Consider the following 54,045-nt stretch of genomic DNA (forward strand, 5'->3'; position numbering starts at 1 on the left):
CATCATTCTCTTGCACGAGATTACAAGACTGCATGATCAATGCAACATTTCATAAGAAAGGTCAGGTCAGTTTCAATTAGGAAGTAGTCACATCTGTAGTCGATATGTCCAAAGGCTAACATTAAACCGATTGGATAATGCAGTCATATGCATTTTGCTACCACTACAAATATAAGCCCATGCTTGGTCCGCTACCACTACACATATATTCATTTTTAGCATACATATACGTTGACATCAACATATTACAAATGCTTTCATATGAGGTTAGTAGGCGTTCTTATAAGCAAACCTGTAGAGGTACATCACATTATTCTTAATCAAGTATAAAGTCATCATTTTAGACAAAAGCTTATCAAATTAAACAAAATAAACAATGTGATACAAATATTTTATTTATTTTAGACCCAAAAATCAACAAAAACAGCAAACAAGAAGGCTATTAAAATAATAAGCAAACGTAATCATGCGACTTGTTAACATGTCAAAAGTATTACACAATTGTTTTCTTGCTTAAAATGCAGCTTCTTAGCGATTACATGTTTTCAATAAGAATTAAGCCATTCAGGTATGATAAAAACTTTATGTTCAGGTTACTTATCTTTCGTTATATCAGACTCGGCGCGACTAAAACTATATATAAAAAAAGATCGGCATTTGCTGTCAATCAAAAAGCGAGTCAGTATTTTTAAACGCGATGATTACAGAACAACGATATCAGGCATAGGCTTTTTAGTTTTCAAAATATATTTGTCCTTATAAAACTGTTAAGTCGTCACCATTTTTAGCATTACATTTCCTAAATATTTCGAATTTTCGTAAGACTTTGAATAATCTATGAACATATACAACAACGAAAATGTGTGATTGTCGTATCTGCTAGTAGTCTCATACAACAGTTCTTATCAAAGTTCAGTTTGACTACATATTAATTTGCACATGCATTAAAATAGAGTTGGGAAACCTTACATATAAATACATCGTTGGATTGTTGGTTTATTTTATTTAAAGTGTCTCTTTAAGCATGTTTACGTCGAAAGTAAATAAATAATAAAATATAACGGTTTACAAAGAAATTACACAATGATATTGATTTTAAATGCAAGAAAAAAAATCAAAATACAAAGATATTATACAACGAGCTGTAACATGCAATTTTTATCATTATGCTTTATTTGAATAATAAACATGGTGTAAGTAATTTCATTTATTAAACGAATTTATTTACATCTCAATTCTATAACATAAAAACAAAAACATAAATGTCTTTCATTTTTTCAGAAAGCACGACTCAATTTGTTTGTCAGGATCTATTTCCCATAATTACATATCAAACAACAAATTATGTTTAAAGTAAAGCAACACAAGTCTGCAAGATCAACTGCAACTTAAGTTTAAATCTTATAAAACAGTGAACATCCCTAAACCGATTCTACTTTGTTGATAGATAGGTGTTAAGGTTAAACATAATGTGTACACAAAATTAAACTGATACAATGAAGTTGCACTGTAAGAGCATGTCAATATTCATATCTAATTTGAGATTTTTTTTAAATTAAATCTATTTCGCGTGGCCTTTTCGAAGTCATGCATCCCTATCAAATAGACTCATTCATGTTAATTAACTGGATAGTTCGTCAGAACAAAAGAACAAACATATATATTTGGTCATTAAAGCAACATAGGTTCTTTTCAAAACATGTATAACGTGATTCGCGTTTGTCTGATAATGCGGCATACTTTCTTATTGATCCTCTGAAATTTAAAATAGTCTATCTTTCGTTAAAGTCTATATACATGCTAACTACGACAACGGTAATATATTTATAACGCGATATCTGAAGTTTAATCGCCGCATAGTAAAATCAAATTTATGGTTAATCATGTATTTTTTATTTATTTATCCATGTATTTAGTTCATAATAAAAGCAAGTGCAGTTTAAACCCATAATTAGACGTTTACTTTGTTTATATACACTACTCAAAAGAACAATATGCATCATTCAGGGCATCAATTTCAGTGATAAACGAGCGCCAAATATTTAGGATTATTAAAAGGATGTAACAATATACTAATACCAAACAAAATATGCTAAATAACAAAGAAAACAGTAATGTTATTTTAGCATTTTCGTATAAATATGCAAATCATGGTTATAAAAACATATGTTCGAAAGACGACTTTTATAATACGACATAAATTTTAGCAATGTTTAATATTTCTGCGTGTTTTACAAATCACCACACAAAATAGTGCATTCGCTCAATCCGCCTTTTACATCATTGAAAATGTATTTTATATTTTAGTTGATAGGAGGAGTTTGTCCTCGGAATTTTCATTCAGTGTGGTTTACAGTGCGTGCCATCGTTTTTTTTTTATGGAAATGGTTCAATGAACACTGATTTTTATGATTAGTTGTGCTAAATTTTAGTGACTAATACTAGTAATCATATCTTTATGTTTTTCTTTCATTATATTTCTTCATCACCGCATTACGTGACTCGCGATGTTTGTTGTATATTGAAATCTTAAACATGATATTCGTTGTAATGATCCATGCGATCATCGGGAAGCTTGTCCTGAAACGATATAGGAGCTCTAATTGTATACCGTTCTCTCTGAACGTAAAATGCCTAGATACATATACATGTATATGATTTTGGTATTCATAAGAACCCCACCAATTTTAGCATTTTGGCGTTCTTCAAATCTTGAGACAAAACATAATTGACGGTCTTTTACGTAATATTTTACCTCACATTTACACTACATATAATACGCACAGTGTTGTTGTTTTCTTGGCTTCGCCAAAACTAGATCTTCCAGTTTCGATACCAGTGTTAATGTAAGCCCAAAGCATTTTGTTAACAACATCTCGTGATTACGTCTCAAGAAATACAGTTTGGAATTTAAGTATTTAGCGCACGCACACATTACGATACCTATATTCAGGAGTCAATGTTTTATCACTTAATTTACCGATTCACTACAGAATATAAAGTCATATATATAGAGACAGATATTCAATCAAAGAATTATAAACGAAATTCTGTTTGAACAAAACACTATCAACTTATGGTATGAAGTAATATATATATATATATATATATATATATATATATATATATATATATATATATATATATATAACTTACATAATATATACAAATTAGATTTTTTACGTCAACCAAGTGAAACAATAAATACCGTGTATCCATTAATCATCAATGGTATATGATTGTTTCTCAAGCGATTTTTTTTATTTTTAAATATATATTACGAAAGCTTTTTTGTCGAAAGCAGACTAAGCCACTGCTGATTATTAAAGGCTGCAATTTTGGAATCAAAGTATCGTTCACAAGTTTGCATCTATACTTATATTTTTTTCAGATAAGTGATATGATTCACTTATTTGGTTTAAGCAAGACCATGTTTGGAACTTTGTTTCAAATACAAGAAAATTGGCGATTTGTTTTAAACAAATAGTTTTGTCTTTTGCATATCTTCAAATGTTAAATTTAATTGTAATGATTACACTGTAAAGAATGAGCTTGATTAATGTGCGTTTTGAAAAATATGGCTTTTCAAAAATAAATAAATTCAACAAAAAAGATTTGAGACATGTATTCTGCATTGTGTTAGAATAAAAAGTACCTCCTGCAAAAATGCACGGTGCAAAGATTACGATCATAACTTATCCACATTACCACATTTAAACTATACTTAAAAAATAATTACTAATTTTCGTAAAACACACACAGATCGTATTATCTAAACTTTGCATTCAAACGTTGTACACATCTGGTGGTAAACGCGATTTCATATACAAATGACTATTGCACTCTGCAAACGAAATAAAAATTAACTTTTCTTTATTGACTGAAAAGTTATTAAAATCGATGTAATAACTTACCTTTCAGTCATTTTGTTTCTTCTGGATTATATTTTTATATTAGAATAACGTTTAAATATTTAGGTGGCACAAAAGTACTTAATTGCAAAAAATGAAAATGAAAAGAATACGATTATTTCCTGTTATATTTTCAACAAAGGCCAAAACGAGGAAAAGTCCTGCAGACGTTACACCGGAAAGCGGAATACGTACGGAGCCACATTTATGAATGCCGTTTAAACAATAGGTGTAAGCTAATTATGCACATAATGCCGACGTGCGTTTTCCAATATATTTCACAATACATTGATGCCGCGAAATTTTAATTAAGTTGCTTTTTTCTGCCCTTAAAGATTATAAAAGTGTCATTCTCACTATCATGTATTTGTCATATAACAAAAGTATGCGTGAGTTTTTTTTGTGTATTGAAGGACAGGCATTGGTTTGTTTTGGTGTTGTATATGTATATGGTATATGGGTATGCCAATTCTAGTGTAAAATGCTCAGCGATGTATTCATTCTGATTATAAAATTGGTAATAAATCATAAAACAATACATTCAACAGTTAATCCAACGGTCCATAATTCCTCGCTTATTTTGTTAGCTTTTTTGTCAAGGTGTTAACATTATTGTCATTTGAAGCTCATATATCAGATTCACGCATAACTTTAGTTTTCATCTTCAATTTTACAATTTGATTGTTAGTGATAGGTAGAAAAACATTAACAAGGCAAAGCAAGTCAGGTTGTGACGATCGGAAACAATTATTGAAAATTCAGGCCAAAAGTGTAGACCAAAATTATTTAAATTGGCCCAAAGTGTATTATCTCATAAATTTCTTATTTTAATACATTCTTTACGGTTCGTAAAATTAAACGAAATATATTGCTGTATGAAACCTTGTTTAATAGACTGTCTGCAGGAGCATTGTGCAGGTTATTTTTGCTAAATGAAATTTTTTGCTCTAAAAGAGAGTGACGGCATGTAGTTTTTCAAGGGCGAGGCTCAGAGCACAAGGATGGTGGTTATTTTATAAAATAGCTTCTCTGCAAATTGTAAAAATATTAAGTGGATGAATTAAAAAAATAATTATGTTAAAGCTGTTTAAAAACGGCTCCAATAAACATATTACAACGGGTATTCTGAATATTGAAATGTTTGTTAAGCTGGACATCAAAAATAAGTTCTTTAGTCGGAATTTTGGGCTTGAATGTGTCTTCTAAACCAAATAAAATATGGTCGTTAATATCCTAACTATATTATTAATTATGGGCTATTGTTTACGAATAATTAAAGTGACTAGCTGCTTATATACAATGTTCAGAGTAATAATATCTATAAACTATCATTAATATTGGAATCCGGGTACTCTATTAAAGATTCACTATAGCAATATTCAAGCTATGGATAGAAATGAAAATTCGAGTAATTGAAAATATTCCATACTTTAGAGTGTGTTTATTATCCTTAACATCAATCTGGTTATAGTGTCGCGATATCGTTTTTTCTGTATTGATGTGATTTTGATTTGAGGTAAACAATATGGGAACACATGGGACGTTTGGAAGCATTAAACTCGTTCATCCGATAATATGTACTCAATAAGGCCGAAAAAAACAGCAAACCTTCGCAGTCGGAACAATATAATATATTGAATACAAGATGTTGAATGCTCGAGTATTCGAGTATTGTAATTTCCATTATTCGAATACCATTTTTTTCTATTTATTTCTACCACAAATACAATCCTATTTGTTTGATCAATATAAGATGAACGCTTCGGATACTTACAAGTGTTGTTTTGTTGGCTCCTGATGTTTCTTCATCGACATACTCAAGCACGGTAAGAATTACCTAGAAATTGTACTAAAAAGTCTGAATCAAAATAGCTGCAGGTTTTTTTTGTGATTTGTGATTCTTCGCACACACAGACAGTAATTAAAAAAAAAAGAGAGAGGATATTTTATGTTCATTAGCATTGTGATTTTATGTATCACCGAAATGCAATACTCTTAACAGAAACAAGGGAATGCATATATATTGGTGTCGATAATTCCAGCTCGATTTAGAGGGCTTATCTTCATGTTTTTATAAATGGTTTGGCATAATAATATACAATTAAAGTATGCGCATATTTACTTACTCTAAAGGTAATATAAGCATCCGTGGCTATATTACGTTTCTTGATGCCCTCTGTAAAACAAGAATGGATAGTGTGTTTTTTTCAAATGAGGTTATAAATATAAATACATATTTAAATCCTAATTCGGACTATTATTATTGTTATAAAATGGACAAGTATCGATGCATTCATTCACTATAATGGGGATTCTTGTTCACGAACAGCACGATTGATACCATGGAAGATGAAAAATAATGAATTTTTTTTATATTGACATACCTTCTATATTACGAATCACAATTTCTAAAGCAGTAAGAGCCGTTCCATCCTGAAAGTATCAAACAATACAAACGCACGTTTAAGTTGTGAAGAAATGTTATCACTTAGGCCGGAACAACATCAAAGATTTGCAGTCAAAACAATATATATACTGTCTGATCCTGATTATACAAATATATTGACTACAGGTGATCGAATATAGTCTATTCGAGTATTTTAACGAATGTATATTCGAATCATTATTTTGCCATAAAGTGTCACACCTAATACAAACAAACATAGTTGTTATTTCAATGTAAGATGAATACGTTTGTTTCTTACGCGTGTTGTTGTGTTGGCTCCGTTTGTTTCATCTTGTTCCTTCTCCAACAAGGTAAGAATGACCTGAATGACCTGAAATGGTACAATAAGTCTGAATGAAATTAGTTCCTTTTCTATTTGGTACTCTAAAAATCGACAGACGGTATTTGAAGCCAATTGTGTTATGTTCATTGACATTGAGTTTTTAAGTCTAACCAATATTGAAAACTGTTCACGGAAATATGGAATGCATACATTTATATACATGTAGTTCAAATTACACTTAATGACACTAATGTTGAAGTTGCCGAGGTTAACCGGTGTAGAAATTTTGGTCTTGGTGTCAAAAATTCCAGCTTGCATGTGTAGCTTATCTTCATGTTATGTCATGATAAATTGCTGGGCAAAATAATATAATATAATAATTATTTTAGTATGCTTATATTGACTTACTTCACATGTAACAGGATCTTCCGTCGTTATATCACGTTTCTTTATGTACTCTGTAAAAAAATGCATATTTTGTTTTCCCATTCGATTTTCATTATAAATAAATATGAACATTATTGAAATCATCAATGTATCAATACACTATTGTGGAGATTATTAGTAACGAACGGTAACCTCGATACCATTGTATGAAAAATAATAAACACATTGATATACTATATTTTGTCTGATATTGACATACCTTCTGTTATATGAAGCACTTTTTCTAAAGCAGTTTGAGTCACCCTATCCTGCGAGTATGTAAAAATAACAATATAAGGTTAACGTGTCAAGCGATGATCTCACATCTTCAAGAAGAACATCAAACAATCGCAGTCAAAACTATATAAACTGTCTGATCTTGATTATACTTACGCACATAAACATACATATATGTATATAAATCGAATACCAGACGATCGAATATTCGAATATTCGAGCATTTTGGTTGACGACCTTAATACTCTATTGTTTGTTTTACCAATACAAAATTAACACTGTGGTTACTTACACATGTGTTTCTGTTGGCCTCGATTGTTTGCTTAACGACATCCTTAAGCACAGTAAGAATGCCCTGAAATTGTAAGATACGTCCGAATGAATTTAGATTTTGTAATTCAATGGTTAATTATATGTTCCTAATGAAAAACAACTTAAATAGATTTTTAGATCATTAAAATTGCGTTTTAAACTATCACCAAAATGCAAAAATGTTAACTGAAAATATGGAACGCATGAATAGTTCATAGTGCACTTCATTACAAGTTTAAAATTGATGAGGTTAATCAGCTGAGAAATATTTGGTTTTGGTGTCAATATATGTAGCTTGCATATGTTGGCTTATCTTCATGTTTTCATGGATTGCTTGGCAAAATAATATAGTATTATAGTATGACAACATTTACTTACTCCGTAGTTAATTGGAGCTTCCATGCCTATAGCATGTTCAAATGTGTGCTCTGTAAAACAACAGTGCATAGTTTTCTCAAATGTGAGTTTTGATAACAATATTATGTGTAAATAATAAGTCTTTATACTATCGTTATCAAATGGACCAGCATCAATGTCCGTATGCATCTTCTATAGTGGAGTGTATTGTTCTACAACGGCTTTATCGATTCTATTGTAGATCCAACATACTGCATTGTGATATTCCAAGTTTTTGATGTTTACATACCATGTATTGTACGGATCACAAGTCTTAGAATAGCTTGAGTCATCGTGTCCTGCAAGTATCAATTAATAAAACAAAGTTTTAAGTTCTGACCATTAGGACTATGTTTGGATACTGTATGTACAGGGAATAATTGGTATTTTTAAGTAAAAAGTTTGACGTTAACATTCGAAACGGTAGGACTGAAAGATATTGCTTACAAACAATTAAAACTCAAGGCTATCAGCAACATATTTTAATAATAAGTTGTTCAATGCGTTACAGATGATAAAATGTATATGGATTCAGTCGAAATACATGCTTTATTTTGGAAACCTTCAATAAACAGATCTAGATGGCATGTGTGATTTTGAAGATGCGGTATCTGCGGTTTCAGGCGAATATGTCGTTAAAGAGCATATTTTGTTGAGACAATCAAGAAGTTGTACCTTCCGTGAGTCGAGGCGTGAATTTCTGCATGTGATACTGTGATCGCGACGTAGTACACCATTCTGAACCTCCTAAGCGAAATAAATTGGCGTTAGAGACTACATGGTACTTATGCAAAAACAATAAATATACTCTTACCATCGTTTGTATGTTTTTGTGTTTTGTATGATTAGATGACTATTATATTTTATGTAATGTTATTTTGTTATACAAAGTAACAGGACAAGGAACAATGTGTGCATCAAAGCATGATTACGATGTACTTTTGTATTAGTGTGAACACACTGTCTGTCTGTATATTAAAAGGTTTTTTGGTATTCTATTCAACACATTTTGAGGTGAAAACGTGTATATTTTATAATAATATGTTTCCAGTTGTTTACGCGTCACTCTTATTTTAATCATATGTGTCTTATAGGACGAGTTTTTCAATGACCACGATTACATTCCATTTGATATAATGACAGAAAGAGTCAATATTAATCAAGAACATGCAATTAAGTGCTTTTAACATAAATGTTGCACTTTGAAACGAACTGATACGTCAGACATTCATAAATGACAAAATCGATGTTGAAAACGGTAATTCAGGTTGCAACTTCAAAGTACCAAGCTTAAACTGATTTTATGAAGGTGTTAATATTTACAAATTATGTATATTTCATTACGGCGTTAATATTAGAATTGTAATACCTCGTTCAGTGGCGTGGTTTCTTCATCACATTCATTAACCTAAAATATAATAATGATTCGTTAATAAAGAAAACCATTTACAAAGCTATACATTTATTTAGATGCACTTGTTTTTTTTCTCGGACGTACTCCATTCGGACAAAAATAATGAATTAACATTATTATTGCGTTTTACCTCATTCAATAATTAAACAAATACTGAAAGTCAATCAAGTGTATCTCATCTTCGCCTGTGGTCCCATCTGGGACATAGGCCGCCAACCAGCTTCCTCCAGGCGTCTCGGTTCTGGGCGAGTCTCTCAAGCTCCCCCATGTTTGGCCCATCTGCTTAGCATCTGCATCCAGGTCACGGCGCCAGGTGTTTCTAGGCCGCCCTCTCTTCCTTTTCCCTTGGGGGTTCCATGTGAGGGATTGCCTTGTCGTATTGGATGCAGGCTTGCGAAGGGTGTGGCCTATCCACCTCCAACGTCTCTGAAGGATGTCTTCTTCAACTGGCTGCTGGTTTGTTCTTCTCCATAATTCTTCGTTGGAAATCTTGTCTGGCCAGCGGATCTTGAGGATCTTCCTGAGGCAGGTGTTGATGAAGATCTGTATTTTCTTTATGGTGGTGGCAGTGGTTGTCCAGGTCCCTGCGCCATAGAGGAGTAGCGGCTTGACGATGGTATTGAAGAGCCTAATCTTGGTGGTGCCAATTACGCTGGATCCCCAGATGTTCTTCAGCTGATGGAAGGCTGCTCGTGCTTTACCGATGCGGGTTCTGACATCTGCATCCGTTCCTCCCTGGTTGTCCAGAATGCTGCCGAGATAGGTGAAGCTGTCCACCTTCTCCAGCGCCTCGCCTTGGACTGTGATGGGTGTGTTGTTTGATGCGCTGGTCCTGAGCACCTTGCTCTTCCCTTTGTTTATGGTGAGACCCAGTCTAGCTGAGTTGTCCGCTACCATGTTTGTCGTTTCCTGCATCTGTTGTTGGGTGTGGGAGAGAAGAGCCAAATCATCGGCAAAGTCGAGGTCTTTCAACTGTTCCCAGAGTGTCCACTGAATTCCATTCCGCTTCTGCTCCGTTGATGTCTTCATTACCCAGTCAATGGCCAGCAGGAACATGAAAGGTGAGAGTAAACAGCCTTGCCTCACACCAGTTCTCACTTCAAAGGCATCCGTGAGCTGTCTGCCGTGAACAATTCTGCAGGTCATTCCCTCATAAGACTTCCTGATGATGTTGGTGATCTTTTCTGGCACTCCGTAGTGTCTCAAAAGTCTCCAGAGGGACTCCCGGTCAACGCTGTCGAACGCCTTTTCATAGTCAATAAAGTTGACATACAACGGCGAATTCCACTCCAGGGATTGTTCCAGAATGATGCGCAGGGTTGCGATCTGATCCGTGCACGATCTCTCCTTTCGGAAGCCTGCTTGTTGGTCACGGAGATGCGGGTCTACTGCGTCTTTCATTCGGTTCAGTATGATGCGATTAAACACCTTTCCTGGGATGGACAACATCGTGATTCCTCGGTAGTTGGAGCAGGAACTGAGGTCGCCTTTCTTGGGAAGCTTGATGAGGTAACCCTCTTTCCACTCTGATGGGATATCTTCTTCTTCCCATATCTTGCTGAAGAGCGGTTGTAGTAGGTCAACACTGGTCACCACGTCAGCCTTAAGCGCATCTGCCGGTTTGCTGTCAGGTCCTGCAGATTTGCCGTTCTTCAATTGTTTGATGGCGCTGCTGAAATCTTCCTTTGTGGGAGTGCAGCATTTGATTGGCAGACCGCTTGTAGCTGGCAGAATCTCTGGTGGGTTCACAGGGGCTGGCCTGTTGAGTAGCTTCTGGAAGTGCTCAATCCACCTCTTCTTCTGCCCTTCATAATCTGGTATTACTCCTCTATTTTTGTCCCTTACTGGCCTCGCTGGCTTAGCAAACTTTCCTGCTAATCTCTTGGTGATGGAGTACAGATCTTTAGTTCTGTTCTGATAGGCTGCCTCTTCCGCCTCTGTTGCAAGCGTCTCTAGGTAGTTCCTCTTGTCTTCTCTGATACTTCGCTTGACGCTCCTATTTGCTTCGGTGTACTCTTCCTGTGCTTTCACTTTTGCGGCTCGTGTTTTGCTGTTGTTTACACTTGCCTTCTTTTCTCGTCTTTCCTCAACTTTCTGAAGCGTCTCTGCTGACATCCACTAAAGTGTATGCGTGCTAATAATAAGTCATTCCGTGTTCGCTTCTTCTTTACAATTTCAATACATGTATGTTTAAGTAATAATTCGTGTACGTTAAAGTTTGTTGTCGAATAAACCACGGCCGGAAGTTTAGATGCGTAGGGATTAAATCACGAGTGCGAAATAACGAATTATTTCAAGTCTAACAGGGTTTTTACAAAAGATTTATACAATATATCTTATTTTTCTTGTGTACTAGTCTATGTAAAGTTCTCTCATAAATACGCCCATAGTTTGTTGTCTAATAACCTACGGCCGGAAGTTCTTCTTTGTTCATATGAAAATTTGCACGTGCCGTGTTAGAATAACTCATTTTCGAAATAAGATATTCTTGACATTCCATGAATCGAAGAGAAGTACAATGGGAAAAAGGCCATTCGTAATGTTCGGTCTACAATTAAGCCTCATCATTAAGTTGTTTGAATAAGGTTTTACAATCATACTGACTTGGTTTAAACTTATTTAATACGACATAGTTACATGACATTGAAATTGGATTGGGCTGAAAGGCAAACCTTATTACAGCCCTCTCCCGATAAATAATATATTTACGCATGACATTATGTCATGACGTCGTAGTAAATTGACAATACAAAATGCAAAATGCAACTTACAAGTCCAAAAAACATAATACAGAATGCAACGATTAAAAAAGTCCACTAACATGGATGGAAAGAAACATAAGCAATGCTGTCAATGGCGAAGATTTTTTATTTGATTAGTAAAAGTAACAGTTTTGTTATATCGGATTTCATTTTAAAGTAAGTACAATAAATACTATCAATATCAGTTAAATGATATAGTATAATTGCACCCCTATGAAAGCAATCGCTACCGAAGCCGAAAGCCGAGATCGACGTTGCATCTTTACGGTTAATATTTACTTAATCCCGAAATATTTTGTTTATTACACCAAACCCAACTGTCGTACGTACAATAACAAGTGTAAATCATATGAAAAAACAAGCGCTCTTGAACATGAAGTTGTTTTATATGTTCGAATAAGCGTCTATTGATTTTTCGATTCAACTGAGTTTTCTGAAGACCCATGATACAACTTCTGACCCCACGCGAAATAATATTATTAGACTTTATATAGCACAATACGGTGATATATTTGTACGAGAACACATGCTCACCCCCATGGAAACCCGATATGCTGTGAGAAGTTGCCGATAGATTTCGATGAATTTCGGTAGGGTAAGTAAATCCAGTTCTATAATTGTTTAAAGGCATTTTTGAATTAAAATATATTTTGTTGTACGCAAAGGAGGTATTACCGTGTATGTTAGAAAAATCCTGGTTATTAATATTCAGGATTTATTGAAATATGGCTATTTAAAGTCGACGATGCAGGGATTTGTCCCATATTTGGCACTTTATTTACACATTTCTTTAAAGGTATGCCAGTGAAAAAGTTTTTGCACCGACAATTATATTAAACAATGTCCCCGAGTAACATATCAGCCATGATTTCTTAAAAAAAATTCGTATTGGTGGAAAAATTCGACTTTACATTCAACATGTTGATGAAAAAATGATATGACATGGTGGTGTACAAAGATGTCGAGATATGACATGAGTGCAGTTCATTGATAAACTTAAAAGCTCACTGTAACAGCTGATTTATGCCCACTCTGATGCATTGTAGATCATTTTCATTGAACTTTGTAGTTTTATAATTATATCCGTTCTGAAGCTAAGTTAATTTCCAGCTTATGTGTATCTTTTTTTATTGTTTGAAAATCATTGTAAATGTAAAGCAATTGATTCATACAGGTACAAATATACGTCAGGTAGGCAATCTTAACATTTATAATAATATTTTCTGCCTATAGTTCCAATTATTGGTAGACTTTCATAAATGTGAACTAAATTTGGATCTATTATATTTGCATAGATAACACGCATTTTTCATCTGATGAAGCCCCAAGCCTTTAATAAATATATTCAGCCAGATATTAAACATGTCGATAAGTGAGTGCGATGTGAGTATGTCATTTGTCGACGAATTCACAATATAGTACACGACGATGTTCAATATACTTGTATTATATACTTTTTCAGTTACCTGCATGATGCAGGTTACATAAATCGGCGAATATATATTTCCGGCCCGTTTATATGGAAATTGAGTAAAACCCATTCGTGCCTTTTCGATGATTTTAAATATAGTTTTGCATTTACGTAGCAAACGTATCGAATTACAAAATCGTTTTAGCAATTATACATATAATCAGATCCGTAATGTAAAACTTATATTAAAAAATAATGAAACATATACTGACGAGATAATGTAGCGGAAGAAAAGTATCACTATACTTACATGTAATTATGGCAAATGTTTACCTGTTCATACGTATTTTTCACATCTCCGTTACTCGACCTCATCAGCTATAAAATGATGGGTACATTATTATCAAAACTGATAACATATATATAAGCACATATATGTTCAAGTTTTTAAAAATAGAGAAGATTTAGTTAAAGAGTTTTATGAGGTGTACACTTACTCTTTTGCGCCATTTTCTATCGATTAAAGGTGAGCTCCCTGCAACGTGATCAAACAACTTTGCTGACATTTTAAGCAGATTTTTAACTTTTAGATTTAAAAATGCACAACATGAAAGTCGTGTTTAACAGCAAAGAAGATATATTAGGCAAAACATAAAGACATAATTATACAATTAAAAAGAAATGTGGTTACCACATTGGTGGTACCTGTAGTATTCGTTGTCTACATATGACATGTACGCTATAAGAAGAAATATACACTGTTGCTCTTACGCCATAGAAAAATAAATGTCGATTGCAATATCATACTGCAAAGTCATGATCGTTATCATTTTCAATTGTTTAGTATTATGTTCGATCGTTTGTTCGAGTATAGGAGAGTACATGCAATAGTCGACAATTTGTCTACGTAACCAGAGTAAACATGTTTTCGAGTTCTTGATACACTCGATGCAGGTGTGTATCCATAAACGTATGCTTACATTCTGACCTCAGAAGAGATAACATGTATCGGACATAGTGGAATTTATAATTGTATCGACTACTAAATTAATGTCAAATGCGTAAAATGAACCATTACGACATTCATTGCAAAATTAAATGCAGTACTATTGAAACTCTAGAGAAAGTATCAGAAAAACATGTCGATCCAAACATTATTAAGATGCATAAATAACGAATAAACGCATTTTACTGAAAATTGGCAGCGAATACAGAATATGTAATGTAAAAGTAAAATGAAAGGGGCTGTGCATCATTCGAAATAATCCTGTCCTTACATTTTCTCCGAAGAAGTGCCACAAGAATGGCCAAGAGAACAACACAAGCCACTGTCGGAATAATAGTGAGCAACATTTCAAGACTTGAGATTTGACATTCTGTAAAAGAAAATCGTTTTACGTAAATATCATTATTTGTGAAATGGATATGATGAACACTTCATTTCATAAACATGTGCATACATGTAACAAGCATTGTATACAAAGAATTATTATATATTAAAACATGCCATTAAGTGTTGTTTGTTCTACGTAGCTGCAAGTGTAAATACTGACATCGGTTAATAATTTCAATAGTTAATAAATCAATCATCATCGCATGTGTTTCTTATGATTGAAAAATTATCGAAACACACATCAGTTTTAACAATATGAAATAATGTTATAAAACCATGATTCCGATCGGTCTCTTCTTGATTATTCTCTCCTTGGTCGATTTTAAATGTGTTGTTAGTACACAATGATATGTCCAGTTGGACGCAATTATTTGAATAGGCTGAACAGCATAGGTATTTCCCTTGGACTATCTCAAATGTGTTCTTGACGCTAAAAATCGCACCAAAACCGGTGAACCAAATGACATATGAACTGTTAAGGTACTCGGGCGATAAGAAGCAGAATTTGTGTGACACAAGACACGTCGCTAAAGTGTGCCGTGATTTTGGATCGTTATCGTTGTTGGTGAAATCAAATACGATATCTTCCGTTGATCTGCATTCGGTGGAAGAAATTGTAAACTGTCCCAATGAAACGTTTGCACACTCTACCGATGTCACTGCAATACAACAGGCTTGTAGTATAAAGCATACGTTGTAAATACTTACTTATATTTATCAACAACATTAGCATTAAGGTTATTTAACGACACAAACATTTAAGATAAAATATCGTTTGTTTTTCATGTGAAAATATTGTGTGCATGAATGTATCGATGATAATGATATTAAGTAATCGTATTATATATTATTTCATTGAACAAATAAGTGTAATACATTTTATGAAACACATATCTACTCTGATATAAACAAATCTAAAATATGCAATTACTGAAATCCGACTTGTTTATTTCATAAGACAGTTTACTTGTCGTGATAAATTAACGTCTTACTTCATTTCTATTACTCATAATTAACGGAAATCAAAAACTGTCTTATTTATGTATTGAATATAAGGTTTCTGCTGCGATCATAGGCTTACCGTACAAACATAAAATCGCAAGTCCACAAATAATAAGCAGAAACATCATCTGAAAATTCAAATTACATGCATTTAAAACGTGAACTAATTAAATTTCTGATATATAATACAAATCACTTTTAAAGCGGTCACGAAAGACAACTCTATCGTTTAAATATACTGAATCATAATTCAATTTTGCACGAGACCATTTACATGGTATTTTAGGTTTGTAGTGCTTGTAGCTTGTAAACAGACTTACGCATTCCTTACCTGCAGTTTATGGTTTGTTATTTCATTGTAAACTGAAGCGCAACTGACACAATTTTATTGTCGACGTGTTTGTCAATAAAGCATATGACATACCTCCACATTAATTTAGCACTCTATAAAACTGTTTACATGATAAATGATTAATTTTATTTGACCTTATTAGCTATTAAAGTTAGTAGTACGGAAATACAGGATAATCTCATACTAAATAAGGTTTATATATGTTAACACGTAATATACATAGAACACTAATATACGGGCGTTTTACAGCGATATATTTACTTTTGCATATGTACCAATATATGTACTTCATTTTGTAAATCCATGCCTTTATCGCGTTATTCTAAACAAGTAAACGTTACATCTTTATAAATCTTTAAACATAACTTTGTTCAGCAAAAGGTATATTAAACTTAGTGCATATGAAAGGCTAATGGCGTTTAATGAATAACAGACACACTTACACTCATAAATATCACCGACTGACGCATACCTTAAATATTTGGACTGCTTAGCGAGCGTGTTCTTCATTCAAAATGTTCGGTGGACGCGAAGTAAACCTAATATAATATAAAACAAGCAATTAAATAACATCAAAGCAGTGTAATGTTTTAAGAAAACGCTACACGGTGAGACAATATTAAAAAATGTGTTGTTTGTTACCTTGTTTTCGTTTGACAAAACTGATTATCCTCCTGTCAATTTTGGTTCGCCTGCAGACAAAGCAAATTAACAAGTAATGCGTGTAACAGAGCAATAATTGTATTATGTGATCTCTAAAATATAGGACAAATTCTAGATATTGCAAAATTGGAAATCACTTATCAATTGACGCAAACAATAAAAAAAACTAGCTAAACAAGGGAACTTCAAACGTGTACATTTTAAAAACACATCAAAATATATCGGAAACTATAACAGGAAACAGTACCATAATATACAAACAGCATCCCACAATTTAAGGGAAACAATAAAAAACAACAGTTTTTTATTCAATTTAGTTTATTGTTATAACCTTACTCTAGTCTTCATTTTAAATGTCATATAATTTCAGTTTTGTGTGGTCATAATAAATCGCAAGTATATTTTTTTGTTATTTTAAGATTTTGTTTTGGTATATTGTACGATGCAATTGTCATATTTACATATAAGAGAGACAGGCCTAGAGTAAAATAATGAAAACGAGTTATTTTTCAATGAAATGACACTGCGGGGAATCACGTGATCACAAAAGTACATCGTACGCACAAAATGGCGGAACAACCTCTCGCTTAATGACGAAAATCAAGGTATTTTCATATTTTATAATATCAAAATTAATAATAACTATGCACAGAGTACCCGCTTAGTCGCCTTATGTACTCTGGTAATTGTCGTTTTTCTTAGATTTCTGTAGTTTTCTCAAACATTCAGTAACAATAAACAATGAAAATTGCACATCGTCTTAACATAATTTATTTTGACGCGTTTGCCATTCAAGACGACAAACAACGAAATAAATACAACATTTTTTTTGCTTTATAACATGCTTAGAATATTTCGTACAAGGTTTTGCACGTTGTTTAAGCTTTTTTAGATCCGTGGCGAGGAATTTGGAAAAAAGTACATCGTCTGAACGGTTTTTGTTTGAGTACATCGTCTGAACGGTTTTAGTACATCATCTAAACTGCTTCTGTTTTTACTTAAAATGCGATTTTTATCATAATAAAATTGTAATAACATCTGTGATCAGCCAATAACATTATGTATGACGCTAGTATTCTTTTAATTACACTACAAAAATTAATAGGCAAAGAAATCCTTCATGCCTATCTGTGATTGTGTGTTTATTCAATGTGTTAAAAAAGTCTTTGATGTTATATTGTCAACTGTATGCTATTATATCTTTACATTTCAGAACTGAGATCAGATTGTACTACACAAGGTCCAAGAAGACTTTACCATACATGCCAACAGCAAAGCGAATCCGTTAATGTTCTCTCTACATATCGATAGGCAAATAAAGCCCTCAATATAAAGTGGACAAATTACACTGGATTGCTTATGATTGTTTCATATTGAGAAATAAACAACAGTGAACGGAATGAAACAAGCTTCAGTAAGGGCAATTTTATAACTGCACTAACATGACCACGAATATTTGTGCTAAGGTACACCTGGCTTTGTTTGGACACGTCACCAGGCATGAATCACTGTGCAAGACTGTTCTCCATGGCATTTATTTCGTTGTTTGTCGTCTTGAATAGCAAACGTGTCAAAATAAAGTATGTTCAGCCGATGTTTAATTTTCATAGTTTAATGTTCCTGAATGTTTGAGAAAACTACAGAAATCTAAGAACAAGAGGGCCATGATGGCCCTGTATCGCTCCACTGCTGAAAAAAGGCTTAAACAAATATTCTCGGGATGTGCAAAAACTTAAATATAGGCACTATTTAAGCACATGTACACTTTTGTGACCCCCTGGGCTGGGTCAAATTTAACCCCAGGGGCATAATTTGAGCAAACTTTGTAGAGGACTACTATATCTCACTACATACAAAATGTGGTAGCCCTAGGTCCTAGAGTTAAGGACAAGAATATTTTAAAAGTTTTCACAAAATAAGCAAGATATAAGCGTATATAATGTTCAATTGTGTGACCCGCGGGTCAGGGTCAAATTTGACTCAAAGGGCATAATTTGAACAAACTTGGTAGAGGACTATAAGATGTTACTGCATACCAAATTCGGTAGCCATAGTCTGAATGTTTTTCGGCAAGAAGATTTTTTAAAGATTTCACAAAATAGGCGCTTTATAAGCGTTTGTTCAATTTTGTTACCCCCAGGGGCAGCGTCAAAGTTGACCCCAGATGCATTATTTGAACAAATTTGGTAGAGGTTTATTAGATGTCACTACATACCAAATTTGGTAGCCCTAGGCACAATGGTTATGGACAAGAAGATTTTTAAAGTTTTCACAAAATGGGCCCCATATAAGCGTATGTTCAGTTTTGTTACCCCCAGGCAGGGTCAATTTTGACCCAAGGGGCATAATTTGAACAAATTTGGTAGAGAATGATTAGATGTCACTATATACCAAGTTTGGTGGCCCTATGCCTTATGGTTAAGGACAGAAAGATTTTTAAAGTTTTCACAAAATAGGCCCCATATAAGCGTATGTTCAGATTTGTTACCCCCGGGCAGGGTCAAATTTGACCCAAGAGGCATAATTTGAACAAACTTGGTAGAGAATTATTAGATGTCACTATATACCAAATTTGGTAGCCCTATGCCTTATGGTTAAGGACAGAAAGATTTTTAAAGTTTTCACAAAATAGGCACTATATAAACATATAATCGATTTTGTGGCCCCCAGGGCAGGGTCAAATTTGACCCCTGGGGAATAATTTGAACAAACTTAGAGGACTTTACAATGTCACTACATACCAAATTGTGTAGCCCTAGGCCTAAAGGTTATGGACAAGATTTTTTTAAGTTTTCACAAAAAAGGCATTATATAAGCATATGTTCAATTTTGAGACCGCCGGGGCAGGGTCAAATTTGACCCCAGGGATAAAATTTGAACAAATTTGGTAGAGGACTATTAGATGTCACTACATACCAAATTTGATAGCCCTAGGCCGGATGGGTATGGACAAGAATATTTTTGAAGTTTTCACAAAATAGGCCTTATATAAGCATATGTTCAATTTTGTGACCCCCGTGGCAGAGTCAAATTTGACCACAGGGATAAAATTTGAACAAATTTAGTAGAAGACTATTAGATGTCACTACATACCAAATTTGATAGCCCTAGGCCCGATAGTTATGGACGATATGATTTTTAAAGTTTTAACAAAATAGGCCTTATATTAGCATATGTTCAATTTTGTGACCCCCCGGGGCAGGGTCAAATTTGACCCCAGGGATAAAATTTGAACAAATTTAGTAGAGGACTATTAGATGTCACTACATACCAAATTTGATAGCCCTAGGCCCGATGGTTATGGACAAGGAGATTTTTTAAAGTTTTCACAAAATAGGCCTTATATAAGCAAATGTTCAATTTTGTGACCCCCGGGCAGGGTCAAAATTGACCCCAGGGGCATAATTTGAACAAACATGGTAGAGAACTATAAGATGTCACTACATACCAAATTTGGTAGCCCAATGTTTATGGACAAGGAGATTTTTAAGTTTTCACAAAATAAGCCCTTTATAAGCATATATTTAATTTTGTGACCCCCGGGGCAGTTTCAAATTTGACCCCAGTGGCATAATTTGAACAAACTAAGAAGAGAACTATTACATGTCACTACATACCAAATTTGGTAGCCTTATGCCATACAGTTATGGACAAGAAGATTGTTAAAAGTTTTCACAAAATAGGCCTTATATAAGCATATGTTCAATTTTGTGACCCCCGGGGCAGGGTCAAACTTGACCCCAGGGGCATAATTTGAACAAACTTGGTAGAGGACCATAAGATGTCACTACATACCAAATTTGGTAGCCCTAGGCCCAATGGATATGGACAAGGTGATTTTTAAATTTTTCACAAAATAAGCTTATAAGCATATATTCAATTTTGTGACCCCCGGGGCCATAATTTAAATTAACTTAGAAGAGAACTATTACATGTCACTACATACAAAATTTGGTAGCCCTATGCCATACGGTTATAGACAAGTAGATTTTTAAAGTTTTCACAAAAAGGTCTTATATAAGCATATGTTCATTTTTTTTACCCCTGGGGCAGGGTCAAATTTGACCCCAGGGGCATAATTTGAACAAACTTGGTAGAGGACTATAAGATGCCACTACATACCAAATTTGGTAGCCCTATGCCCAATGGTTATGGACGTAAGGATTTTGAAAGTTTTCACAAAATAGGCCTTATATATTAAGCAAATTTTCAATTTTGTGACCCCCGTGGCAGGGTCAAATTTGATCCCAGGGACATAATTTAAACAAATTTGAAAGAGGTTCACCCCAGGAACATTCCTGAGAAATTTCATCAGAATTGGACCAGCAGTATAGGAGAAGAAGATGTTTAAATGATAAGTTAACGCACGCACGCACGCAAGACGGACAAAGGACCATGACATAAGCCCCGCTGGCCTTCGGCCAGTGGAGCTAAAAACGACAATTACCAGAGTACATAAGGCGACTAAGCGGGTACTCTGTGCATAGTTATCATTAATTTTGATATTATAAAATATGAAAACACCTTGATTTTCGTCATTAAGCGAGAGGTTGTTCCGCCATTTTGTGCGTACGATGTACTTTTGTGATCACGTGATTCCCCGCAGTGAATGAAAGCACATATTACACAAGCCAGGTTTTAAAACCGAAAACTCCAAATTAAAAAACTACCAGCTCCAATTAAACACAAACGATCCACGTGTGGCCGCCAAAACGAATTCACAAGATTCCATCGGTTAATTATATCAACTTTTAATTGTTCAATTCACTAAAGCAAATGCATATTTTGCGATGAAATTCCGGATTCCGGATAGTGCAATCTATAATCTCGCATTTCTTTAATCAAGGGCGACACTAGACACATTAAGCGATACTTGATCTTTTTCTTGACAGTCGCGGCGACGCACGATATTTTTCTTGACAGTCGCGGCGATACTTAATTTATTTCTTGACATTCGCGGCGACGCACAATATATTTAACCCGATATATCGCCCATGTGTAGGTAGCCAGAAATGCTATATATCATGTTAAATATATCGTGCGTCGCCGCGACTGTCAAGAAAAAGATCAAGTATCGCTTCGTGTGTCTAGTGTCGCCCTAGATAAAAGAAGTGCGAGATTATAGATGGCAATATCCGGATTCCGTATGAAATTACCATTACGCTATGTGCGAAGTTTCATCTTGGTCCATATAAAATTTTTGGAAATATGCCAATTTATCGTCATGTGAGCTTTTAAACATGTGCTCAGTAAGGCAGATAAAATGCCCTTTGGACATGGGGATGAGCATGTGCAATTTATATAAAAAATGAAGTGTTTGACTACGTATCAAAGTAACCTACATTTGGTAATTTATACAATGATATATGGCAGAGCGGGTCCTTACGTCTATAATCGGCCTTAATCGGCCCTAATCATATAACGACCATATCTGCCCGATAGCGGTTATGACTATAAGTGTGATTATAGACGTTCGGCCCAGCTATGCCGCATTTATCGTCAAAAGTACACATTGAGACAATGTGTTCCTTTTTTAAAATATACCAGCCAACTTTCATTCTGAATTTAGATTTTGCGTTCAACTTCTCACGCAATTAATGACGTATTCAGATTGACGTTAACCATGAAAAACAAAACCACTTCTGGTTTGTCTTTGTGGAATATTTGACAACGCTTGTAAAGTGGCAGTTTTGATAACTTATATATTGCTAGTATAAAGTAAGTTTTAAAGTAACATTACTACTCAAAATCAACGAAAATTTCGTATAATATTTCGTAAAATAAAGCTAAACAATAAAAAATCATTGTTCGTTATGGCAACTGCCGAAATTGCAACGCCAGATGTGGTCTGGTAAAATTGATGTTTGTAGATACAAAATGCTCGTCTTTATTATTGTTTTGCATATGGTACCATTTTAGTGTTCGTGTGTCGTATGAATAGATATATTCGCGGGAAATTAAAAAATGGAATTAATTGTGTCACAAATAAATAAAACTGAACATTTTGTATCTACTAAAATCTATGTAATCATACCACATCTAGGGTTGAAATTGTGGCTATTGCTATAAGGAACACTGATTGTTTAGGTGTTAACTTTATTTCACGAAATAGTTTACGAAATTTTCGTTGATTTTGAGCGTTATAGAGGCTTTAATTATAAATCATTAACAAATCAGAAAATATTTCTTAGTTTATGTTTTTCATACAAGCTTAATACAAAAAAGTGAATCGGAACAAATAAATCAACAAAATCAATCGTTCTTATCTGTCACTTGATTGCGAAAATAATATTTCTTGTCAGAAAGTCAGCGTGAGGTATTTTTATTGTGCGTTAAATCACACTAAGGATTATGGAGACTTACAGACACGATGCACCTAGTGCAATTTGTTGGTTTATTAGTTGTTGGTTGCAGCTAAAGCATTACGATTTCCACTGAGGTAAACATTAAAGCTTTTTCAATTCCCTTTTGGTTTGAACGCAAGTAAAATGTACGTGTTGCGTCATATATCTCATCTGACATATATTTTCAGTAAGGTGTTTACTTTGTTCTTTAATTTTACATATTTCATTTTATGACATCGATATGAGTGGAGAAATATCAGTGAATAACAACAGATCATTCCGCGTTTGGAACTAAAATATGACATGGTGAGCTCTTTTCGTTCTTGTTATATTTATCTACGTCTGCAATCAAGTGCTGAACCGGACGTGAACAGCCTAGCAGTTAAAATATATGCGAATTAACACACAAAATATAGTCAAGCAGTTATCATTTATCTTCAGCGAAAACTAGCACACACACTCACCAGTGTTATAACAAAACAATGTATGATACTTGTGTAAACATACGTTAAATTATACAGGTAACGCGAAAGTCTTGAAATATTATTTGAAAATATGTTGTTTTTTGTTTCAAACACGCGGTATGTATTATAAGATTACTTATTGCCTATACACTAAGCTTAGTAAAAAGGAACACAAAGTAATAATTCAAGTTGGTAAGACAGTGTTACACGGAAAATTGAAGTAACTTTTTGTTCAATTTCAGTATATCTGTTGAGGCATTAACATGTTATTAAATGTTCAAATATAACGTAATTAAAATATGTATTGAGTTTTTAAGAAACGCATAATACGGTCTTGCAAAGATCATCATGTACGTATGCTTCATATGACGAATATTACAGTTATATTTACATATGGAAATAAACCAATTATTGTTTTATTATATTAAATGATAAACGAACAGGTTATGGCGATACCGACACATTATTTTTCCATATTGTTGCAGAAACAAATATGTACATTTGTCGTTTGAACAAATCTGAACAAATCTTATCCATAAATGGGGATTTCGAAAACATGTATTTGGCTTACGTACATGAATGATTTTTCGTGTGCATGAACATAAAATAATCTGTATGGTATACAACTCAAACAGTGTTGATATTCTGCTGATACTTCTGAAATGTGACTATGATCTTTTCCCATTTTGTATGTGTTACGATCGTTAATTTTCTCTTTAAGTTATGCAGGAGAGTCTTTAACTACGTATACAGGCTATTTCATATATCGACATTGCACACAATAGATAGACTTTGTTCCTTGAACAGAATCGCGTGGACCACATGTTAACAATGCAATCGATTGATAGACTTTGTTCAGTGAACGGGAAAAAAAGTCCGCTAACAAGTCCGTCACGTGCTTTGCAATGATTCTGAAGAACTGTAATGTAATTCATATGGGAGAATTAAGTGGTTTATTGTATAGATGCAAACAGTTCTAAAAGCTTTTTAAATTTCTAAACAAAAACCCTTCTGTGACAATGTGGAATTTTTGGGTTTTAATTTGTTTAACTTCGGTTGCAAGAAGTAAGTATTTGTATTGTGTAGACAATTTGTATTGTCTAGACCATTTGTATTATGTATACACTTGTATAACAGGCGCTCTATTAATAGGTAATCAAATTATGTACGCCGTATTTTTAGTGACACCGCTTCCACATATTGCCATCAATGTTTTGACGGGATCCATACTAAATATAACATGTACTTTCCATGAGACATCAACAGGGAACATACTGTTTTATAAACTAAATGGAAACACTACAGAAGCAAGATTGAAGATCGAAAACGACGTGGGCCAGTGTTCGTTAACGTCGGGATTGTCGCCAAAAGAAGTAAATTGTTCGTGCTTGGATACAAATAGTGTAGTGTGCAATATTTCTGGTGACAAAAACGTCCAAGATAATTACACGTGGAAATGTGCAACATTCACGAAAAATCACAATCATCCTTTCTACAGCAACGTAGCTGTCGTTCAAAAAGACGGACAAAGTAGTATTACTCCTTTTGTTTTGCATGTTCACTATATGATAAACATTTAAATTCATACTCACTTAGCATCACTTGCGTCCGCTCAGAATTTTTACTGACAGACGACTAAAATGGCTCTACAAGAGCTAGACTTTAGCGATATAAATGAAAGCGAAATCGGATAATATTTTCAAAGGGGTGTTCAAATTTTCAAATTTCAATCGTTAAGTTGACACTATGTGTTTTTCTTGACATAAAAGCTTTAACAAAACAACAATACCTATTAACACAATGCAACTGTTTATTAATAGATCAGAAATCCCAATGCCTCAGCTAAAAGCTTGTAAATAAATACGACACTATCAAAAAAGTGGATTTTTTTGCTAGCAAAAACCACAAAACGGATGCACATATTGTACTGGTGGTTTGATTTCGTTTTTAAATATAAGTTTTCCAATGAAATGCAGCAGGTTTAAACCATATTGAATAATTATTATTCAGTAAGCAGAAGCAGTACATATGCAACATTAAAAGATACGATGAGCACATGGAGAACATATGAGGTCACAGAAATATTGGATGACAAACAGGGTAATTGTTATTTCTGTGTTTCAATCATGTTATGTTTCACCAATGTCTTTTCTTTAATCAAGATAAATATATTGTGCTTATTTTTCATACTCATTTCTAAATTGCATTATCAATATGTTTTGTTTTTTTCGTATATGAACGCAATTACATATAGCGTCACTTTGATTTTGCGAAAAAAAGTTTGTTCTCACTGTGTTTTGCCAACGTATAATTATTCCTATGGAGGAAATTGTAAATTTAAAATTGTTTCCAGATCAAAACATACCGTCCACGGTGTTAGCTTCTACTTCAAGTGTATCATACAGCATCTCGGAAACAGAAGGTGAAACAACATGGATGTTTGATTCAAACACAGGTGAGATCATGTATACAATTAACGCCATCTCATGCTTTACATATTAATTCAAGAGTTCTAAAGTTATTATATTAAATCAAACTAAAAATACTAAATGTCGGAGATATCATATAAAAGGAGCACAATATAAGCATTTTTGTATTATTAACACACCGATTAAAATGTAAACAAATACAATACCTAATGTGCATTAAATATTGTGGCTTTATATGTCAATTCAGAAATATCCTCACCATTTTGAAATATGTATATTTCTCAAATTTAGGTGCAAGATAACAACTGCATTTAATAACTGCAGTAAGGGAGTGGTAGTGTCGTTATGCGTTGTATCTGTCAGTTTGCAAGTGTGTTAATACACCATGTTGAAAGAATATTTACATGCTATTTACAGTTGTTCTTCTCGCTATCAAGACAATACAGACAACCCGACTTACGTAACCGTCAAATGACCGATCATTTAATTTATATATTTTTAAACCATATTATCTAAACATTAAATTCCCGTTCCCGGAAGCATGCTAGTTTTGTTGGTGGTCTTCGACATGTGGGGTTTCTATGGGTAGCCCGGCTGCCCAAACCCACAAACAGCGACAGTAACAGAAAAATGAAGCTATAAGCTAAACTACGTCAAACTTTCCTGCGTTTAGCAGGAAAATTATATTGTAGTGCAGAGATAAACTCCTGATCTACACAATTTGCAGCTTCATGCTTTACTGGACCTCATCATAATCGAAATACACACACACTTATCAGAATTTAGTTCCTCATTTGTTTCCAATAAGTATAAATTAATGTAGTCTTACGAGCGCTCATTTGAAACTAGCCATGTGTTCTAGATAGCGATTCGAAATGCCACCCTCTTGGATATATTTAAAACGCTAAATACAAAGGCAACACGCAATTAAGTATATGATTTATATACATTTGTGTCCGGAACAGTAGTTTACCTTATGAAAAAAGTAATTAATTAAGTGATAAATCGAGAACATAATAATAAAGTATCGTTCTAAAAATTAGTATCGCCTTTGTGAAAGATGCACACCAGAATTGATTTATGGTGGTATGATTGGAAATCAGGAACAGTACTTTCCGGACGTTCGTTAATTCGGACATTTCAATATAAACATTAATTAATCGAAAATGATTTCGTTCCCATCCTTCATGGTTTTAGATCGTTTACATAATCTTCTTTCAATACATTATGAATAACGATCTTCATCTTTAATTAAGACGTTTGCTACATCGACATCTGTAAATCATTTATTGTTTAAATTTTATCTGATATTAGAACACTATGTATTTTCAAATTGAAGTTTTTGATTTTAAGCAAAGTATAAGGTTGGCTTTCAAATGCTTTCCTTTGACAGGTCATTCGCTGTAAAATTGTTTAAATAATGAATTCCTGTTTTGTATTTTAGTGTTCTTTTGTATAGGAAATGTGTAAATTGACTTAAAAAGGAAACTAGCAACTTAAAAAGAACTTATCTCTTAAACAATTAAACTAATGGGGAGGCTCTTGTCTCAGCCTTAGGAAAGATTAAAGCATTTTATCGCAGATTAAAGATGTCGAACCAATCTCCAGTTTCGTACAGATTCCGTTAAAGGTGTTATTCACTGCAATCGTTATAAATAAAAACATGTTGTACCAACTATTGAAGTTTTTCACAAAATGTTATTCATTTATTTTGATATAATACGGTACACTTTAATTTGCAAATGTGACATATAGGAGTCGCTTCACATACGACAGGCTTTCGCTTTGATATAACACAGAATAAACCAAACGACACGTTGGAAGCGTTAGAAAACAGATCAGTCACAACGGCATCTAAGAAATTCTTTCATGGTAAGATAATTCAGTAGAATATGTTATATTATTTTTTTGTTCGAAATGTAGAACAATCTTTCTATTTTCAATTAATTATTATAAACAAATAAATCACAGTGTAGAAGAAATTTCCATACAACAAATACAAAATAACTCGGTTTACTTATATAACTATGCTTTTAATATTGTTCTAATATATTTTCAGACAGTTTCTATCCCAACGTTATAATTTCAAGCGCTTCTGTTGTGTTGATTATTCTCACGGCTACATTGTTTACGTGCGTCTACAGAAAATACCGTACACACTCAGGTTGGATTCAGCTTTCTACATGTTAAACAAGAATGTCTTTAAATAACGAGTTTCATATCTGCATTTAATCACGTGAATGCCTTGGTGTAAACTACAATACCCATAGCTTAATTATAATAATTTAATATTGATGTTAGTAGTATAGTAAAAATAATCAATATGGATATGAGTTATAATTGAATGTCGAATGATATTCATAAGACAAACACGTATTTTGTTAGTTTTCGTGACTTTGTAGATGACCATGATGTTAGTTACTTGACTTCTCCGGAAGACGCAAATGTGCTTACAAGACAGCGCTTATCAAGTGACCATTACGATCGCATCCCATCGATTGCAATGTCCTCCATTGTCGAATGTAATTTACCGAACGAGTCAGAATGTGAACAAACCAGTGTGAAATATTTTGAAGTAATCTCAGATACGTCAGTCTCAGATGTTCTATCTGGTGAGGGCAAGAAATATTAATTTAATACAACCAAAGCTGATAGTTACCCCTATGTTAATTATTGGTGAAAGTTAACATGAACGATAATAAAAACACGTAGTTTAAAAGTATTGTATACAATACATAGGTGTTCAATTTTTAGTTATTGGAGCATACTGGTTCAAATTAAAATACTCTATGAAATAGATAATAAAAATATTTAAATAACATTTCAGACAAAACAGATGGGTCCAAAGCACAGACGTATGTATTCGTTTATGTTTGGAACATGTATTATTGCGATTCCCAAATGCATGATCTTTGAAATTAAAGAAAACAATCATAAATGTCTCCATCGTTTAAAAGGATTCAAACAAACGCGGTATCTTACGAAATAAGCAAAAGTTAAAGATGACAACTAATAACCTTAATGTGAAGGAAATGCGTACAATACTATTCATACCTATATACATTGTAAACGAAAAAAAATAGTTCGATGGATTTCCAATTAAAAATTGATAAGTAGATCTGTCAATCCAACTTATGCATGTATGTACTTCCGATATGCAAATTTAGCCTATAGGCTGTATGTATGAGGTTGCATAAATAAACATCTTTTTTCAAAGAAGCACCGAGCGGGGTTGTTACGAGGACCTTCTCCAAGGAAGAACGGATGAGAAATACGGGAAAAGGGAGAGCAAGTCGAACACGATTTAGCTACTTAGTATATTCAGTTCTGACGCATGTTGTATACACAAAAACACTTCACAACGTTATTGTTGCAATAATGAGTTGGTGTGTAACAATTGTGGTAAAAATGTACCCCCAATTCGGGGCTCGAACCAACTATTATGGCGAATGCCCAAACCAGTCTTGTTTCAAATAACGGTTCTTATAAACGAATATTCAACTCTGTGATTCTTAATTGAAATCGCATATTTTTCATATTGAAAATATCAATTGTAGACCTAAGTTGTTTAATATAACGAACATCTAGTTTGTCCGATATTTGTAATTTGTTATGCCTCTAATTCGTTAAAATTAAAAAAATAAACACTCCCCATTTTTAATGATTATAATACGACTTGTTTTCGTTATTGAAATCTTCTTTATTGTTCAAGCAATCATAAACTTGCCTTTTATAGAATAGCATCAATTGAAAAGAATAGTGTATTTTATGATACTGTTTTAATACTCTGCTTTCACTTTAGTATTTGTAGTATATGAATTGGACCACTCGTGTCTTGTTTTGAAATCCATCATTACAAATACAGAGACGAGTCATTTATAGATAACTCGATTGATATGAATTTCTTATCGTGTTTTAAACAGTTATGCACAGTGAATAAAACATTCTGTGTGCATGATACCTAGATAAAACTGATCGTACTTTGACCTTTAAGTACATGTGAAGTACATTCTGTCATTCAAAATGTGCATTTAATGCGATTTATTTATGGATATGCACGTGCCTTTTCCCTAGTGGCTGAGAGTCAATGTGGACTTACCATCGTCTAAGATTCGTCTTCGAAGTACAATATTGTACTGGTTCAATTGTCTAATTGCCTAGTTGTCACTTGGTTTTATGTTATTCATGCTATAATCATATATTAAAAGCAAACATGCAATAATCTATAAATCAATGAATGGAGCATAACTAATTTCAAGACTTAGGCGATGTTGATGATAAACACACTTTAACCATTTTCAAAGTCCAATAAACCATATTTAACAACGGTATTTCCATTTTATAAATATAGTCCTTTTATTTAATGTTCTTTTACAATATTTTGGTAGAAACATACATGTTATATACGTTAACAAAACCCGATTTGTTGTTGCAAGAATGTTAATAAATATTTCCATGAACATGTCGTGCGTTTTTTTATGTACCACACACGCTGTTGGAACGGATCGGAAGCCTTTTCAATAATACAACTTTCATGTACATCTTATCAGTAGATCATGCACGGTTTTCAGGAGGAAAAAAGTCATTTGCTTATTCGGATAAATAACACATTCATGAATTCTCCGTCGTTTTAAAACGAAATTGTTTAAGATTGAATACAATACATGAGCTGCATATATACTGTATTAAATAGGACTAAAACTAGACAGTCTGCGCTTTTTGATGTTGTTTTAAAATATGTGTGCAAATTTGTATACAAATCCTACACTATACGCCAACATTAAAGGCAACACAAAAAAAAACAGAATTCGTACGTTATATTATTGATTTTTTTAATTTATTTTAAGAATGAGAAAATATGTTTTCAGAACATACCTACCATGTTTACACTTTAATGTGACCAACATATGTAATGTTGTGTTTTCAGAATTGCTTAACAAATCACTTCTATATTAAAAAATAGTGGCATGATAGCCTCTTGTACTATGTACTGTTGTGAAATACTAATTTGAGCAATATTGAATCTGTTACATTAACTGTGTTTCTTGTATACCTAATGATAAAATATGACATTTCTGCAGTGAAATAACAGCAGTGAACATAAGCAAATTGTTATTTTCACCGGTGAAATTTAAATAAATTCGGGACTGCTTTTTTCTATTTTTAGATTATCATATCAAGATTTACTTCAAGACTTATATATTATGATCACGAGTGAATAAAAAACGATATTCAATCGAATCCAACAAATTTTCTTTTTATTTTATGCTTTTTTTTTCACCGTTTAGGCCACAACTTTTTTTTTTATTGGTTTACAAAAATTATTTTGAAAATGGTCCATCGGGCGGTCGAAAAAAAAACAAAAAAAAAACATCATTGGAAAATTTAGTTAATACTAATAACACCAGAACAAAGACATCATATCTTTTATAACCTTAACACAGAGACGAAACATCAAAATATGCAATGAAAGCCATCTATATCTTCAAATGAAATGAGTCACCTAAAAGCACCTTTTGTAACATCAGGATATTTTAAACACTCCATTAAATAACATGCGTTCTTCTCCCATTAAAACGAAAAACTGCGCTTCATTTCCGTAATTCGATGCGCACCATTACGCAATGCGATGCCCGTTGCATAAATCTCATATAAGATAAACTACTCATACACAAAGTATGTGTTTGCTCTTATTCGACTTATGACATCGTCCATGCAAAAAATCGAGGTAGATCGATCCCCGCGTCGTCGCGGTAATGTTTGTTAAAGTTGTTGTTGTCATGAAAACTCGTTGATTTACAACGCAAAACGTCTTAATTGAACTGACGCGAATTAATACAATCATATTTGTCAACTTGGCTTTTGCTTTATTTTGATAATTTAATCCGAAGTTTAATGTTAGCAAGTGTTTTTACTGGAATTGTAAACAAGGAGCCAGTTAAAGTCTTCCGAAAATGTGCAGTCTGTGTGAATTGACAGTTTGACGTCATCAAAGGAAAGCCGCTTGCTGTCTCAATCAATAAAGCGACAAATTTCGCGCTGGCAAAATTGGCTTCCTTTGTCTAGCAATCAACATGCCGAACCAATCGTGCGTTTGTTTCTCAATTGCAATCCTCCAATTTAATAATAGCACGTGCATAGCTCCGCCTTCGAATCTTTTGCAGAGAACGGAGGCGGAGTTTAACGGTTAATTGAGCTAGTATTTTACGCAAGTTGAGTTCCGATTTGCCGAAATTACTCGGCCCTAAGCATTAAAACGACAAATACATTTATCAATGATTTTCCGAGATATACCGATTTGTTCCGATTTCCAAACTTTCTGTACAGTTCCTATAAACTATGGCGGACGTGTTAACAAAATTCCTAAGCACATATATCGTAAATAATGGCAGTGTTTTATTGGATTATTTATACTAATTATCAAATTGCACGGTAATACTTTTTTATCTACTATAATATCGGGTTTGTTTAATATAATAAACATGCTAAACAATATAGTTGCGTCACAGACTCGGAAATAAATTTTGATGCGGTCGACATTTTACTGACGCTGATTTTCCTATTGTCTGTAAATAAATAAATTTTGAGAAGTGCCCATAAAAGGACTGGTACATACTGTGTCGCATTGAAAAATATCCCGATCTCCTAAATATATGTGAACCAATCGTTGATTGTACTTACTTGATTTTATTCGCAACCGTTCTCAAACCGGATCGTTTTTTTTCTCGTTTCGCTCGTTTTTCAGTGCGGTCGGGAATAAAATATATATAAAAAAAGACGATTTTCCGATTTTATTTTTTTTCCCATTTTCCAAAAATTAGGGTCGGCGGTTTTGTAAACCAAGAAATATAAAAGTCGTGGCCTTATTTACATTGTTTAACCGTATAATTTCGCTGGTATTATGACGTCATTTTGTGTATGAAATGTATTGAGGCACGCCACGGGAGAAAGGGTAACTTTTCAGCGAAAGAGAAACAGCTGTTAATTATTTTCTTGAAAAGGGGGCATACAAGAAACAGAAAATGTGTTCATGTCAGTGTAAGATCGTTAGTTATTTCACGAGTGATCATAAAAAATAGTTTCACGAGTGGCGCATTTCACTCGTTGCTGCGCCACTCGTGAAAATGTATTTTCTATGATCACTCGTGAAATAACTAACGATCTTACACTAACATGAACAAATATCCTCTATTTGTTTGCTTTTCAGTGAAAAAAACTGATTTGAGCAATATTGTATCTGTAACATTAACTGTGTTTGTTTGCCTTTCAGTTAATATATTACATAACGTATCTCTTTCAATTGGAATTGCGATTAAAACAAAATCAATTTTTCCATTAATTATATTGCATCGTTTACAACATTTAAATAAAAAACAAAACAAAAAATACACGAATCTATATTATTTAATGGCGTCAGAATGCTCTTTAAAGTGACATTCCTTGATTTTGTGTTTTGATCATAAATATAAATTAGGATGTTGAATGAATTTGAATAGGAGGGGATGTGAATGAACTTTCGTTTTTAATCGTATTGTAAAACGAAACAAATTTAATTGCTCTCCATGAGTAACATATGTATCATTATGACGGCGAATACATTAATGCTATTAACAAATGAAATTAAGCATACAAAACACATTACCGTTTTAATAATTTCCGTTTTAGTTGTATGACTTCGTAGGGTTGAACTTTCCAACAAACCTTATGATCGGTAGTGCCCTTATATCACTAAAACTGTACGAGGCTGTACCTGTATAGAAAGATAATATGCAAAATGTTCATGCGCGTGGTTATGATCAAAGTTCTATTAATATACCAAGATAAGTGTTATCGAGATATCCCGATAATTCGCCCGGCCTCCGAGATTTCCCTGACGTAATCGGTCACGTGATATCGACAATTTTATATCGATGTCGGCTCACTCTGGATCAGCAGACGATTTATTTCATAAATCAATCTCTGGGTTAATGGTCGCCATCTTTCGAACTACTTTAAAAAGTACAACAACAACAATAACAGTAGAAGACAAGTTTAATTGCGAAAAGTTGAAAAATTGAGTACATGTGTCACGGTTGTTGAGTGAAATAGTGTTGTTTTCAACTGTGTATGAAGCATGTGAACTTGTAGTGAAATAACCGAATTGTTGGTGGAAATGGAATTTAGAAATATATCTAATAATTCATCATCGTGTAGAATTATCATCTGACAGCATCATTTCTGTGGAACCTTGCACTATTCAAAATACAAGTGTTTCATAGATATGGTGCTTTTGACATAGTTCACTAACCATCAAGACTGAAATGATTCATGCACACAGGTAAAGTAAATAATTGAATTTGTGCAGAATGTTTATTTTTTACAAATTATTATTTAATTTGACCAATTTATTTTAGATTGATTGCACTGAAACTCAAAGTCTAAAGCTTAGTAAGACACTTAAGCCAGTTTTCTGAGAAGAAACAATACTTGTTCAGAGTAAAGCAGGCTCATGCGGCCTCTGGTTTATTTATTTGGTCTCGGCCTTTAACCTGGGTCGCTTTGATTTCAGGTGTTTAGCCCCCATATCAACAAGGCTCTTGACCCTATATGTAGTTATTCATATTGTTTAAAGATTTTGAGAACCCTCACTCGGTGCCAGTTGGGATAAAACAGGGACCTTCTTATAGCTAGATGAATGCATCAAATATGCCAGCAACACTTTATAATCAATAACTTTATAATTGATGATTCTGTTCTTATAACTACATTACTAATTTACCAAAACAATTTGAAACACATTTTTATGCCCCCAAAGGAGGACATATAGTGATCGCACTGTCCGTCTGTCTATCCGTCACACTTTGCATTTAGGTTTCGAAAAAATGCTCATAACTTCTATGTCGCTTCAGATGTAACATTCATATTTGGTATGCATGTGTATATGGACAAGGCCTTCCCATACACACACAAATTTTGACCCCTTTGACCTTGAACTTAGGGTCGGCGTTTAGGTTTTGAAAAATGCTCATAACTTCTATTAAAGCGTTTATCGGGGGCATATGTCATCCTACCGAGACAGCTCTTGTTTTTGCTACTGTCCTCTGCACCAACCATGATATATCTGCATATATGCATCCAACCAAATCAGTAAAACTATTTGTCACTTAATTACAGTAAACTTATTGCATGTTAACTTTTCAACAATATATATATACATGTATATATAATTATATATAACAGATCTTGAAAAAAAAACACATCAAACTTCAAATTGTTTTAGTAAATTATAGGCTTTAATTGGTATTGTGACATTGACACCACTCATGCATGCGACTATACAATTATACAACTATGGAACACATTATTTATGAGAAATTCCAATATATCAACATATTGTCTCAGATTTTAGGCAGATAATCTAGTGCTTTTTGCTGCCATTTTTACTATTACACATATTTTCATTTTATGTTATGATGCATTGATCTTGTTTCTAAATTAACCAAGCAATCATGTTAAACTTTTTAAGAAAGATGTTGTCTGATAAATATAGAAAATATAATCACTACAAAGTGAACAAAATTCAGTTGAATACTGTGACCAACAAAGATTTGCCAAAGAGCAATTCAGATCATGATTTAAATTAAATACAAGTAATATGAAAGTCTGCCTATTGGATCCCAGTTAAGACTTATTTGTCAAATCTGCACATTAATTTTCCTTTAGCCATGTAGAATTGGGGACTAAATACCATCAAGTCATGTAAAAAGGAGCAGGGTATAGCACGCTGCTATAGATCTCTTGAGCTTTCACATGAATTTTACGGGCAATTTTCATACAACAAATGATATTATATAGTGTAATGATAAAGCATTATGAGCACAAATTATACCTCTTACTAGTGGTGCAAAAATCATTTAAGTGTCACATTTCAAAAGAAAATTTATATATAAAAAGGTATTATTAATTGTTAAAACATTATAAAAGGTTATTTCAATTCACTAAAGCATTTAATTACAAGAACAAGTGCATTTTATGTCCATTACAATACATGTAACAGTATTGGCATTGTATTTATCTGCATTTGATGTGCATTTAATACACTTAAAAATGCAGACAAGACACACTTCTAACAGAAACAAATGTATTTTTTTCTGCATTTTTCAGCATTAATACTCTTCAAGTGTATTTTTTATCATCCCAAATACACTTTACCAGGAAAAAGGAATGTTAAAATAGATTTTTAGTTTGTTTTAAGTATATTTTCAAATGCATTAAGACACTCTTTTCTTTTCAAAAAATGTTGAACAAAAACTTGAAAATATTTAATATACTAAAGTGTAGTAATAATTAAAGTTTTGTATGAGCATCAAAAACAGTGTCAAATTCATACCAGTGCCTATTTAGTAGCAGTAGGCCTTAAATGGTCTACTTGTGGTAGAAATAATGCATTTTGTAAAATACAACATACATAAATTAAAAAATATAGCTGCCCATACAGTTCAATACAATGTTCAATTAACTACACTATGCAAAGTTAAAATATGACATCAAGCTTGGAATAATCTTTTCAATAATGAATAATATGCTGTTTTAATTTATAAGTGAAATAGACACTGCATATAAAAACTGATTTTACACCAAAACTAAATGTTTAATTTGATTTTTAGCTCCACTGGCCAAAGGTCCTGTGTCCATCGTGCATCCATGCATAAACTTTTCCTTTAAACATCTTCTCCTAAACTACTGGTCCAATTCTGATGAAATTTCTTAGGAATGTTCCTGGGGTGAACCTCTTTCAAATTTGTTCAAATTATGGGGTCAAATTTGACTCTGCCCTGGGGGTCACAAAATTGAAAATTCCCTTTAATAAGGCCTATTTTGTGAAAACTTTCAAAATCTCCCGTCCATAACCATCAGGCCTAGGGCTATCAAATTTGGTATGTAGACACATCTAATAGTCCTCTACCAAATTTGTTCAAATTATACCCCTGGGGTCAAATTTGACCCTGCCCCGGGGGTCACAAAATTGAACATATGCTTATATAGGGTATATTTTGTGAAAACTTTACAAATCTTCTCGTCTATAACCATTGGGCCTAGGGCTACCAAATTTGGTATGTAGTGGCATCTTATAGTCCTCTACCAAGTTTGTTCAAATTATGCCCCTGGGGTCAAGTTTGACCCTGCCCCGAGGGTCACAAAATTGAACATATGCTTATATAAGGCCTATTTTGTGAAAACTTCAAAAAAATTCTTGTCCATAACAATCCGGCCTAGGGCTATCAAATTTGGTATATAGTGACATCTAATAGTCCTCTACCAAATTTGTTCAAATTTAATCCCTTGGGTCAAATTTGACCCTGCCCCGGGGGTCACAAAATTGAACATATGCTTATATTATGCCTATTTTGTGATAACTTAAAAAAAATCTTGTCCATAACCATTAGGCCTAGGGCTACACAATTTGGTATGTAGTGACATTGTATAGTCCTCTACTTAGTTTGTTCAAATTATGCCCCAGGGGTCAAATTTGACCCTGCCCCGGGGGCCACAAAATCAATTATATGCTTATAAAGTGCCTATTTTGTGAAAATTTTAAAACTCTTCTTGTCCTTAACCATAAGGCATAGGGCTACCAAATTTGGTATGTAGTGACATGTTATGGTTCTCTACCAAGTTTGTTCAAATTATGCCCCTTGGGTCAAATTTGACCCTGCCCGGGGTCACAAAACTGAACATACACTTATATGGGGCCTATTTTGTGAAAACTTTAAAAATCTTGTTGTCCATAACCATTGGGCCTAGGGCTACCAAATTTGGTATGTAGTGACATCTAATAAACCTCTACCAAATTTGTTCAAATAATGCCTCTGGGGTCAACTTTGACCCTGCCCCGGGGGGTCACAAAATTGAATAAACGCTTTTAAAGCGCCTATTTTGTGAAATCTTTAAAAATCTTCTTGTCGAAAACCATTTGGACTATGGCTACCAAATTTGGTATGCAGTAACATCTTATAGTCCTCTACCAAGTTTGTTCAAATTATGCCCTTTGGGTCAAATTTGATCCTGACCCGCATGTCACAAAATTGAACATTATATACGCTTATATCTTGCTTATTTTTTGAAAACTTTAAAAATATTCTTGTCCTTAACTCTAGGACCTAGGGCTACCACATTTTATATGTAGTGAGATATAGTAGTCCTCTACAAAATTTGCTCAAATTATGCCCCTGGGGTTAAATTTGACCCAGCCCAAAAGGTCACAAAAGTGTACATGTGCTTAAATAGGGCCTATATTTAAGTATTTGCACATGCAGAGAAATTTGTTTCAGCCTTTTTTCAGCAGTGGAGCGATACAGGGCCATCATGGCCCTCTTGTTTAAATACTCAAAAAAATGAAACCGGTTTCATGCTTGCATGAACACAGTTTATAAATGCTGTCAGAATTATAAAATATGCAATTACTATAAATACAAATGCCAGGGAAAAGTGCTTTTTGTACTAAAAAATTCGAATGAATATTACAATAATACATTCTGAATATTTTAGTATGTAATTAACAGTTTTGTCTGAGAAAATCACTAAATTTTATATATTTATTCAAATTCACATAAATCATATTTCAAAAACACATAATTACTTCAAATCCGTTCACACAATACTGAAAAAAATGCACAGTTTCTGATTGTTATTGATTCTTTATTAATTTATACATGTACCATTTTTTAATCTTGATGCATCCTCAATTGTATAATGCACATCTTAATCTGTTTTAACAATTATAATATAAAGATTAAGGCTGACTCAGTAAAATAATAATCCATGATTTCTGCAGTACTTGCAGACAAACTAGGAATACTGCTGTGATATTATCTATCTATCTAATAGGATACAAATTTGGCTTCAATAGAAAAAAAAATCAAAGCATACACATGTATGAAATGTGTATGCATATATTAGTTAAACTTAAATTGATTGACCATCGATAAAAAGATATTATAATATATGTATATATATATCCTTGTAAAACTAAAAATTAAATATGTATGTTTCTATTACATCATTTAGGACTTTTATATTCAGACAAAGTAGAGTGAAGCTTAAAACAGTATCCAATTGTAACAGTCAATTTTGAGAAAATCAACCTTATAATTATTTTCTGTGTTGGCCAATGTCATAATTGGTATAAAATGTATATTGAACTGGAAGTTTTCTTTATTTTAAATGATAACATTTGCTTGGTCAGCCATAATTGTCACAATCAAGTGGTCTCTTTACACTGTAGTTTTCTCACTGACTATGGGTTTGTTCCGAGAATGAGCCACACAAAGTATCGTTGGGGAGATGAGTTGTCAATTTTATGTTTATCAGTCTTTCATAATCCAGTATACCTGTAAAAAGGGAATTTGTAACTAATAATCACACAATATACACAATTAAAATTGTATGCATTTAGATTTATTTAGTACTGCACATTAATCATTTTCCAAAAATATGTAGCAACATTACATTATATAATGCTGCAATACTAAAGTAATTTACTAATTAAAGGTCGCTGATGTGTAATGGATGTGGTGTCCACCTAATGATCTGGAGGTCACTGGTTTGATCCCCAGTGTGGGAGCATTCTTAAGAAATCTCCAAGAGACACCCAAGTACTGGTTCTAGGCCCAGGAAACGAACTCAAGAGCATTTCACATACATGTACGTAGTTAGTACTTTAAATTTAATCGAACTAAAAATGGGTTAAAACTAACAACTGAAACCCTTATTAATACATTTTATTTTGAATCAAGCAAATGTGCAAATTCATTAAAAACAATGAGTAAAATTTAAAAATTTTACTTTAAAGTAATCATGATAATTTAGATCATTTTCAGAATATTTAATGATGATAATGATACAATTATATATTCCCTAAATGATAAAAATAAAACATGTAATGTTAATTTATGAAAAAAACGTTTTAATTTTATCAATATCATGTTAATTACAACTAGATACAGGCAATTAGATCAGAAACGTGCATTAATTATATTAATGAACAACCCAGACATTTGTAGTGATTTATGGTCACTATTTGATTAACGTTCTATACATGACCTGTCATAAAAGGTATTTTTTAGCCAGTACTACAATCGGCAATGATAGTCTGTATTGCATACATATTTCAACGTCTATTATCGATTCGCTTCCTCAAACTGAACAAATATTTAATGTTTACATCGCGAAACGTAATGCATCCAGTTTCACTTTCGGTTTGGTTGGTTTTGTAAACACCGTAATTTCATCTTAAAAATTGGATGATTGGGTGATTAAATAATAATGGAAAAGTAAATCACTTGGATAATAGGTCAAAATGCAACACAAATGAACGTTAATAGTGCTATTTATATCAAAGTTTCGGTAAAAAGTTTGGCGCTAGTTCAACGCGCATCGTATACAGCCTCATAACAATAGACTGACAACCTTTTGGGTAGTAAAGTAGTAATACAAGGCAATATGGCGACCGTTAGCCACGAGGCCTATCTTACGGAGGAATCCGAGATAGCCGATGTATCACGATTGATGTCGGCTGTCTAAGAATCTATCGGATTATTGATGTAATTGATTGTTTAGCAACCACATTGTTTGATTAATAAATGATTATAAAATGTTACATAATGTAATAAGTGTTATCCAACCTAACTAATTCCGCGTTATACTCATTATTTGAGATATTTGTGTTGCACGAATTTTCAAATGAAATAAACGACCATTTGAAGTCGCATTAATTTAAAAGAGATTACATCACCTCGTCGGCTCGTTGACATATTGTATAAATTGTGTAAATAGCATCGAAATAATCCGACTTTTGCTGTTATGTCCGGGCTAAAAACAATTATCGCATGTTATTGCATTTGTGTTAAAACCTGAACCAAATAAAAGCACGATAACACAATAAAAGTTTAAATGGCGTTTTGTCAATTACTAAAAAGTAATTTATGTTAAAGAAACATAAATTGAAATTAGCCACGATAACACACCCAATTTACAGCGAACTTATTAGACATTGTTGACCCGTAATGATGTTTGTAACGCTTTTCACGCCTGTTATATTGTAAAATATATACCACTTCAAACGAATTTTATTTGTGTTATTTTATATATCTTTCTTACGGAAGAGGTAACAATTGATTACGCGACAGTCAGTCGCCTGCTTGGCAGCTGTCTTTGGTTGAGAAGCACCGATGTGGCCCTGCTGTCTCGGGTTGAGATACACAGGCCATGACAGGGATTCACATGCATATTGGTGTCAGATTCCACACATTTAACAGAGGCGTATTTAGGTGGGGGGCTAGGGGGCTAAAGCCCCCCCCCCCCCCCAGCTGGCTGGCTAGACACGATTTTTAATAAAAATGAGCCCCTTACAGTTTCAATCCACTTGTGTATTTACTGTCATATGTCCCTAATTAAGCCATAGACAGTTGTCGATTTGTGTGATTAGCCCCCAGGCATGTGTACAGACGATCTAACATTCGTCAGCTAAAGTGCGCGCTTCATTGACTGTAAGTAATAAACTGCGCTATTTGATTGGCTGAAGAAGATACATTCAACTAATGAAATTCATCCATACATTTAGATATAGGTAAATGTTTACAAATGGCTGCCGCATGAGACTTGTGAAAAACACTATTTCAAGTTGTAGCAATTAAAGAGTTTAGACGAACGCAATGGACAATCATAATTATTATTTCGGTAATTTCTTTGATGAATTTAATTGGTTTTAGCTCTTTTGAGTGATAATCCTTTTGAGAAACAAGTTAATGCCAGTGAAATTCAACTGCACACTTAATGAATGGCAATTATTATTATTTTATTTTTTTACAAATAATAATACAAACTGCTTTGATGTTCATCCATAGTTTTTGAAATTAAAAAAGACTCAAAATGAAGAATAACTTTGCTATATGAAACTTAATCATTTTCTAAAAGCGTGACAACATCGAGGCAGCAACACCCGAATTAATTTACACAAGAAACCTAATGAATCCCTTTGTTGACACTTTTGTGAACGAAATGGACACCCAATTCAGTTATTTGCAGACTAAGGCAGCCATGGGATTGAAGTTTATACCTGAACAAATGTGCTCCTCTCCTGTCAGTGCTAGTGACCTTGAATGGTTCAATGATGATCTCCCTTCCCCGCAGTCCCTGCCTGCTGAGTTGCACTTTATATGGCAGGCTAGGTGGAAGGGTGTACCCAACCCACCTACTACCCTTCATGGCTCTGTTGCACATTGTGATTCCCAGCTATACCCCATCATTTACACTGTTTTGTCCATATCATGTGTGTTCCCTGTCACATCATGCGAGTGTGAAAGGAGTAGCAGTGCCCAAGGATTTGTTAAGACAAAACTAAGATCATCAATGGGTCAGGACAGGTTTTCCGCTGTGTGCCTGCTTTCCATTCATAGGGACATGGGCACAAACATTTTTATGTTGTACCTAAGTTGACCTAGTAGGATATCCAACAAGGTTAAATAGGAGGTCCACCCATCTAACTCTGTTAAAAAAGTTATGGATAAAGATAATGTCTCCCACCACTTTAGTGGTTTGAGAGACATTTGATTTACTCCTGTGTGTCTGTCTGTCCGTGTGTCTGTCACACTTGATGTGTGAACTCAAGTTCTTATTTGTTTTACATTCACTTTTATCATGCAAAATGCTGATTAGATAGCAGGAAATCGCATCATTTCAATGTGCCGTTTCAAAAAAAGTTCGACGACGGAAGGGGACACCCCTCACGCACCCTCCCCTGTTGAGCCCCCCCCCCCTCTGAAAATTTTCGGGATACGCCTCTGATTGATTTGTGGTCAAAGATTGGTCTCTGTACATCCATCCTAACCATTTTTAATACGTTCACAGACTAGTTTATTCTTAGTTTTCGAAAACAGTTGTATTTTGCGCTTGAACATATTTAACATGGCAAGGTTCAAGAACGATTTTTTTTTTCGTGGGATGACGACTTAGACCTAGACGAAATTTTAGGTGAATATACTGAAGATGAAGAACCGCTGCATACTACAGTAGTAAAGGAATCCGTATATGTGTGTCCAGACTGTTCGAAAGAGTTTAAAAGCATTACTGGGTTCCGTGGTCATGTCATGAAAAAAAACACGACAAAAATCTCAAAGGTATTTTACATTTGAAAATAGTAATAATTGCTTCGTTGGAAATGCAAGCTGTGGCAAAATGAAAAGGCTATACGTTACAGAGGTACAATCTTCTTGAACGAACGGTATTCAATATTTGCTTAGATTTAGATACAGTTATGCAATAAATGAGCAACAAGATAGGAAAATAAGGTTCATGACTCTTTAATAGCCAAAATAAACAGCATATTATAATAAGTAACACAATTCATATACTTAAATGATACACATGATCCGAATGTTGTACTCAGTCAAATATGATATGTATGTTTCTAAACTAAAACATATTACATATGATGCTCATCAAATACGCTTTTAGAATATGAAAACTGTAGAACTGTATTACATAAAATAATGATATACATAATGACAGTTCTACTTTAACACATTTAATATTAATGGATCTATGTTATGATGTAACTAATGTGATACTAGTAAGTGTCTATGCATTTATAGTTAATGTACAAATGTAAAGCAGTTCAATATGGTACATTAAAAATTAGCTTTTATTTTAGACATTTGTTTTTGTCGCATTTCAGTTAACCATATATCGTCTATTTTATTAGCAAACCTGATTTTGCTAAATGACTTTTGCTTATTTGCGAACTATAAAATCGTTAATGCAAATGGAAAATGGTAACAAACTAAAGTTGAAATAAAAGACCTCATAAAAAGTGTGTCAGTGATTAGCAACTTGTGCTTTTTCTTCAATTTATATGTGTCAGATATAAAGAAGGGATTTTATATAATTATAATTTGTTTGCTTGTGGTTGTTTATTTTTATGTTTGATATTGTTTTGCTGCAAGAATATTCGAATAAGGACTCTTTCCATACGCAATACGGTTACTACGCACACACGCTAGAATTCCTTGGAAATCGTAGACTGTACACCACTTACCGAAACTATGTCGATCTTTTATATGGAGTGTTATAGTTATATTTAATTTCTACATATATATCAATATGCAAACAAGTATGTGCGCATTAACGTGATACGTTTCGTGATTAAAGACTTCGAATGTACTAAATCTCATCGTCGATGTGCTAAAATGTACTTTTGAAATAGCACCATGACAACCTGTGGTCGTCTAAGGTGGAAGTAGCTTATTTTTTTATAGCCCCAGAAATCTCATATCGTGTTGTCTTTGGTCGCTGTGTGTGACAATTTAAATGAACTATTGTCTGGTTGTAAGCTAGTGCATTGTCCAGTGGTGGCAATCTGGCGCCAGCACTCTTGGGTCACAGTTCCGATTTTTTAGACATTAAACGGAGGTGTAGAGTTTTATATGCTTCTCATCTGGCACTATAAAGAACCGCGGGCATTTCTTAAATGGACATCACCTTACATCGCACTACCCTCGAAAACCTTTTAGAAAATATTCTTGGGCGATAAAAGTATGACAAAATAACCTTATACTATAATCTATTAAAACACGTTTTAACGAGTCACTTAATATGATGTTTGTGCTTTATTTGGTTCCCAAAACTTATTAAATCGTCGTGGGGACGATATTACTTACCTATTCTAATGAGACGGTAAGCCGTGGAAAAGAGTTAGTATGTTGCGAGAACGTTTCGTGATACAAACCTAAGTAGTGGGGACGACTTTGTAACTTCAGGAAACGACTGAGTAACAAACTCGTGGTAAGGACGCAATCAACCAATCGGAATATACACATTTTGAAAAGCAGTTAAAATTGTGAACCTGTGAAATGTATGCTTTCCGAAATTATGTAAACCTCCTTAGTAAAACATGCGATAAACAGCATGTATTTTTATTGATTGCTCAATGTGTTACCTCAAATAAGTTGTACCTTCCCAACGAAGAACTTAGTCATTCCCCTGAGTTACTAGTAGATATGACGTTTCAACGCGTGACTAAGTGGTTGGAACTCTGTCTTGGGAATGGGCTACGATATTAATAAAAATAAAATAATCTCATGTGTGTCATCTTTAGTCTGCCACTTTGCTTTAATGATCCAGCGAGGAAAAATGAAGCGTTTTTATGAATTGCTAGCCAGTGCTATCTCATGCAATCTCACACCCAGTGTGACTGTTCTAAAATATCTATTAACAGGGAAAAACGTTAGGAGCAAATGTTATGATTTATTTTTACTGAGATTTTCATCCATCTTTTTATACTTATGGTGTCATGTTCAGAGCATTGAAAATAAGCAGCAGATACACTGGTAACATTTATAAAAATTTGCCACTGTAATAGCGGTGGTATGCTATCCGACTCGGAAAACTGTAATTAAGTCGTATACTCATTGTAAATTCTGACGTACCGAAAAGCTATGGCCATTGCGAATCGGCTGTACAGCACCAATTTATGTATATAATGTATTTTTTTCCCAAAATGCACGTTTTAATGAATTGCGTACTTTTGAATCCAAAATATATTATATCGTCGATATTTTAATTATACATTTTAACTCATTTTTAAGTGTAAAAAACTAGTGAAACTTGTGAGAAAAAATAGTGAAAATGAAACAAACATACTAATTCAGCATATAAAAAAAGTGTGTTCGGCTGGGCTGGTCGTTTCATCAAATTAGAGTTAAATTGATATACATTTATCCTGCAGTCACGAAACTATTCGATTTAGAATAACAGAAATTGTAACCATATTTTCTCGTATCGCTTTTTATGGAGAAGTCGAGTACATTCAATTTAGCTTTGATATGTAAGACAAAGAATCTCATATAAATAGAATTACAAGGAATACTGTTTAAATAGAAAACGCTTTTTTTTCTAAATCTATGACCGGAATCGGAAGACCAACGTGCAAAAAGGCAGAAAAACGAATGTGTTAATTGTGTATAGCTTACACGCTCAGTTAAGTAACGTAAAGGCACACAGTGTCGGAAGGATAATAACATATCCATATTTAAACTTCGATTAAAAATAAACATAACTAAAGCACAATGATACTTTAAAATAAGTAACATACGACTAGGATTAATTATTTTATTGTGTACAGTTTGTACCCAAGTTTCTTAATAAAAACAATGTACATTTTAAGCATAATGTGCTGCATGGGCAAGTTTGGTTCTTTTGGGCAATAACTGTTTCATTTTCGGCGGTCGCCTCATAAACCTATACTGCAACACAAATAGCTAAGAAACCAGGCTCTAGTATAGGTACCCCCCTCCCCGGAGAAGTGCCCCCTCAAAGATTTTTCACTGGGCGGATAACTGCCCCCTCACTGTTTTTTATTGGGCGGAGAACTGCCTCCTTCTGAAAAACAGGGGGCGGAGAAGTGCCCTCCTGTCAAAATTGATGATCCGGAGAAGTGCCCCCTAAATAAAGAAATTTCGCGAAGAGTAGAGCGAGTATTACAATGACAAAAACGCCAGTAACTTTCTTGCTAATATGGTTGGAAAGTGAGTGAAATGTCAAAAATAATATTCAAGTAATACAAGGTATAAAACGGCAAAAATACCTGCGTCGGCAAGGACGTCGCCATATTGATAATCACGTGATTTCACCCTATGTGAACAAAGAAAACAATCCCTTTTTCTTAATAAAAAGTTTCGCGGCTGAATCATTTGATAATTTCCCCGTAATTAAAACAAACAATTAGTATGAAATTTATAACATCCTTATGCAAGCTGAAATCAATAATTTATTTGTTTGTTTTCACCAATTACGGATTTCGACGGTTCAATATAATAAACCCGTATGCGGCTCTCTCCAAAGGTAACAATTGCTGAACTATTAATGTCGGCCCGGTTTACCAATGAAAAGATTAAAAGATCGCGGTGCTTATCGTAAAAGGGAACACGTTCTCAGCCTGTCTAATTAGCAGCAAATTAAAGCAAACTGAAACCGATTTTGGTTTTGAATTTAATTTATTATTCGTAAATTTACGTATTTTTTCGCTATTTTCAATGGGTCAATACTATCTTTTTGTGTACATTAATTCTGATGTACTTATTTGCACGTCTATATTTAGTTACGACACATGGTCTGTATTAACAAGCACGCTTTTCCTGCATGGACCCGACTATGATTCGCGCTCTTATTAAAACACGACTTTTACATGGCATTCATGTATAGTGATATAATAATATTATCACGTGGATGTAAAAAATTTGTGTTATTTAGTTCGATAAATGGAAATATACTTGTACTGAAATTAAATTGTTACCGGATAAAATGTGTACGGGTATAACATAAAATTACCCGTAAGTATTGTTTTCACTACGTACTCGCCATAAGTAATGTAATGCTCACCATTTGCATTGAGCTTCTCATTAGAAACCATTGTTGTTTGAGTAGCTGTTTGCGGTAAAAAGGTGTGATGATGCCCGACGTTTCATGCTAATTGAAGTTGACAAACTTATCCGCCCCTTGAATTATTGTGAGGGGGCAGATCTCCGCCTTTTTTATTCTGACAGGGGGGGGGGGCAGTTCTCCGCCCCTACAGATTTGATGGGATGACAGTTCTCCGCCCACTTTAAAATAAGGGGGCAGTTCTCCGGGGGGCACTTATCCGGGGTGGGGGCGCCTCTCCGGATACCAAGAAACCATGATAAGAAATATGTCTAAGCCTATGAATTAGTAAACTTGAGCTTATTTAATATTTTATTACGTATATAGTTCAACATTCAGACGCTGTTGAAATGCTTCATAGAGCGGCCTCGTAATGATCATAATATCTTGGCATGTACTTTAGATACGAGAGTTGCCCAATTTCAATAACAAACAAAAGAAATCCGTGTTTTTTCATGCACAATCTTCTCGAACCATTATTGTTTTAGCAGTTGTGTAATATACTTTACTTCAATGAACATGCAATTAACATCCCTCACAAGAAAATTAGTGAAACGGTAAGGGTATTGTTTTAGGCCCTATGAGATGCAAATGCAGTTACAGAAGCATTCAAAATGAACTAAAAAAAGTCTGGCCATGCTTTTTTTTTGGGGGGGGGGGGGGGGAAGTATACGAAATATTCGACATGCCGCTACTTTACAGCGCAGTACAACGCCTGGTGGTGCTACAAAGTCAACTTTAAGTAGACGTCCATATAAGGTCACACCTGACGTCATATGTAACATTCGTCGCTGGATCTCTAAAATCAATCCGCAGATCCAGAGAAAAATGGCATTGGCCACAGGAATGTCCAGGGGAACAGTTTACTACATCATCAGGAATGTTTTGAAAGCATGGCACACATTCAGAAGCGCAGGTCCAGGTCTTATCAGCTATATCTAAAGCTAAAATGTGGCAAGTGGTGAGATTTTGTAACATATGACGAGGCGATGTTTTATTTTGGTGTAAGTTTTGGAAGAAGAAGAGTATGTTATGTCAGAATGGGAGAAAACGTTGGCGATAAACTGAAGTTTATCGTGATTCGTTTGCCCGTGGCTTCATGGCGTGGGCTGCTGTATCGTCCACAGGTAAATCAGAGATCAGAATAATTCCCAAAGGCACCAAGGTAAACTCAGAATACCATATCAATACAGTTTTTAAACCATTTATACGAAAGGATGGAGTAAACACGGCATGACGTTCCATCAGGACAGTACATCTTGCCACACTTCTAAACACACAGTTTACTTTTTAAAAGATCAAAACATGTAGTTCCTAACACCCGAAGAATGGATGCCAAAGTCTCGAGATGCGGCCTCAACGTTGCAGCGTTGCTGGATGATTTGCAATTGCCATGGATCTCATATTGACAATTTGTTGCAATACAATGCATTTAGAGTATAAATTATTCATGTGTTTGTTTGATCGTATTTGACGAGAAGAGAGAGAGAGAGAGAGAGAGAGAGAGAGAGAGAGAGAAGAGAGAGAGAGGAGGAGAGAGAGAGGGAGAGGGGAGAGGGAAGACGGGAGAGGAGAGAGAGAGAGAGAGAAGGGGAGGAAGGAAACGGGAGAGGGTAGCAGAGAGGAGAGAGAGAGAGAGAGAGAGGAGAGAGAGAGAGAGAGAAAGAGAGAGAGAGAGAGAGAGAGAAGAGAGGAGAGAGAGAGAGAGAGAGAGAGAGAGAGAGAGAGAGAGAGAGGAAAATAACGCCTTATAAACCCAAATCCTCAAACTCCGTGAAAACAAGTCTCTTGAAACACAGTCATATGGCTTTTATTCTCTAAGATGATTACGTCTTCACACAACTAAGCACAAAACATAACACGTTTTGCATTGGGCAAGGCTTGCGATCAGTTTATTGACAACACACGTCCACGAATATTACATATTCGTATCATATAACAATCAAGTACAATCTTTGTACAAACTTGACAGGACAATTTTCGATCTATAAATTATATAACAAAGTATAACTATAATTTGTATACATCACTTCTAGTATTGTGTCCTTAATTGGTGTTTTCAAGGCCAGGGTAAAAACCAGAGATAAAAATTCATCAGAAGCCCAATGTTAAATATCTCTGGAAAACTGTACCTGAAAACAACAAATATTAACATGTAACTAAACATTATGTAACACAAACATAACATGTCATTTCAGCCAATTTACTACTAATGCGGCTCGAATTTAAAAAAGTCAAAGTTTACTGATCGAATTCTAGCGTAGAACTGACCAAACAATGAACACCCCGTGCAAATTCCCGCCTATGTCCACCTGAGTGACCATCACTCACGTGACAACCACACGCATGAACGAACCGCACATATACCTGTTTTGTGCGGTGCGTTATGTTTAGATATACGTTCTGTGCTATACTCCGTAACGCACAGAACTGAAAAGTCTTCACACAACTAAGCACAAAACACAACACGTTTTGCATTGGGCAAGGCTTGCGATAGAACAAAAACAAAGGTTAGTAAGGTTTTAAATTCGAACTGCAAATCAATTATAAGTTCAATTGTCTAGTGATAAAAAGCTTTTTTGTCTAGAGAATCATCAATGTACCCATCTTTAGCCCTATCAGACTTCCATCGACCATGTCGCTTCAAACATCTCTCAAACACGCCCTCGGCGTTAGCTAGTCTAAATAATTACATATATATAACAAATAACTGTTTTGAACAAAAAATCATTTGATTCATTTGACCAATTTGCTAATTACATATTTGTTAATAAAACGCCGTATGGGAAGTTGTAGTTGTACATTTTGCAATAATAATATCCGAACCATTCGTATACATGCCAGTATTATAATGGCGTACTTTGATAACAAAGTGATCAGATTTCAATTGTAGGTCATTACAATGAAAGTCACTTAATTTGATAATATGCATGATACATGTACATGTATAACCCAAAAATGATCAATCAATGAAAACAGTGGAATTTCCTTATATCAAACACAAAGTTTGTATCATCTCTAATGAAAGTACATGTACATGATACATCTTTCTTGTGAGATGGTTTGAAACACACACGCTTTGAAGCTTCTTATAATAATTTGTTAAATCTTCCTTTGGATCATGTACACCATTAATAGAATGGATCCATTTAATACTGTAAAACACAGATGTAAAAAACGTTATTAGATTTCCTCGATCCATCAATTGAGCCATGTACATTACTACTGATATATGTAAGGCTGGCATGGCGACTACATTTTCTTCGCAGTATTTGAAATGCGCACATGAATTCTTTTCTTCACCGTATTGTCTGCTCTTGATTGTTCTAAGTATTCACTTAGCCATTCTGTCCGTCATCTAATCTCTTCGAAGCCCATGCAAGCCCGAGCCCTCTAATCGCTCCTTCGGAGTACCTCTCAAAACATTTCCTGTCAAACATATGTACTATACATTGATAACTGTATTGTGATATGCATCTTAACGCTATCTTATTTAATGATAATATAGTGTTACCGAAACAACCTGGAATCATACAGTCTCTACCAAACGTTTTGCAATATTTCACAATATCTCTAAAATGTCCGTATGACAAATCAACATTAGCCAATAAGGCGAACTGCCCCTTTTTGGGACAACAAGGATGCATTTTGCTTTCTCCGATATCATCTTATTGATACAGATTGATATCAACCTAGTTTCTGAACTAACCAGTTTACATTGTTTCCCCATATTGAACTAAGGCACCCACTGCCTCTTTTCATTGAATCCAGTATCCACACAACATATTTAAATCTAAAGCTATTTCTTTTGACTACCATTCAATAACATAGATTTTACATTTTATTGTCTGAATGCACTTTGATGTACGATTTTTGCAAAGCATTTAAACATTTCATATAACATAACATCCGGGGACCATAGCATACTATCTGCTCTCTTCATGGAGCATCTCTGCTCACTTCCGCGAGCAATATACGACGGAATACTTATCCGGTTTATCTTGAAAACCAACTTCCGGTGGCTTAATGTTTGGGCTTCATATTAAATCACAATATGCATTACCTGTTTCGTTTATAGAAACACTGGCAGTGTACCTCCTTGATTTTAACAGAGTAATATAGTAATCACTTACATGAATAACTTTTCTCTTTTCGTCAATAATCTGTTCACTTCCGGGAACAGGTTGCTCTTTTTATTAAGATCATGTATATTCCAATTTTCTCATTTTCGGGTCTCAAAGACCACGAGTAAATACCTTTACTCTCTTCGTCAATTGAATAAAACAAATTGAAAATTTGCTTTTTTTATTTTTATGAAAATCGTTAACTTGACAGTCATTTCGCCTATATCTACATTAAAGCTACAACTTTCTATAAAACCTCCATAAACCCTAACTTGTGGTACTTGCATCAGCAAATATATTACACAAAAACAACTAATTGTGTTTGAAATCTTTTCCACCGTTGATTAACTGCCTAGTGCTTTCTTTCCATAATCTAAGTTTGGAAATAGCTTGCAACGTTACAATAACGGGAGCTTTCCAACTAGCTCTGGTATTTATGCAATTGTATATATGCATTGTTATCACCAAACTTTATTTACAATCACACTCTGAAAGGAAATTATCTGCCCTACAAGATTAGCTATTAATTTATCTTTTGGTACTACTTTTTTCATTCGTTTGATAAATTAGATAGATCATCGAATCAATACTTTTTTCTAGCCTAGCTACTCATTTTTAATTATTCAAAACTGCATTTTATGCATATCGATCACATGCCCGAGCCATTCTACTCTCTGAGAAGAAATCAAAATACTGTTTCTTCAGCCAGTTAACATCCAAACTCGTCTAGTCACTAGCATATAATGTTTTTTCATATTCTACACTGTGATGTATGCCATCATCACAAAAGCAAATAACTATTTTAAGTCAATTTGATGTAAGAATGCTAGTACACCTCATTTTAGTTTTAACGAGTTTTAGTAAATATATGATTTGCCGTTATCGTGCCAAATATAAGCTTATAACAACCTAACACTGCCTGCTATTCTCTTGATAGCTCAAACCACACTGTTCGTGAATGTATCAATATCATGATACCTCCTCTAATATCGAAAGTAAAACAAATAAATAAATATAATTATGATCGGCCGTTATCGTGCCAAATATAAGCTTATTACAGCCTAATATTGCCTGCTATTCTCTTGATAGCTCAAACCACACCGTTCGTGAATGTATCAATATCGTGATACGCTCCTCTAATATCGAAAGTAGAACAAATAAATAAATATATGATCGGCCGTTATCGTGCAAAATATAAGCTTATTACAGCCTAATATTGCCTGCTATTCTCTTGATAGCTCAAACCACACCGTTCGTGAATGTATCAATATCGTGATACGCTCCTCTAATATCGAAAGTAGAACAAATAAATAAATAATGATTTTAAATATATCGAGGCCTCCCATTCTTATTTAATACGACTATAAACTTATTAACGGGCGTATTAACAACATGATAAATGTCACGTGGGTTTTCAGTCTACTTACCGAAAAACTTCCGGTAACAATTTTTTTTTTATACTATGAATTTTATCTTTTTGATAAATTTCTATACTATGATCCTTTTGATCAATTGCTCCTTTTATCTCTTTCTGTACGTTACCGTTTTCCGACCGAAAAGAAAACATATAACCGCAATTTACTACATCTAAAATGTACCAACCATCCGTAGCTTGCTACAGCTTGGCTACATGGGCTTTCGTTCTTTTTACCGGCGAGCTTCTAGCATCAATTTCTATACTATGATCCTTTTGATCAAGTTTTATACTAAGTTCCTTTTGATACATTGAGACAGATCTTTTTGTACGTTACCGTTTTCCGACGGAAAAAATAAACTTATAACCGCCATTTACTACATCGAAAATGTACTTACTATCAGTAGTCTCCTGCTACTTAACCGCGTGGGCCTTCCTTCAACTTACCGGCGAACTATACTTGGATCCTTTTGATCACGTTCGACTTTAAGAACTTTTTGTACGTTACGTTTTCCGACGAACACGAAACTACACATTTTCTGATAACGGGGTTCTATACATAATTAACTTAACTAATTGGTCGAGCTGTTTGCTGAACATCCAGCTGCTCCTTTCCGATGACCCGGTTCGCCACATGCGAAACATAGTCCTGTGCGTCTCAATGGTAATTGAGTTTCAGCCCCTTGTGTTACGATGTTAGATGAAGCTTCCGGCTTCTGATATGACCCGTCAAGATCGTCGCGTGGCGTTATGTTTCCGCCTTTTTATATGCCATCGCCTCTACCTTGTATTTTTCTGCAAATAACATT

General features: G+C 34.0%; 2 protein-coding genes and 1 long non-coding RNA gene across 7 annotated transcripts in view; 1 reads left to right on the forward strand and 2 right to left on the reverse strand.

The window, feature by feature from the left end:
* Positions 1 to 377: 377 nt before the first annotated feature.
* LOC127873780 (uncharacterized) lies at positions 378 to 34,041 on the reverse strand. 2 transcript variants are annotated; one of them, XM_052417760.1, is made up of 21 exons: positions 33,888 to 33,978; positions 26,182 to 26,224; positions 16,988 to 17,037; positions 16,818 to 16,884; positions 16,073 to 16,121; positions 15,267 to 15,650; positions 14,876 to 14,974; positions 14,096 to 14,133; positions 13,932 to 13,976; positions 9,381 to 9,419; positions 8,687 to 8,758; positions 8,262 to 8,310; positions 7,994 to 8,043; positions 7,596 to 7,658; positions 7,287 to 7,335; positions 7,049 to 7,098; positions 6,617 to 6,688; positions 6,296 to 6,344; positions 6,038 to 6,087; positions 5,686 to 5,748; positions 378 to 2,580 (listed from the first exon to the last, which is right to left on the reverse strand). In XM_052417760.1, the coding sequence occupies exons 5-21, from the start codon at positions 16,119 to 16,121 to the stop codon at positions 2,530 to 2,532; spliced, it is 1,272 nt and encodes a 423-aa protein (XP_052273720.1). In that variant the 5' UTR covers positions 16,818 to 16,884; positions 16,988 to 17,037; positions 26,182 to 26,224; positions 33,888 to 33,978; the 3' UTR covers positions 378 to 2,529. The 2 variants fall into 2 exon arrangements, with proteins under 2 accessions (XP_052273720.1, XP_052273719.1); XM_052417759.1 differs by lacking the exon at positions 26,182 to 26,224 and having other exon boundaries at positions 33,888 to 34,041.
* Positions 24,696 to 30,705, forward strand: LOC127873782 (uncharacterized). Of its 4 annotated transcripts, none has more exons than XM_052417763.1 (9): positions 24,696 to 24,881; positions 24,999 to 25,346; positions 25,827 to 25,916; positions 26,170 to 26,271; positions 28,001 to 28,117; positions 28,305 to 28,409; positions 28,648 to 28,857; positions 29,073 to 29,100; positions 29,466 to 30,705. In XM_052417763.1, exons 1-9 carry the CDS (start codon positions 24,836 to 24,838, stop codon positions 29,551 to 29,553), a joined length of 1,134 nt encoding a protein of 377 aa, XP_052273723.1. In that variant the 5' UTR covers positions 24,696 to 24,835; the 3' UTR covers positions 29,554 to 30,705. The 4 variants fall into 4 exon arrangements, with proteins under 4 accessions (XP_052273723.1, XP_052273725.1, XP_052273726.1 ...); XM_052417766.1 differs by having other exon boundaries at positions 24,701 to 24,881; positions 24,999 to 25,189; positions 29,463 to 30,705; XM_052417762.1 differs by having other exon boundaries at positions 24,702 to 24,881; positions 29,463 to 30,705.
* Positions 34,042 to 49,574: 15,533 nt separating the features above from the next.
* Positions 49,575 to 54,045, reverse strand: part of LOC127873788 (uncharacterized) — a 4,895-nt gene continuing 424 nt past the window's right edge. The window contains exons 1-2 of the long non-coding RNA XR_008046381.1: positions 53,810 to 54,045; positions 49,575 to 51,127 (exon numbers count right to left, since the gene is read on the reverse strand). The exon at positions 53,810 to 54,045 is cut by the window's right edge and continues 424 nt beyond it. This is a non-coding gene — a long non-coding RNA (uncharacterized LOC127873788). The remainder of the gene's footprint in view (positions 51,128 to 53,809) is intronic.

The sequence above is a fragment of the Dreissena polymorpha genome, chromosome 3 (assembly GCF_020536995.1).
Source record: "Dreissena polymorpha isolate Duluth1 chromosome 3, UMN_Dpol_1.0, whole genome shotgun sequence".
Taxonomy (NCBI): domain Eukaryota; kingdom Metazoa; phylum Mollusca; class Bivalvia; order Myida; family Dreissenidae; genus Dreissena; species Dreissena polymorpha.

Excerpts from the sequence above, each read along its gene's own strand:
- LOC127873782 (XM_052417762.1), top strand. The coding sequence starts at position 24,836 with ATGTGGAATTTTTGGGTTTTAATTTGTTTAACTTCGGTTGCAAGAA. Across the intron at positions 24,882-24,998 it reads TTTAACTTCGGTTGCAAGAA|TGACACCGCTTCCACATATT; the intron begins GTAAGTATTTGT and ends CCGTATTTTTAG. Across the intron at positions 25,917-26,169 it reads AATATTGGATGACAAACAGG|ATCAAAACATACCGTCCACG; the intron begins GTAATTGTTATT and ends AATTGTTTCCAG.
- LOC127873780 (XM_052417759.1), bottom strand. The coding sequence starts at position 16,121 with ATGATGTTTCTGCTTATTATTTGTGGACTTGCGATTTTATGTTTGTAC. Across the intron at positions 15,651-16,072 it reads TGCGATTTTATGTTTGTACG|TGACATCGGTAGAGTGTGCA; the intron begins GTAAGCCTATGA and ends GTTGTATTGCAG. Across the intron at positions 5,749-6,037 it reads ATGCTTATATTACCTTTAGA|GTAATTCTTACCGTGCTTGA; the intron begins GTAAGTAAATAT and ends TACAATTTCTAG.